The 61,211-nt window shown below is 38.0% G+C and overlaps 7 protein-coding genes across 11 annotated transcripts; 5 read left to right on the forward strand and 2 right to left on the reverse strand.

Moving 5' to 3' along the window:
* Positions 1-2,061: 2,061 nt before the first annotated feature.
* On the forward strand, positions 2,062-4,298 carry LOC110694145. Its single transcript, XM_021871311.1, has 2 exons — positions 2,062-2,143; positions 3,084-4,298. The coding sequence occupies exon 2, from the start codon at positions 3,102-3,104 to the stop codon at positions 3,555-3,557; it is 456 nt and encodes a 151-aa protein (XP_021727003.1). The 5' UTR covers positions 2,062-2,143; positions 3,084-3,101; the 3' UTR covers positions 3,558-4,298.
* Positions 4,299-6,228: 1,930 nt separating this feature from the next.
* On the forward strand, positions 6,229-7,828 carry LOC110694146. Its single transcript, XM_021871312.1, has 2 exons — positions 6,229-6,291; positions 6,605-7,828. Exon 2 carries the CDS (start codon positions 6,623-6,625, stop codon positions 7,076-7,078), a length of 456 nt encoding a protein of 151 aa, XP_021727004.1. The 5' UTR covers positions 6,229-6,291; positions 6,605-6,622; the 3' UTR covers positions 7,079-7,828.
* A 1,922-nt stretch (positions 7,829-9,750) lies between these two features.
* Positions 9,751-11,350, forward strand: LOC110694147. Its single transcript, XM_021871313.1, has 2 exons — positions 9,751-9,813; positions 10,127-11,350. Exon 2 carries the CDS (start codon positions 10,145-10,147, stop codon positions 10,598-10,600), a length of 456 nt encoding a protein of 151 aa, XP_021727005.1. The 5' UTR covers positions 9,751-9,813; positions 10,127-10,144; the 3' UTR covers positions 10,601-11,350.
* A 1,924-nt stretch (positions 11,351-13,274) lies between these two features.
* Positions 13,275-14,121, forward strand: LOC110694604. The gene is made up of 2 exons (XM_021871770.1): positions 13,275-13,334; positions 13,648-14,121. The coding sequence occupies exon 2, from the start codon at positions 13,666-13,668 to the stop codon at positions 14,119-14,121; it is 456 nt and encodes a 151-aa protein (XP_021727462.1). The 5' UTR covers positions 13,275-13,334; positions 13,648-13,665.
* A 2,674-nt stretch (positions 14,122-16,795) lies between these two features.
* Positions 16,796-17,746, forward strand: LOC110694148. The gene is made up of 2 exons (XM_021871314.1): positions 16,796-16,855; positions 17,169-17,746. The coding sequence occupies exon 2, from the start codon at positions 17,187-17,189 to the stop codon at positions 17,601-17,603; it is 417 nt and encodes a 138-aa protein (XP_021727006.1). The 5' UTR covers positions 16,796-16,855; positions 17,169-17,186; the 3' UTR covers positions 17,604-17,746.
* Positions 17,747-18,702: 956 nt separating this feature from the next.
* LOC110694538 lies at positions 18,703-25,061 on the reverse strand. Its single transcript, XM_021871719.1, has 2 exons — positions 24,254-25,061; positions 18,703-19,350 (listed from the first exon to the last, which is right to left on the reverse strand). The coding sequence occupies exons 1-2, from the start codon at positions 24,327-24,329 to the stop codon at positions 19,013-19,015; spliced, it is 414 nt and encodes a 137-aa protein (XP_021727411.1). The 5' UTR covers positions 24,330-25,061; the 3' UTR covers positions 18,703-19,012.
* A 4,178-nt stretch (positions 25,062-29,239) lies between these two features.
* LOC110694149 (RNA-binding protein 25-like) lies at positions 29,240-36,787 on the reverse strand. 5 transcript variants are annotated; one of them, XM_021871319.1, is made up of 8 exons: positions 35,953-36,084; positions 34,573-34,655; positions 33,522-34,400; positions 33,238-33,390; positions 31,830-32,271; positions 31,027-31,701; positions 30,393-30,907; positions 29,240-29,803 (listed from the first exon to the last, which is right to left on the reverse strand). In XM_021871319.1, exons 3-8 carry the CDS (start codon positions 33,741-33,743, stop codon positions 29,552-29,554), a joined length of 2,259 nt encoding a protein of 752 aa, XP_021727011.1. In that variant the 5' UTR covers positions 33,744-34,400; positions 34,573-34,655; positions 35,953-36,084; the 3' UTR covers positions 29,240-29,551. The 5 variants fall into 5 exon arrangements, with proteins under 5 accessions (XP_021727011.1, XP_021727010.1, XP_021727008.1 ...); XM_021871318.1 differs by having other exon boundaries at positions 33,522-34,413; XM_021871316.1 differs by having other exon boundaries at positions 33,522-34,459.
* Positions 36,788-61,211: the final 24,424 nt, after the last annotated feature.

Here is a 61,211-nt window from a genome sequence, read left to right on the forward strand (position 1 = left end):
GTTAGGTTGTAACATATAATAAAAGTTTTCATAAGTAGCAAAAATGAAATCGATGTGTTTGATAGGTAGCAAAAGTCAAAAATTCCTTAATTTTACTGAATTGAAATTAATTTTACTAAATTGAACTTATTTTACTTAATATTACTTTTTTAAGGTGAAGTGAATAGGCCCCAAGTTTTATTCAAAAAAAAAAGGCCCCAAGTTAGTTTTATTACACCATTTGATTTCATTTTGGTTGTACATGCATGTTACGATTGTCGAAAAACTTCATTCTTTGTTAAAAATGAAATTTAATTGTATATTATTGTAATAAAGTTATAATTGAATACCAATAATGTACTCACTTTATAAATCTAACAAAACCCTAAAAAACTTTTAAAAATTCTATCTAATTGTGATTTTTTTTTTTTTGGAAATAAATCTAATTGTGAATTTTGTCTATATTGCATATAAGAAAAACAAATAGGAAAGAATTTTTTTTGTTAACAAAAAGGAATGAATGGTTTTCTTTACTTTAAAGCATCATGGAATCAGTATAGGACCGTTTAAATGGATGACATGGACCTATACCAAAAAGGAATTGAACATTTCAAAACAATATATCAAACCATAATAATAAAATAAAAAATCCAATATATATTTTCTCTCATCTTTAAGAAACTAGAAAATTGGTATGAATCATTATACCTATTGATGAGTAAAAAAAAATGTGTATATGTGTATGTAATACCCTAGATTTCAATGATACTATTATGCTTTACTACAATAAATAAACTACTTGTATAATGCTATATAATAATAGTGTATGGGATGTTTTTGACTATCGGTAACTATAGCTCACTACCAGGTATGTGCTCATAGTTGTATATACTACAATATAATTTTTTTCCTTTCCTCTTCATCTTCTTCCTCCCTTAAACCCTTTCCCCATTTCCGGTCAAACCTCCGTCCACCACACCTCCACCTTCGACAGCAAGGAACCCACCCCACCAGCCATCACCTTGGTTGAAACCTAGAAACATGCAACCACCTCCGTTAAAAAATCACCGTAAACCACCCAAAAAACATAACCCAAAAATAGAAGAGTGAGCCATGCTATGGAGTATTTTCATGGTCTTCAAACATAGACAAGTTCCTTGTCGACTTATGGCTCTAGCCATTAAAAAAGGTGAGTTCCCATGCTGGAAATTGTCAGAGTTCGGTCCAAATTGACGACATTAAATGTCTATCGGTGCTCAGTTATTATTAATTTGTATACTGTTATTCTTGATTTGTATAATGTTATTATAGTGTTGAATATTGTTATAAAGAGGAGAGAGACTACTTTTTTACAAAATGATAAGTAATATGCGAAATTACATTTTTGCCCCCGATATGGGCCCAATGAGCCCATACCTAATAGTGGTCTATCACTACTCATCGACATGGGCCAGATGATTCCATTTGGACTATGTCACTAATTGGTCAAAGACTCAATATGATTCCATATCGACCTACGTCTATCATCCATGTAGAGAGATGCTTGCAACCATATAGATACTTACCGTAGATTTGACAAGACCTCCCCATGGCCCAGTAAATTACAATCAATAAAGCATATAAAATCAGCTAATCAAGTAAGTACTCCATACTTGGTATCATATTGAAATTCATTTATGAATTTAGCCATTTTTACACATTTGAATAAGTTTTAAATAATTAAAAATACTTGAATACAGTAGTAGTTAATTAGACTAGCCTTAATGTTCATTGGAGAACCAATAATTGAGGTGTGCCATGTAGAAAATTTAATTTGTTTGACTAAGATGCATATATCATATGGAATGTATTTTACTTTTAAAATTTCCAACTAAAATAAAATATTTGCACAACAAAACGTGTTATGAGATAACTTTAAAATTCATTCCAAAGAGCATAGAATAACTTTTTGTTAAAAAACTTATTTATGAAATAAGGATGATAAGCTCCAATCTATCTATCGCAAAGAATAGAATTTATAGTGTGTCCCACACAACTATATAATTAAAAAAAAACCCGAATATTTCTTGATCTTCTCCTACTATATAATGGTGGGCAAGTATGGCATTGTAATTTGCAAGTCACACAGATTTAATATATACAAGAGGGTGATACTTCTTTTAAGGTAAGTAACTATAATTTTAGGGCTTGTTCACATTTAATTAATTTCAGTTCAGTCAGTTCAGCTCCAATTAATTCAGGTTCAGTTCAGTTCAGCTCATAATTCCCCTCTCTAATAAAAAATTCATTTCATCTCAGTTGAGTTCAGTTCAGTTCATTAAATGTAACAGGCCCTTAGTTATATTAAGCTTTGTTCTTCAATTCATCCATTTGTCACTAACATATATATGTAACGTTAAAATACTTTATCATCATTTTAATTGATATACTTGGTAAATCAATAAATTGTTGATACTAATTCCTCTGTTTTTTTTAGTTGACACTTTTCTATTATCACACTTGCCACGCATGTTTTTAACGATTGATATTTCTAATTATCAACATTGTAAAATTATAAAAAGTGCATATTAATAATATATACATTGAAACGATTCAATTCAAACAAGATCCCACATGAATATGTTTTATCGTATTTATAAACCACAAAAGCGCGTCAAAACGTGTTGTGTGAATAGTATAAAAGTCAAACGGTGTCAGCTAAAAAAAGCAAAAGAAGTATTCTATACCAAAAATAAAGTAATATAATTAATTATTAGGAGATAAAATGTCAATTATGAACTGCATAATCAATAAAATATTATGGTAATTATATTTCAAACGACTGATGTAACATTTTTGTTTAAAAATACTTTATCATCATTTTGATTGAATGATTGATATGCTTGGTAATTTATTGTGGCTTAATTTGGAGGAGAATATGGGGATGGAGATGAAAATGTTAGGTGGGGATGGGGGTGGGGAGGTCACTTTTGCCCCGCTCCATTGACATCCCTAACTATAATTATATTTCAAACGACTATTGTAAAATTTTCATGTAAAAGTACTTTATCATTATTTTAATTGATATGCTTGGTACTCGTAATTTATTGTGGCTTAATTTGCAGGGGAATATAACTGAAAAGATGGCCAACATTCAAGAATATGCAGCAGTGAAGGTGATGTTCAGTAACAATGTCCAAGCTACGTTGAGTGTTAAGCTGATCAATGGAGATGGAGAAGACCCTGCAGACGTTTACGGAAATATAAATGGCCGATTTGGAATTGGCAGTCAATTTTCACTTTTTAATAAGCAGCAAAGTCAGCGTATTGAAGTAAGGCCTGGTGAATTCATTCCCTTGAGTAGGTCCGATGTCAATGTGCCTGAAGAAGCCAGGGAAATGGAGATTGAAGCTTACTTGATGGACTATGATTCTGTTTCTCCCGACGATGAAATTGCAAATGGCAAAGCCGTCTTTCTAGTCAAGGCTTCTGGTGAAAGTGATAAGAAGACCATTACCGGAAAGTATGGCTCCATTGAAGTCAATGTACAGCAAGTCAGCAACGACAATGAGAACGGTGGAGTGGTGGGTGGTGGCTGAGGACGAACAGCGGCAATTGAATGAGGCAGAGGCAGCGACAACAGTGACTGAGTGACACCAAGCGTGGAGCAACGACGACAGTGGAGCAACGACGACAGTGGAGCAACGACGACAGCTGACTGTGTTGATGCGAACGGTGGAGTGGTGGGTGGTGGGTGGAGCAACGACGACAGTGACTGAGTGATGACAATGGTGATGACTGATTTCGCGTGAGGCAGAGAGGAAGATGAGAAATTGAGAAGTGGAAATAGGCAGGGAGGCAGAGAGGCAAAGCAGAGAGCAAGACTTTAGGTTATTTCCCGTGTCATACCAAAACGGCCCGTGTCTAAGGGTGACACGGCCCGTGTCCAAAAATCAAAAACGTCAAAAATAAACCGAACACGGTTTTTGGAGTGTCCGAGACGTTTTGCCCCGTGTCCCACGCGTGTCCGTGTCCGACACGCATGTCGACTCGGACACGCCTGAACTTACGAGTGTCCGTGCTTCGTTGTCTGGGTCAAGTCAACTCTTGATAGGTTCATAATAAGTTCGCATAAATTCATATTGGGCTCAAAACGGGTTTGATTGGGTTAATTTAAAGTCATATGACTTTGGGTCAAGTTAATTTTGGTTCGGTTAGATTCGGTTCGATTAAATTCGGTTAAGTTGAAATTAGGATATGGTTGATTCAGTATTGTACTGTGTCAATTCCAATTCAAATCCTATTCAAGTTTCACTGAATTTGGTTCAGGTTGATCAAATTCAATATTCAAATTAGATCATTATTAAACTAGATTAATTATTCAGTTTTACTTTATTATTGAGTCATTAACATGTCACATGTGTCATTAACACTTACAAATTATTCATTAGTTTTCTCATCGATCATTAGATCAATTCTTAAGTCATTTATCTTCAAGTCAAATTAAAATTGAATTATCAATGACTTATATCATACGTACATAGTGATATGACTACGGTAAATAATGAACATATATGATAGCCACATATTGATTAAATTGACCTTGAGTATATTAAAACATCAAATTAGTTAAATTGAATTAATAAACTTCATATATTTTATGTACTTGCATTTCAAATTAAAAATCGTATACTCACTACTCTCAGGCTCTCAGCCCACGCACCATTTCAAAATGAAGTTTATAACGATTAATGAAACAAACAATTTCATGAATTGAAGTAATTATGTTTAAGAAAAAAAAAAATAGGAAAACCAAAATAATAAGTTGGGTTGAGAATTATGTTTGTTTGAGATCATGTTAAATTAAAATCATTTTAGATCAAAACAAATTAGATTGAATCGAGTATTTTTTTGGGTGAATTTCAGGTTAGGTTGAGTCAGGTTAGGTTAAACCAGTTCATTTTGAGTTCAAGTTGGGTTAAGTTTAGGTCGGGTCAAATCGGTGCCACATTATTTTTATATCAGGTGAAATTTGGATTAGTTTAGGGCGTTATAGATCTGGTTTGAATCATGAATTTCTCAGGTTAAACTAGGTCGGTTACAGGTGGGGTTTGAGTCATGAATTTCTCAGTTCAAATCGAATAGGCACAATCTAATTACAACAACAAGCACAATCTAACATAGCATATGCATAACACAAAACTAGCTAGCAACTATAGGCGGGATATAAGCCTACGTTAATTCCTCTTAACTTTTGCTGGGTAGGAAAAGGAGGCCTCAAGAGTCAAGACCACAAATTCTAACCAAGCTTGACTTTTATAGGCTTTTAACAAGATAACCTTCTTTAATTCTCTAACATGCAAGAAATTAACTAACCTATCTCTTACCTCCTATTTGTAGATGATATCCTCTTTTTTAGGAAGTTATGTGATATACTTCTACACTCAACCTTGTCTTGCTTGTTCTGACCCCTGTGTGAAACTTATCCACCCCCGCATGCATTACCTCTTAGTTCTTTATCCTAGTAGATGCTTCCTTCTATCAACACACCTTTGATGTGTGTATTGGAGGCATATGATACATTTATTTTAAGGAGTAGAAAGGGGTTTCCCTTAAAAAATCAAGGTTGAGGATGCTAACTTTGCTGAATTCTTGATTGTTTTGATTGTCGTAATGTCGTTGCTTGGTTTAAGTATTATTAAAAGGACGATGTGAACATATGTTCTGACTCTAAAACTGCTATGACTAGCAAAACTGATGTGCAAAAAATTAAAGATAAATACTTGACTATTTCAAATGTTTACAGGGAGTTTATTCAAAAGACAAGGGTGCAAAATGTTTAGTGTCTTCCAATAAACCAGGTGCCTCAAGCGCATCTTCTGACGCACCAAGGTGCATGGTGGGCATGATGTGCTCTGGAATTTAGTTGTCAACCCCTTTATTAATAGCTCAAGTACTTTAAGCCCCTGCGTGAGTGTGCTTAAGAACTTAAATATGAAACTTCTATCTGTAAACAAATCAATTCATTAATAAAAAGTCATCCGCCATCTACAAATGAAATCTAAATTAACAAATACATAAAATTGAATCAAATTAGGTTTTCCTTCGTCAGAGCTACGATTGGTGGGACTATGGGTGGAATAATGATAGGCTCCATTTTATCGCAAAAGAATTATTTATAGAAGAGTCCCACAACTATATAAAAAAATAAACAATCGAATATTTCCTTTTTTAGATCTTCGATCTCCTACTATATAATGGTGGGCAGTATGGCATTGTAATTTGCAAGTCACACAGATTAAATATATACAAGAGGGTGATACTTCTTCTAGGGTAAATGCCTATAATCTTAGTTAAGCTTTGTTCTTCAATTCATCCATTTGTCACTAACATATATATGTAACGTTAAAATACTTTATCATCATTTTAATTGATATACTTGGTAAATTAATAAATTGTTATTTTATACCAAAAATGAAGTAATATAATTAATTAATTGGAAATAAAATGTCAATTATGAACTACATCACCAATAAAACACTATGGTAATCATATTTCAAACGACTATTGTAAAATTTTCATTTTAAAATACTCTATCATCATTTTTCTTTATATGCATGGTGATTTATTGTGGCTTAATTTGTAGGAGAATATATCTGAAAAGATGGCCAACATTCAAGAATATGCAGCTGTGAAGGTGATGTTTAGCAACAATGTCCAAGCTACGTTGAGTGTTAAGCTGATCAATGGAGATGGAGAAGACCCTGCAGACGTTTACGGAAATATAAATGGCCGATTTGGAATTGGCAGTCAATTTTCACTTTTTAATAAGCAGCAAAGTCAGCGTATTGAAGTAAGGCCTGGTGAATTCATTCCCTTGAGTAGGTCCGATGTCAATGTGCCTGAAGAAGCCAGGGAAATGGAGATTGAAGCTTACTTGATGGACTATGATTCTGTTTCTCCCGACGATGAAATTGCAAATGGCAAAGCCGTCTTTCTAGTCAAGGCTTCTGGTGAAAGTGATAAGAAGACCATTACCGGAAAGTATGGCTCCATTGAAGTCAATGTACAGCAAGTCAGCAACGACAATGAGAACGGTGGAGTGGTGGGTGGTGGCTGAGGACGAACAGCGGCAATTGAATGAGGCAGAGGCAGCGACAACAGTGACTGAGTGACACCAAGCGTGGAGCAACGACGACAGTGGAGCAACGACGACAGTGGAGCAACGACGACAGCTGACTGTGTTGATGCGAACGGTGGAGTGGTGGGTGGTGGGTGGAGCAACGACGACAGTGACTGAGTGATGACAATGGTGATGACTGATTTCGCGTGAGGCAGAGAGGAAGATGAGAAATTGAGAAGTGGAAATAGGCAGGGAGGCAGAGAGGCAAAGCAGAGAGCAAGACTTTAGGTTATTTCCCGTGTCATACCAAAACGGCCCGTGTCTAAGGGTGACACGGCCCGTGTCCAAAAATCAAAAACGTCAAAAATAAACCGAACACGGTTTTTGGAGTGTCCGAGACGTTTTGCCCCGTGTCCCACGCGTGTCCGTGTCCGACACGCATGTCGACTCGGACACGCCTGAACTTACGAGTGTCCGTGCTTCGTTGTCTGGGTCAAGTCAACTCTTGATAGGTTCATAATAAGTTCGCATAAATTCATATTGGGCTCAAAACGGGTTTGATTGGGTTAATTTAAAGTCATATGACTTTGGGTCAAGTTAATTTTGGTTCGGTTAGATTCGGTTCGATTAAATTCGGTTAAGTTGAAATTAGGATATGGTTGATTCAGTATTGTACTGTGTCAATTCCAATTCAAATCCTATTCAAGTTTCACTGAATTTGGTTCAGGTTGATCAAATTCAATATTCAAATTAGATCATTATTAAACTAGATTAATTATTCAGTTTTACTTTATTATTGAGTCATTAACATGTCACATGTGTCATTAACACTTACAAATTATTCATTAGTTTTCTCATCGATCATTAGATCAATTCTTAAGTCATTTATCTTCAAGTCAAATTAAAATTGAATTATCAATGACTTATATCATACGTACATAGTGATATGACTACGGTAAATAATGAACATATATGATAGCCACATATTGATTAAATTGACCTTGAGTATATTAAAACATCAAATTAGTTAAATTGAATTAATAAACTTCATATATTTTATGTACTTGCATTTCAAATTAAAAATCGTATACTCACTACTCTCAGGCTCTCAGCCCACGCACCATTTCAAAATGAAGTTTATAACGATTAATGAAACAAACAATTTCATGAATTGAAGTAATTATGTTTAAGAAAAAAAAAAAATAGGAAAACCAAAATAATAAGTTGGGTTGAGAATTATGTTTGTTTGAGATCATGTTAAATTAAAATCATTTTAGATCAAAACAAATTAGATTGAATCGAGTATTTTTTTGGGTGAATTTCAGGTTAGGTTGAGTCAGGTTAGGTTAAACCAGTTCATTTTGAGTTCAAGTTGGGTTAAGTTTAGGTCGGGTCAAATCGGTGCCACATTATTTTTATATCAGGTGAAATTTGGATTAGTTTAGGGCGTTATAGATCTGGTTTGAATCATGAATTTCTCAGGTTAAACTAGGTCGGTTACAGGTGGGGTTTGAGTCATGAATTTCTCAGTTCAAATCGAATAGGCACAATCTAATTACAACAACAAGCACAATCTAACATAGCATATGCATAACACAAAACTAGCTAGCAACTATAGGCGGGATATAAGCCTACGTTAATTCCTCTTAACTTTTGCTGGGTAGGAAAAGGAGGCCTCAAGAGTCAAGACCACAAATTCTAACCAAGCTTGACTTTTATAGGCTTTTAACAAGATAACCTTCTTTAATTCTCTAACATGCAAGAAATTAACTAACCTATCTCTTACCTCCTATTTGTAGATGATATCCTCTTTTTTAGGAAGTTATGTGATATACTTCTACACTCAACCTTGTCTTGCTTGTTCTGACCCCTGTGTGAAACTTATCCACCCCCGCATGCATTACCTCTTAGTTCTTTATCCTAGTAGATGCTTCCTTCTATCAACACACCTTTGATGTGTGTATTGGAGGCATATGATACATTTATTTTAAGGAGTAGAAAGGGGTTTCCCTTAAAAAATCAAGGTTGAGGATGCTAACTTTGCTGAATTCTTGATTGTTTTGATTGTCGTAATGTCGTTGCTTGGTTTAAGTATTATTAAAAGGACGATGTGAACATATGTTCTGACTCTAAAACTGCTATGACTAGCAAAACTGATGTGCAAAAAATTAAAGATAAATACTTGACTATTTCAAATGTTTACAGGGAGTTTATTCAAAAGACAAGGGTGCAAAATGTTTAGTGTCTTCCAATAAACCAGGTGCCTCAAGCGCATCTTCTGACGCACCAAGGTGCATGGTGGGCATGATGTGCTCTGGAATTTAGTTGTCAACCCCTTTATTAATAGCTCAAGTACTTTAAGCCCCTGCGTGAGTGTGCTTAAGAACTTAAATATGAAACTTCTATCTGTAAACAAATCAATTCATTAATAAAAAGTCATCCGCCATCTACAAATGAAATCTAAATTAACAAATACATAAAATTGAATCAAATTAGGTTTTCCTTCGTCAGAGCTACGATTGGTGGGACTATGGGTGGAATAATGATAGGCTCCATTTTATCGCAAAAGAATTATTTATAGAAGAGTCCCACAACTATATAAAAAAATAAACAATCGAATATTTCCTTTTTTAGATCTTCGATCTCCTACTATATAATGGTGGGCAGTATGGCATTGTAATTTGCAAGTCACACAGATTAAATATATACAAGAGGGTGATACTTCTTCTAGGGTAAATGCCTATAATCTTAGTTAAGCTTTGTTCTTCAATTCATCCATTTGTCACTAACATATATATGTAACGTTAAAATACTTTATCATCATTTTAATTGATATACTTGGTAAATTAATAAATTGTTATTTTATACCAAAAATGAAGTAATATAATTAATTAATTGGAAATAAAATGTCAATTATGAACTACATCACCAATAAAACACTATGGTAATCATATTTCAAACGACTATTGTAAAATTTTCATTTTAAAATACTCTATCATCATTTTTCTTTATATGCATGGTGATTTATTGTGGCTTAATTTGTAGGAGAATATATCTGAAAAGATGGCCAACATTCAAGAATATGCAGCTGTGAAGGTGATGTTTAGCAACAATGTCCAAGCTACGTTGAGTGTTAAGCTGATCAATGGAGATGGAGAAGACCCTGCAGACGTTTACGGAAATATAAATGGCCGATTTGGAATTGGCAGTCAATTTTCACTTTTTAATAAGCAGCAAAGTCAGCGTATTGAAGTAAGGCCTGGTGAATTCATTCCCTTGAGTAGGTCCGATGTCAATGTGCCTGAAGAAGCCAGGGAAATGGAGATTGAAGCTTACTTGATGGACTATGATTCTGTTTCTCCCGACGATGAAATTGCAAATGGCAAAGCCGTCTTTCTAGTCAAGGCTTCTGGTGAAAGTGATAAGAAGACCATTACCGGAAAGTATGGCTCCATTGAAGTCAATGTACAGCAAGTCAGCAACGACAATGAGAACGGTGGAGTGGTGGGTGGTGGCTGAGGACGAACAGCGGCAATTGAATGAGGCAGAGGCAGCGACAACAGTGACTGAGTGACACCAAGCGTGGAGCAACGACGACAGTGGAGCAACGACGACAGTGGAGCAACGACGACAGCTGACTGTGTTGATGCGAACGGTGGAGTGGTGGGTGGTGGGTGGAGCAACGACGACAGTGACTGAGTGATGACAATGGTGATGACTGATTTCGCGTGAGGCAGAGAGGAAGATGAGAAATTGAGAAGTGGAAATAGGCAGGGAGGCAGAGAGGCAAAGCAGAGAGCAAGACTTTAGGTTATTTCCCGTGTCATACCAAAACGGCCCGTGTCTAAGGGTGACACGGCCCGTGTCCAAAAATCAAAAACGTCAAAAATAAACCGAACACGGTTTTTGGAGTGTCCGAGACGTTTTGCCCCGTGTCCCACGCGTGTCCGTGTCCGACACGCATGTCGACTCGGACACGCCTGAACTTACGAGTGTCCGTGCTTCGTTGTCTGGGTCAAGTCAACTCTTGATAGGTTCATAATAAGTTCGCATAAATTCATATTGGGCTCAAAACGGGTTTGATTGGGTTAATTTAAAGTCATATGACTTTGGGTCAAGTTAATTTTGGTTCGGTTAGATTCGGTTCGATTAAATTCGGTTAAGTTGAAATTAGGATATGGTTGATTCAGTATTGTACTGTGTCAATTCCAATTCAAATCCTATTCAAGTTTCACTGAATTTGGTTCAGGTTGATCAAATTCAATATTCAAATTAGATCATTATTAAACTAGATTAATTATTCAGTTTTACTTTATTATTGAGTCATTAACATGTCACATGTGTCATTAACACTTACAAATTATTCATTAGTTTTCTCATCGATCATTAGATCAATTCTTAAGTCATTTATCTTCAAGTCAAATTAAAATTGAATTATCAATGACTTATATCATACGTACATAGTGATATGACTACGGTAAATAATGAACATATATGATAGCCACATATTGATTAAATTGACCTTGAGTATATTAAAACATCAAATTAGTTAAATTGAATTAATAAACTTCATATATTTTATGTACTTGCATTTCAAATTAAAAATCGTATACTCACTACTCTCAGGCTCTCAGCCCACGCACCATTTCAAAATGAAGTTTATAACGATTAATGAAACAAACAATTTCATGAATTGAAGTAATTATGTTTAAGAAAAAAAAAAATAGGAAAACCAAAATAATAAGTTGGGTTGAGAATTATGTTTGTTTGAGATCATGTTAAATTAAAATCATTTTAGATCAAAACAAATTAGATTGAATCGAGTATTTTTTTGGGTGAATTTCAGGTTAGGTTGAGTCAGGTTAGGTTAAACCAGTTCATTTTGAGTTCAAGTTGGGTTAAGTTTAGGTCGGGTCAAATCGGTGCCACATTATTTTTATATCAGGTGAAATTTGGATTAGTTTAGGGCGTTATAGATCTGGTTTGAATCATGAATTTCTCAGGTTAAACTAGGTCGGTTACAGGTGGGGTTTGAGTCATGAATTTCTCAGTTCAAATCGAATAGGCACAATCTAATTACAACAACAAGCACAATCTAACATAGCATATGCATAACACAAAACTAGCTAGCAACTATAGGCGGGATATAAGCCTACGTTAATTCCTCTTAACTTTTGCTGGGTAGGAAAAGGAGGCCTCAAGAGTCAAGACCACAAATTCTAACCAAGCTTGACTTTTATAGGCTTTTAACAAGATAACCTTCTTTAATTCTCTAACATGCAAGAAATTAACTAACCTATCTCTTACCTCCTATTTGTAGATGATATCCTCTTTTTTAGGAAGTTATGTGATATACTTCTACACTCAACCTTGTCTTGCTTGTTCTGACCCCTGTGTGAAACTTATCCACCCCCGCATGCATTACCTCTTAGTTCTTTATCCTAGTAGATGCTTCCTTCTATCAACACACCTTTGATGTGTGTATTGGAGGCATATGATACATTTATTTTAAGGAGTAGAAAGGGGTTTCCCTTAAAAAATCAAGGTTGAGGATGCTAACTTTGCTGAATTCTTGATTGTTTTGATTGTCGTAATGTCGTTGCTTGGTTTAAGTATTATTAAAAGGACGATGTGAACATATGTTCTGACTCTAAAACTGCTATGACTAGCAAAACTGATGTGCAAAAAATTAAAGATAAATACTTGACTATTTCAAATGTTTACAGGGAGTTTATTCAAAAGACAAGGGTGCAAAATGTTTAGTGTCTTCCAATAAACCAGGTGCCTCAAGCGCATCTTCTGACGCACCAAGGTGCATGGTGGGCATGATGTGCTCTGGAATTTAGTTGTCAACCCCTTTATTAATAGCTCAAGTACTTTAAGCCCCTGCGTGAGTGTGCTTAAGAACTTAAATATGAAACTTCTATCTGTAAACAAATCAATTCATTAATAAAAAGTCATCCGCCATCTACAAATGAAATCTAAATTAACAAATACATAAAATTGAATCAAATTAGGTTTTCCTTCGTCAGAGCTACGATTGGTGGGACTATGGGTGGAATAATGATAGGCTCCATTTTATCGCAAAAGAATTATTTATAGAAGAGTCCCACAACTATATAAAAAAATAAACAATCGAATATTTCCTTTTTTAGATCTTCGATCTCCTACTATATAATGGTGGGCAGTATGGCATTGTAATTTGCAAGTCACACAGATTAAATATATACAAGAGGGTGATACTTCTTCTAGGGTAAATGCCTATAATCTTAGTTAAGCTTTGTTCTTCAATTCATCCATTTGTCACTAACATATATATGTAACGTTAAAATACTTTATCATCATTTTAATTGATATACTTGGTAAATTAATAAATTGTTATTTTATACCAAAAATGAAGTAATATAATTAATTAATTGGAAATAAAATGTCAATTATGAACTACATCACCAATAAAACACTATGGTAATCATATTTCAAACGACTATTGTAAAATTTTCATTTTAAAATACTCTATCATCATTTTTCTTTATATGCATGGTGATTTATTGTGGCTTAATTTGTAGGAGAATATATCTGAAAAGATGGCCAACATTCAAGAATATGCAGCTGTGAAGGTGATGTTTAGCAACAATGTCCAAGCTACGTTGAGTGTTAAGCTGATCAATGGAGATGGAGAAGACCCTGCAGACGTTTACGGAAATATAAATGGCCGATTTGGAATTGGCAGTCAATTTTCACTTTTTAATAAGCAGCAAAGTCAGCGTATTGAAGTAAGGCCTGGTGAATTCATTCCCTTGAGTAGGTCCGATGTCAATGTGCCTGAAGAAGCCAGGGAAATGGAGATTGAAGCTTACTTGATGGACTATGATTCTGTTTCTCCCGACGATGAAATTGCAAATGGCAAAGCCGTCTTTCTAGTCAAGGCTTCTGGTGAAAGTGATAAGAAGACCATTACCGGAAAGTATGGCTCCATTGAAGTCAATGTACAGCAAGTCAGCAACGACAATGAGAACGGTGGAGTGGTGGGTGGTGGCTGAGGACGAACAGCGGCAATTGAATGAGGCAGAGGCAGCGACAACAGTGACTGAGTGACACCAAGCGTGGAGCAACGACGACAGTGGAGCAACGACGACAGTGGAGCAACGACGACAGCTGACTGTGTTGATGCGAACGGTGGAGTGGTGGGTGGTGGGTGGAGCAACGACGACAGTGACTGAGTGATGACAATGGTGATGACTGATTTCGCGTGAGGCAGAGAGGAAGATGAGAAATTGAGAAGTGGAAATAGGCAGGGAGGCAGAGAGGCAAAGCAGAGAGCAAGACTTTAGGTTATTTCCCGTGTCATACCAAAACGGCCCGTGTCTAAGGGTGACACGGCCCGTGTCCAAAAATCAAAAACGTCAAAAATAAACCGAACACGGTTTTTGGAGTGTCCGAGACGTTTTGCCCCGTGTCCCACGCGTGTCCGTGTCCGACACGCATGTCGACTCGGACACGCCTGAACTTACGAGTGTCCGTGCTTCGTTGTCTGGGTCAAGTCAACTCTTGATAGGTTCATAATAAGTTCGCATAAATTCATATTGGGCTCAAAACGGGTTTGATTGGGTTAATTTAAAGTCATATGACTTTGGGTCAAGTTAATTTTGGTTCGGTTAGATTCGGTTCGATTAAATTCGGTTAAGTTGAAATTAGGATATGGTTGATTCAGTATTGTACTGTGTCAATTCCAATTCAAATCCTATTCAAGTTTCACTGAATTTGGTTCAGGTTGATCAAATTCAATATTCAAATTAGATCATTATTAAACTAGATTAATTATTCAGTTTTACTTTATTATTGAGTCATTAACATGTCACATGTGTCATTAACACTTACAAATTATTCATTAGTTTTCTCATCGATCATTAGATCAATTCTTAAGTCATTTATCTTCAAGTCAAATTAAAATTGAATTATCAATGACTTATATCATACGTACATAGTGATATGACTACGGTAAATAATGAACATATATGATAGCCACATATTGATTAAATTGACCTTGAGTATATTAAAACATCAAATTAGTTAAATTGAATTAATAAACTTCATATATTTTATGTACTTGCATTTCAAATTAAAAATCGTATACTCACTACTCTCAGGCTCTCAGCCCACGCACCATTTCAAAATGAAGTTTATAACGATTAATGAAACAAACAATTTCATGAATTGAAGTAATTATGTTTAAGAAAAAAAAAAATAGGAAAACCAAAATAATAAGTTGGGTTGAGAATTATGTTTGTTTGAGATCATGTTAAATTAAAATCATTTTAGATCAAAACAAATTAGATTGAATCGAGTATTTTTTTGGGTGAATTTCAGGTTAGGTTGAGTCAGGTTAGGTTAAACCAGTTCATTTTGAGTTCAAGTTGGGTTAAGTTTAGGTCGGGTCAAATCGGTGCCACATTATTTTTATATCAGGTGAAATTTGGATTAGTTTAGGGCGTTATAGATCTGGTTTGAATCATGAATTTCTCAGGTTAAACTAGGTCGGTTACAGGTGGGGTTTGAGTCATGAATTTCTCAGTTCAAATCGAATAGGCACAATCTAATTACAACAACAAGCACAATCTAACATAGCATATGCATAACACAAAACTAGCTAGCAACTATAGGCGGGATATAAGCCTACGTTAATTCCTCTTAACTTTTGCTGGGTAGGAAAAGGAGGCCTCAAGAGTCAAGACCACAAATTCTAACCAAGCTTGACTTTTATAGGCTTTTAACAAGATAACCTTCTTTAATTCTCTAACATGCAAGAAATTAACTAACCTATCTCTTACCTCCTATTTGTAGATGATATCCTCTTTTTTAGGAAGTTATGTGATATACTTCTACACTCAACCTTGTCTTGCTTGTTCTGACCCCTGTGTGAAACTTATCCACCCCCGCATGCATTACCTCTTAGTTCTTTATCCTAGTAGATGCTTCCTTCTATCAACACACCTTTGATGTGTGTATTGGAGGCATATGATACATTTATTTTAAGGAGTAGAAAGGGGTTTCCCTTAAAAAATCAAGGTTGAGGATGCTAACTTTGCTGAATTCTTGATTGTTTTGATTGTCGTAATGTCGTTGCTTGGTTTAAGTATTATTAAAAGGACGATGTGAACATATGTTCTGACTCTAAAACTGCTATGACTAGCAAAACTGATGTGCAAAAAATTAAAGATAAATACTTGACTATTTCAAATGTTTACAGGGAGTTTATTCAAAAGACAAGGGTGCAAAATGTTTAGTGTCTTCCAATAAACCAGGTGCCTCAAGCGCATCTTCTGACGCACCAAGGTGCATGGTGGGCATGATGTGCTCTGGAATTTAGTTGTCAACCCCTTTATTAATAGCTCAAGTACTTTAAGCCCCTGCGTGAGTGTGCTTAAGAACTTAAATATGAAACTTCTATCTGTAAACAAATCAATTCATTAATAAAAAGTCATCCGCCATCTACAAATGAAATCTAAATTAACAAATACATAAAATTGAATCAAATTAGGTTTTCCTTCGTCAGAGCTACGATTGGTGGGACTATGGGTGGAATAATGATAGGCTCCATTTTATCGCAAAAGAATTATTTATAGAAGAGTCCCACAACTATATAAAAAAATAAACAATCGAATATTTCCTTTTTTAGATCTTCGATCTCCTACTATATAATGGTGGGCAGTATGGCATTGTAATTTGCAAGTCACACAGATTAAATATATACAAGAGGGTGATACTTCTTCTAGGGTAAATGCCTATAATCTTAGTTAAGCTTTGTTCTTCAATTCATCCATTTGTCACTAACATATATATGTAACGTTAAAATACTTTATCATCATTTTAATTGATATACTTGGTAAATTAATAAATTGTTATTTTATACCAAAAATGAAGTAATATAATTAATTAATTGGAAATAAAATGTCAATTATGAACTACATCACCAATAAAACACTATGGTAATCATATTTCAAACGACTATTGTAAAATTTTCATTTTAAAATACTCTATCATCATTTTTCTTTATATGCATGGTGATTTATTGTGGCTTAATTTGTAGGAGAATATATCTGAAAAGATGGCCAACATTCAAGAATATGCAGCTGTGAAGGTGATGTTTAGCAACAATGTCCAAGCTACGTTGAGTGTTAAGCTGATCAATGGAGATGGAGAAGACCCTGCAGACGTTTACGGAAATATAAATGGCCGATTTGGAATTGGCAGTCAATTTTCACTTTTTAATAAGCAGCAAAGTCAGCGTATTGAAGTAAGGCCTGGTGAATTCATTCCCTTGAGTAGGTCCGATGTCAATGTGCCTGAAGAAGCCAGGGAAATGGAGATTGAAGCTTACTTGATGGACTATGATTCTGTTTCTCCCGACGATGAAATTGCAAATGGCAAAGCCGTCTTTCTAGTCAAGGCTTCTGGTGAAAGTGATAAGAAGACCATTACCGGAAAGTATGGCTCCATTGAAGTCAATGTACTTTGGGGTTGATCTCATCTGATCTAATCTAATCTAATTGATCATGCTGCAATCTTAAATCTTAATTACTAGCTTACCAGCTAGTATAATTAAATAAAACTTTATTTCCTGCAGTATTGTTCATGTACTATTTCAATACAATTACCTAAATAATACGAAGATTATTATAATAAATGTTCCAAGGGATTAGATTAGAATTTAGATTAGAATTTAGGATATAATAAATGTTCCAAGGGATTATTATTCTTGTGTCGTTCATGCTTTTCATTATTTTTATTTGTTCGCTTTTTGGTTCTCTTAGCTTATCCCTAGTTTCTCATGGGCAACTCAATGGATTCTCCATATGGATTGTTCTTGAGTTTATTGATTTTATTCATTCAGATATTTAATTTCTCTCTTTTAATTATGTTTTCTTTAAATTGAATTATTAGGTTTAATTTCAATTATTTATTTTATGCTTGAGTAGTTTATTTCTAAGGTTTGGGAACCCGTGTTTATATGATAAATCTTGATTGATATTATTAACATTTTTATTATTAATTTCTCTAATTGATAGTGATTTATTGTTAATCTTGCAATATGATCAATTGTTTGATTAATTATTATTAATTAGAGTTTGAATCGAAAGATCATACTTTAAAAGGCTTACCTACAATTAGCAATTCTTATTACGTTAGCTTAGTGATCATACTGCATATGTTGATCGAATTAAGAGCGTTAAAACCAGACCGTAGGCTTGGTAATTGCTCCAAATAATTGATTAATTGAATTGTTGATGGTTTAATGATTGATTCTGAATTAAGCATGTATGGTGAACCATAACCCTAGATCTTTTTATTAATTGCATTCTTATTTTAGTTTAAACTACCTTTCAATCTCAATTTCGTGATATTGTTTAGTTTCTTCAATCTTTAGAAGTTAGATTAAATAATTGTCATCTCTCTATAGATTCGGTCCTATTTAGCTATTACATAGCCAGGAGGTTTTGTTAGAAATTTATCTTTGACAGGTGTGACAACCTATCAAATTTTAGAGTCATTGTTGGGGAGGCCACTTAATTTTATTACTGTTATCAATCTTATCATTGTTTAAAATAGGAAGGAGATTAAGATCAATCAACATTTTATTTAAGAAAAACTTAAAATCACATACATAATTATTTTGCTTTGTCATAATTCATGCATATAGGAAAGCATTATGAATAAACATGAGCATGATTAGCCAAGTACACACTAGCTATTACATTACATCCTTAGAGTGAAAAGTCTCATACCTATCTAGGACATTTAGAGGGCTAGAGGCCGGATTGGGATCAAAGTAGCTAGCCCTTTAACCTAAGCATGCAGTTGGGTTAAGTTATTTATAATATATTTAACCCGACTTTAATCTCTTTCTTAAATTGCGTGCCAAAGGGCTATAGGTCAAGTAAATAGAGACGGAGGGATAATATCACGATTCACACACAATCCACCAGCTAAAGGTATCGCAGCACATTTAAAGGTATCATTACAACAAAAAGGTCCAAAGATACTGTTACAATACTGATAGTCATCTGCGCACTTCAAAACTTCCCCGCTATCATTTGTTGCGACTTCTTGCTTAATATTTTGGGCGTCCAAACCACGATTATGCGACCGCATAATCATCATATTTGTTTCATGGTTTCCATTTTCATCATCAGTTTTTGGTGGTTGGACCATCACCACTTCTTCTTCTATTACCATCACTGGCATTTTTGGCATCGTTTCAATGGCCATAGCTGAAAGTAGAAAAAGAAAAAGAAAAAAAAAAAAAAAGGAAATATGTATCATGTAGTTAGAGGTGTCCACCGTGCGAGTCGTGCGAGCTGGGTTAGGGTTAGGTGGGTCGCGGGTTGGGGTTTCATGACACACGGCACGACACACGTAGGGTAGGGTGGGCCGGGTCGTGGGTTGGTTCGGAGAAGTTGGACACACCAGGGTTAGGTTCGTGGGTTAGACGAGTCGTGGGTGGGTCGAGCTGGGTTTGTGGGTTAGACGGATCGTGGGTGGGTCGAGCTGGGTTTGTGGGTTAGACGGGTCATGGGTGGGTCGAGCTAGGTTCGTGGGTTAGACGGGTCAAGGTGGGTTAGTGAGTTAGGGTGGGTCGAAGGGTGGGTTAGTGGGTTAGGGTCGGGTGGGTTTGTGGGTTAGGTGGGTTAGGGTCGGGTGGGTTTGTGGGTTAGGGTCGGGTGGGTTTGTGGGTTAGGTGGGTTAGGGTCGGGTGGGTTTGTGGGTTAGGGTCGGGTGGGTTCGTGGGTTAGGGTCGGGTGGGTTGTGTGGTGTTTTAATTTTTACAAAATTAACAATTTGATGGCTTGCTCTTAATTAAGATGCCTACGTATCCTTATATTATAAAATAAGGAATCAAAGCCAGCGTAGTTCTTATATTGTACTTCTTTTGAAATTTGGGGGGGGGGGGCTTGGACCTATCTTTAGAAAACTAAAATTTAATTTTGCAATTAAATTGTAATTTTCGAAAAATAAGTTGCCTACGTATCCCGAAAGAATCAAAGCCCACGTAGTTCTTAGCGTACCTGATTTAGACTTTTCTAGCCACCCATGTTTGTTGCATCATCATCCCCGGAAGCTGCATCATCCGTTGACGACTCCAATATCATCACAGGATCATCTTCATCGTCTTCGTCTTCCTTTAAACCTTGAGTTCTTCTTTCAGCTTGATCCCAATCTTTCTTACAAACACAAATTTGAATGCTTTCCGGAGTTAAGCGAGATCTTTTTTCATCTAACACTCTTCTACCTGCACTAAAAGCAGACTCGGAAGCAACAGATGAAGCGGGAACTGCAAGTATATCTTTTGCAATTCTCGCCAATATAGGAAAACTTTTTTTATGTTCTTGCCACCATTTTATAATTTGAAAGTTGTTGTTGGTCTCATGTTGATATGACAAATAATCATTAATAGCAAGTGTTGAAGAAGATGATGATGAGAATGATGTAGATGTTTTGTGTTTTTTTTTCATAACTTTATCAAGAAAACCAAATCTAGAATCGGAAGTGCTAGTAGTAGTTGGTGTTGCCAAATCAAAACCATAAATAGATGCATAATGATCATAAAGGTCTCCCAAAACAGATTTGCATTTGTTAATATATTCACTAACATCATAATCGATACTTAAACTTGTATAATAAAATTCTAAAAGATTTTCCAAACCTTCAGCTTTGACACCGGGGTCAAGAATAGCAGCAATTCCATAAATGATTGGAAATTCACTAAAATAAGTATGCCACTTACGTTTCATGCTATCAAGAACGGGACGAAGTCCATCAATCTTCATATGCTCTTCGATGGTGTGAACAACTTTAACACACTCAATTATGACTAAATGAACGTTAGGCTCATAAATATAAGAGAAAATATGAGTTGCACTATCAAAAGCATTTAAAACATCACGAACAAAAGAAGCATTAGTCCAATGACTTTCGGTTATTAACTCAGTAGGATCAACACGAGTCTCATTGTAAAGTTGGGTCAAAATATCACGATACTTTATAGCATCACTCAACAACTTGAAAGTAGAATTCCAACGGGTAGGGGTATCAATAGACTATTGTCTTTTCTTAAGACCTCTCTCTTTACACATAGCTATGTACTTTCTTCTAACTGACTGAGTAATCCGAATCCATTTTATAACTGTTCTAATTGGGTTTAGCAATGGTTGCAACTCAGCGAGACCCTCTTGAACAGACAAATTCAAAATATGAGCACAACATCTAACATGCAAGAGACTACCACCCAACAACAAATTCAACTCGGAGTCATTTTTCAAATAGTCAATACACTTTGTGTTTGCAGTTGCATTATCAAGAGACAAAGAAAAAACTTTATTATTCAAGTGAAATTCTTTTAAACAATCCAAAATACGAACTTTGATGTTAAAACCGGTATGCCTTTCTTCCATAGCTTGAAAACATAGTATACGTTTTTGAATAAACCAATCATCATCCACCCAATGAGCAGTAATGCAAAGAAAAGGTTCGCCAAAACTAGAAGTCCATGTATCACTTGTAAAACTAACACGACCATCAAAAGTACGAAATAATTCAATCAAACCACTCCTATACTTATAATAAGAAGTTTGTGTATAACGTCTTAGGGTATTTCGGGGGACACGAGTAAATGCAGGTTGTAATGCAACTTTATTAAAATGCTCAACGTTTGCATTTTCACCGTAACTAAAAGGGTATTCATTAGCAATAACTAAAGTACTCATTTCATCAATCATTCTATCTTTATTATAAATGAAAGGTGTACCTCCGCCGGGTTGGTTCATGTATCCACCCAATTGTGTTTGGACGCCACCCCCCGAAGGACGGGGGCCATTTTCGAACAAGTCGTGTTTATTTTGCAAATGCCGACTCAAGGTTCCGGTTCCATCTCCCGTTTTCCAATTATATGACTTGACATTTGCACCTAGCGCCTTGCAAACTAGGCATGTACACGTGAACCTCTTTGGTTGACCAGGTTGCCATCCCGGGGGTGTGACCTCAACTCGTTCAAAATGTTTCCACACCCAAGAAAAATGTGCTCGACCTCTACTTTCACCGCCACCACCTTTCATAAATCAAATTATTAAAATTAATTTTTAAATGCTATTCATGAAAATAAGCTTTTAAATTTTAAATATTTTAATTATACTTATTTAAACGCATTTTTCATGGTAATTAACTAATTGTAAATCATAGAAAATTGGAAACTAAACTAACTTTATAATCATTAATAATAGTTTTTTTAAATATTCATAACAATAAAAATTTAATTAGAAATTACCTTGAGATGAAGGTTGAGATGTTGGTTGCGATGGAGGTGGCATAGTTGAACTTGATGATTGGTGGGACTCGTGGGAGAAATGTTGTGGTGGAGACGTTTGAATATTTTGCCTATCTCCTAAACCATAATCTCCATATTCATTGACAAATTGGTTTAAATTTTCCGTATTAATTTCATACGAAAAATTTGCACCACCACTCCTTTGGCTACCACTTCGACCACCACTTTGACTCCTTCCCATTCCTCCTCTTGAGCTCATTTTTTTTTTTGTATGATTACTAATTATAATATGGAGAAGAACTTTTTTTTTTTAGAATCTTAAGAATACTAATAATAATATTAAGGAGATTTTTTTTAACAAAAATATAACTCTATATAACACTTGAGAATTTGAGAACAATAAGAATTTTTAAGTAAGAGAGAAAGAAAGCTTGAATTTGTGTGGAAATTTGAGTGAAATGGAATTGGTATTTATAGGAAAAATAGAATGGATGATCATACACTTAAAAAACTAGCCGTTAGATACAAAAAACTAGCCGTTAGATACAAAAAACTAGCCGTTTTTTTTTTAAATGGATGTTAGGCCGTGCGGGCCGTGCGGGTCGTGCGAATTGTGCGGGCTGTGCGGGCCGTGCGGGTTGTGCGGGCCGTGCGGGTTGTGCCGGCCGTGCGGGTTGGGTGGGTCATGCGTGCGGGTTGGGTGGGTCATGCGTGCGGGTTAGGTGGGTTGGCTCGTGCGGGTTGGGTGGGTCATTCGTGCGGGTGGGCCGTGCGGGCTGGGTTGTGCCAGGTGGGTCGGGTTAGGTGGGTTCACGGGCTAGGTGTGTCGAATTAAATGAGTCAAAACGGGTTGTGCGATTTGGGTCGAATCAAACGGGTTAAACTGAGCTGGGTTGAAATGGGTTGTGTCGAAAATTTTGGACCCACGACACAACCCGGATTAAATCCGAGCTGTGCCGGGCTGTGCCGGATTGAAACCGGGTCGGACCCACGTGACCCACCAGCCGTGCGAGTTAGGGTGGGCTGGGTCCAACCCGGCCCACTGGCCACCTCTACATGTAGTACATTATTTAGGTGTGATTTCCAAAACTTCAAATATAATACTACGAAGTATAAAAAAATCAAGTAGTATCTTCAATTATGTACAACAAAAAATAAAAAATTTTGATACACGATGTATAAAAAAATAGGCTATAAAACAAATCAAACAAGATTCCATCGGACTATTTTGACTTAAGAATAAATCGCCAAATTGAGTCAAAGTAATTTAATACGTAAGTAGTAGCAAAAGTTAGAACATGCCAGCTAGGGTATGTTCACTTCAGCTTAATTTCAGTTCAGTTCAGTGCAGCTCCAATCAGTTCGGTTCAGCTCCTAATTTCTTTCTCTCATTAAATATTCATTTTAGCTATATTCAATTTAATTCAGTTCAGCTCCAATCAGTTTAGATCAATTCAGCTCCAATTAGTTGAGTTTGGTTCACCTTAGTTTAATTCTTTCAGCTCAGTTTAGCTAATGTGAACATACCCTAAAATGAAAGAGAGAGTACCCTATTACAGGGTCTTCCCCATGCCTTATATCTTGACAAGTTATAAGTATGAAAAATGTATGGAATACCTTAAAACTTCAACTATAAATTACGGTGTAAAATAAAGATTTTTTATTCAAAACTTTTGTTTTTATATTTTAGACACGTCCTTAAATAATTGTACTGTCTTAATTCTCATATAAAGAAAAAAAAACACAAATAAAAGAAACAAAGTATTATTTATCTTTCAAAAAAAAAAAAAAGTGTAATTTAGATAAGGCTTTCAAATTTTTCATATGAATGGTTTGAACTTTGAAATACGAACCTGTTGAGGTACTGAGCATGAACAACATTGCTAATAGAACAGGAGCAACCAGAAAGTTAATTGAGACCTTTTCCATTTGTTGCACTTATTACTTAAACTTGAACAAATTAAAATACTTTGGGTAAGTGTGTTTATTTTTTGGGTGAAATAGTGATTCTGCTGCTAATATGTTACTTCGTGGCAACCCATTCTATTTATAATACTACCTTCGTTAACAGTTATTTACAACATTTATCAAAAAAGAGTGCTAGCAACAAACTTATTTCTTTTCTATTTTAGTAACATTTTTCTGTCAAAATGACCAAAATACCCTCACTTAAAAATTATTAGAACATAATACTATACTTAATTACAAAACATTATAACCTTAATCTAGTTAATTATTCAACCCTTCCCACCCTAAAAATCAGATTAATCTCAATTCATCATTTCCCCATTATTTTTCTCTCTCCTCCTTCATCTCTCAATTCATCTTCTTCATCTTTAATCTCTTTAAAAATTCCAATCCATCCTTATTTGTGGGTTTCATGGTTATTTGTGGGTGGTTTGCTTGATTTGTGGTTCGATTGGTGGCTTGTTGGTGAATTTGCAGGTTGTTCGTGGGTGGGTGATTCAGTAATTGGTTTGTGGATCGTCGTTCTTGGTGGTTCGTCGAATGGTTTCGAACTTTCAATGGTTTTTGGTGGTGGTCGAAGGATTTCGGAGGTTCTTAGGTGGTTTTGTTTCGTGGTGGTTTTGGGTTTTGGTTCGTGGTGGTTAGTTGGGTTTCGGTTCATGGTGATTTTGGTTGGGTTCGTGGTTGGGTGTCGATGGTTTTGGTGGTGGTTTTGGGTCATGGGTTTGAGTGGGTTTGGTGGTTCCCGGTGGTTTTGGTGGTGGTTTCGGGTTTCGGTGGTTATGGCCTGGGTTTTGTTTTTTTTTTTTTTTTTTTTTTTTTTTTTAATATTTAACCACATACCCTTATTTTTCAATAATGATGATTTAAATTTTTTTTCCTAGGAGTCCATACAAACCCCCTTTGTTGCAAATAATGGTTAACGGATTAATAAAATAAACATCTAATCTGCATGCTTTCCTCGAGGGATACTATTCGTACTAAAAAGTAACAATAATGTCACTATAATCTAATTCAACCCTGTATGCGTTCCTGGAGGCGGGGATACTATTCATACTAAAACCTAACAATAATGTAATGCATGCATTCCTCGAGGGATACTATTCATACTAAATAGTAACTGTTTATGCTAAATTTCGTCAACTAGGATTTGATGTGGGATACGAGTTACGGATCATCTAAATTAAAATAAGGAATGTGGGATGCAGAAAGTAAATGACGGAAAAATAAAGAAAGAGAGGGGAGACACGATATAGTGACGCGAAAAACTCCAATAAAGGTGGGTAAAAACCGCAGGTGGTGATGAGGTCACCAATCCACTATAATACGGACATAAAGCTAATAATTACAATTACAAAGCATTTGATGTGTACAAAGTATGATGTAGATAAATATAAATATAAATATCCAAAACACACGGCTTTAATAGTACGGCAAGAGGGTAATTGACGTAGCATATGTAGAAGCTAGCTTATGCTTGTAGTTGTGCCTTGAGGATTAGAATATAGTAGCTTTGTTTCTTTTGGTGGTGGAAGGTCTAGATGCTAAGTTTATTATACATTGTGGACAGGGGCGGACCAATTAAGGGTCTTAGGTGGCGTGGCCCTCTCAAAAATAATTTTATTTATTTAGGTAAAGGTACAAATTTATAAGTTAAGTACAATTTTTAACGTAATAAATTATATTAATTTAGCTCCTATCATAATGGTAATGCATTGAGTTCATGTAAAAAGTCTTAGGTTAAAGCCTTCATACAAGTTTTTTTTTTAATTATTTTTTTTATTTTTTTTATATTTATTTACCGCCCTTTCACAATAAATATTCTACATCCGCCATTGATTGTGGAGTATCTATGTGGCGGAAGGTTAATAACTTGTTTTGTTCATCATAATGGCCACGGTTGATTTATGGCATTGTGAGGACTGAGGAAGGCTAAGGATGACTAAAGTATAAGTATTTGAGGTTAATCGTAGATAAGTGGGGTAAATTATGGAGAAATGGATTGCATAATGAAAGTATTATATGTAGGATTGTAGGAATGATCTGGTATTTGCGAGAGAAAGTGTTTCTATTAATAGAGCTTCAAGCAAGTGGTTGGAGAAAGATATGATCATGACTCCTTGATTGGGAAGCTGTGGTTATATCTTTTACTAGGTCCTTTGACGAACTTGGACTGCTTTAGGGAGTACATACATCGTAATAACTTTGAAGGCTTATTCTTATTGATCCATTAAACCTCCTTGATTTTAGGGAGCACTTGTAACCATCTTGACTTGATCTTGCGGCGTTGGTCATTGACTATCATCGGCGTTGGGATATTTCGGATTAATAAGGTAGTTTTTTTTACCTGAATAATAAGAAAATAAAATAATTAAAAAAAAACAGTACGTAGCTACTCAAACGAATATGTTGTTCCTTTAAAGTTATGAAACACACGCACATTGTGTGTGTATTATAAGAAATCTATATGGCTCAATTCTCTCTTTCTTAGTTTCAACAAAATTTGTTTCTCACATGGCATTTTTGTAAATAAATTAACAATTTTATTCGATTGTGGAGCCCACAATAATGAAAAAGTTGTTGATTTTTATTCACGAAAATGCCTCCATGAGAAACAAAATTCGTTTCTCAATATGAGAAACAAGAAATTTTCCTGAAATATTATCTACCTTATTCGAATTAAAAATTATAATTAAAAAAATATTAATAAGTTTAAAAATTGATGAAATGCATTAGAAGAATATAACTTCCTTAAAAAAAGATAATATTGTAGTTGGTAGTTTCTTTAAAAAGAAAATAAAAGATGAGAGGGGTATTTTGGAAAAGAAAAATTTATCACCCAAAACCCCTTTTTAGTTTATATGTTACTATAGATTTTATAGGTGTCATGTGACTTTTAATTAATAAAATTCAAGTTTTTTTTTTTTTTTTTTTTTTGAAAAACTACCTTATCTTCATTATGTGAAAAACTACCTTTTACATATATATATATATATATATATATATATATATATATATATATATATATATATATATATATATAATTGTTGTAACAAACTAACTTATAAAAACTAAATGTTGTAAGTTGCTACCATGTATGTGCTTGATTTAACAATGAAAGAGAAAGAGAATTAGGGGTTATATGCATGGGGATTATGGAGAAATTGAGTGGGATAACCAGAAAAAATAATAGAAAATGAGTCATTAAACGTCCCTTATTCAATGCAATAATCCGACAAAAGATAGTTTCTTACAACATTTAATTAGTATTTTATTCATTGCAATTATTCTTATTTACCAGCATATTAACATATTTCAAAACAACTACAGTATTTTCATTTACCAAAATATTTACCTACTTTTAAATAAAATATTCTCATTGTACATACTATCATAGTCTTTTACTTTATACCCATAGAGAAGTGATGAAGGGAGTAATTTCAATAAGAATACAATTGAAAATGTGAATAATATATAGTTTCCAATTTTATAATACTTGGTATAATTTTTGGTATAAAATGTAATTAAAATAAGCAGAATATCCTACTCATAAATAAAGGTGTCAATTTGATTGTCTAAGTCAGGTTTGGTGAGGTTAGATCTATTTTAAATTTACAAAAATTTCACCAAATGTTCCAGAGTTATTTTTTTATTCACCATATACCCATAAGAATTTTCAAATTCACCATATACACTTGAGTTTCACAAACAAAACGCCCGTAATAAATAATGGCAGTTAAGTCCGTTAGTCATTAAGGCTAATTATGTCACGTGGCGACTTCTAATTGGTTCATTTTTATAATTATTATATTTAACAAAAAAAGTTAAAAAAATAAAAAAAAATCTCAAACCCAGCCACTCTCCCTATCGCACCACCACCCTCACGATAGCCCATCCCCTTGCCCCCACCCCCACCCCACCCCCACCCACTACCCCCACTGACGGCACCAGCACCGAAGCCACCCATTCACCCCTTATCTCATGTCTTCGCCGCCCCTATCCTTCCTAGAACCACCTTACCCCCACCCCAACACCCCAGCCTACACTCGAAAAAACCCCGGCCTACCCACTTTTCCCGGCCCCATAAACTACCTGAGCCGAAAACCTTCGTTGGCGCCAAGTTCCACCTCCTACGTCGCCGGCTCGCCGTCGCTCACCATAGCCAACATCCACCACCCCATAATCCTAAAACCCCAAAATCGAAAACCTAGGGTTTCGATTTTGGGTTTTTTTTTTATTTTGGGGTTCGGCGTGGTGGTTTAGGAGGTGGATACGACTGGGGGGGAGGTGTGGTTTGGGTTTTCCAGCATGGGGATGGGAATTTCGACACCGGCGGTGGGGAGGGGAGGGGTTTTTGAGAGAGAGAGATGAGGGGTTTAAGGGTTGTGGAGTGGTGGTTCATTGGCGGTGACGGGTTCGGGGTGGCGGTGATTTGCGCCGAGTGCCGGCTGATGCGTTGGGTTTGGGATGGAGCCGGTGTGAGGGAAATATCAGAAATAGCGGCCTGACCGATGGTGGTTGGGGCTGGGTTGTGTGGTTGTGGTGGGTGGGTTATTTTTTGAGTTTATTTTTGAATCTTTTTTTATAATTAAAATTTTAAATAATATAAATGGTAACCAACCATAGGTTGCCACGTGGCAAATTTAGCCTTAATGACTAACAGAGTTAACATCCGTTAGTCATTTGGGCATTTTGTAATATATTTGTTAAACTCGGGGGCATCTGGTAAATTTGAAAGTTTTGATGGATATTTGATTAATAAAAAAATAACTCAGGGACATTTGGTGAAATTTCCATTAGATTTAAGTCATGTTTAAAAACCCTACCCAAATATTTTGATAAATGTGTTTACAAACAGTACAGCGTATATATGAATTATGAAACAATGAAGGAAACTCCAGTATTGCTTAGCTCAAAGTACAAGAGATGTTTGAAACGATGTACATAGAAGAAAACTTTCTTTCTTGCATATACAGTTCATAATACATTTTTGAAGACAAAAAACAATAATAAAACTAGATTTCATTTAACTAGTTTAAGTTGTGAACTATGAAAAAGAAAAATAGAAGACATACAATAACAATGGAGCTTCAACATCATATTTGCCTACAATTTTCTTTTACTATGGAAAAATTATCAAAGGGAAAAAATTGCCAGCAGGAAACAAGAAGATCCAAAATGCTTCACGCTCCTGGCCTTGTTGTCAAACCTGTCTCCACCTTTTTTATTTCAAAGATTAGCATCCTCCACATCTTGAGGACAAACATTTCGGCTTCCTCATCCAAAATTCGCTGGAGCACGTCCAGCATTTTCTCAGCCTTAACATGTTCCCGGAATCTCTCTACTATGAACTCCACCAGAGTGGTTTCTTCTTCTCCCAAAAACTCTGTAATCTTCTTGGAAATCCAGGGTCTCATTCTTTCATGCAACCGATTCTGAACATGTACATGAGTTACTGTTAGCAATATTTACGAGCAAGCATTCAGTTACAGCTAATAATCAAAAGAAAAATCCACCAAAACAAGATATCTAACTATGCAAGGGTGATTTCTGTTAGGTCCATATGAGGAACAAAGGACAGTATCACACAATAAGAGATGAGGGATAACATTTAGAATCTAATGCATCCCTTACATGGAATCCCAGTGGCATATATACACTAGAAAATAATAGGCATAAAGCTACACAAGGAAGCTGTTTCCAAGGAAGTTACCAGAAAGTATTCTTTTGGGGATATAATTTTTAGAGCATAAAGCTTCCACTCATACAGCCTATTATTGATGGGGCATGAACCACACAAGCTAAGTGCAAAGCATACAGGCCAAGGTATAATGCATACAAAATATACAAACAAGCAATTTATGGAGTAAGTAGGAACCAGTGAACCACACATGCTAATATAAAGCACAACAGTTTCTGAGATATGAACAAAGCATGCTAGTTATGAATATATCAGCCTAGAGACAGAGAGCCCATAGTTGAGATTTATATGAAAAAATATCCAGCAGAAAAGTTAAAACTAACCTCATCATACACGACCCAATTAATTTCATATGAGAACAAATCTTCTTTAGTCTTGGGAATCATATCAATCAATTGTTTTGCATCCAAAATCTCCCGACCTCGCGGAGCCTCGTCACCATCACGTTCATGTCCACGGTCTCGATGGCTTGACCTATCATGAGAACGCCGACTTCTGTCCCTTTCTACATCAGACTTCGCTTCTCTAGGATTAATATGCTTACCAGATTCAGCAGAAGCAGATGGAATTGGAGGTGCCTCTCCATCATTTGTGTGTATGGCTTGAAGTTCTTCAGTAGAGTAATCAATTGGTACAAGAGGCCTCATTTTCTTTTCTTTTTGTGCATCATCATCCTCTTCCTCATGGAAGACAGACGGCACAGCCGTTCGTTTCCCTGAGCCCACCAAACCAAATCCAAGCTTTTTGGCTGGGACATTGCCCGCATGCTTGACATCTGGTGTTGAGCCAGGTGCTATCGTAGGTTCATCTGTACCGCCATTTTCAATGACCCCGTCACCTGTCAAAGAGAAGCCAGATAACAATTACATATGGAAATAAGAGAATGGCATTGCTAAGCAGAAGCCGAGATCTATAATAATAAATAAAGATTAATACTAATACTGTACAACCACTAACCAATCTGGCTTGCAAGGGCAGGGGCAGGGGCAGGAATCGCTTCAGAATCATGATCCTGTTCCATATCATCTTTGATCTCACTGGCAGTAACTTCAGGCAACGGTGAAGCAGGTTTCTCACTTCCATTATCAACTGGAACAGAAGGAAGCTCCAATGCCTGTTTTTCTTGTTGCCTCTGCTGCTCCTCTTCGGCTCTCTTCTTGGCCTCCACAATTTCTTCCTCTTCTTTGAGTCTGTCCGCCATATCATCCTCCTTCTCCCTCCGTCGTCGCCTCCTCTTATCCTCAATTTCAGACTTCCGTCTCCTTTTCCTAGAATCATCATCGCTTTCATCCTCTTGCTCAGCAACCAGCCTCCTCCGTTCACGCTCCCTTTCTTTCTCCTTCTCCCTCTCACGCCTCCGCTCATATTCTCTCTCCTTTTCTCTAGTCTCCCATTCCTTAACACGCTCTTTGTAAAACCTCTCAGCCTTTAGAATCTCCAAGTCTCTTTCCTTCTCTCTCCTTGCTCTTTCACGTTCTCGTTCTCTCTCCAATCTATCAAGCTCTCTCTCCTTGTCTCGTCTGTTACGGTCACGACTTCTGTTATCATACCTTCTACTTCTATCAGGTGACTCTGTTCCAGTTCTATTTGAAGGTTTAGACTCACTTGTTGTCTCATCGTCCATTTTATCTTCTGCAGTTACCTCAGAAAGATTAGCATAGTTGAGAATACTTATCATACTAAACTTACATTGATTCCATAATTATGAAAGTGCATACATAATATCATCAAGTAACAATTAAAAGCTTTCTTCAAATTACCATTTTTCACAGGATTAACATCAGAGTCTTTGTCCCCGGATTTAGCAGGCACTTCGGAGTTCGAGTTGTTTGTGCCATCAGCAACCTTCTGTGCTGGTGGTGGAGGAGGTGGTAGAGGTTTAGTCTTTATGCGTTCTTCTATCATATTAGTGAGCTTATCCAAAGCCTCTCGATCAACATCACGATCCTCATCCGTAACAAGGCCAAAACTGGCCAAATCATTTTCCTTGTTCTCAGTCTCATTTGCATCCTTTTTGGGCTCTTCTGGAGCAATTTTAGCAGGTTCTTCCTTCTCTTTAGTTTCACTCTTCTCAGCATCAGGTGCACTTTCTCCCTCTTTCTTTGCTTCCTCAACTTCAGTCTCACTAGGTTTAGTTAAGTTCTCTTTCTTCTTCTCCACATAACGTTCTAAATACTCTCTTGTTGCTTGATTAACATTCAGCTGTACAATGGCAAACACATTAAAATTCTGGTCAACTAAAAAGCTAGGAACATAGTAAAACAAAAACAAAAAAGTCAAAACCGTGAACACAGAAAACTACGAAAAGTGGCTTGGACTTTATCGCTGTCAGATTTCAAAATAGTGATGATTCTAACAACTTTGACTTTTTTTTTTATTATTAAATATATCATATAACGTTCTAACTTTTTTTAATAAAAAAAAATACAATGATGCCGAACAGATACTCTTTTAAAATTATACTCCTTTAGAAATCTACAATTAATTCTATACAGATTCAACCACCTTTGACTCTATGTTCACTCATCAGAAAACCCTATTTCCCAAGAAGGCCAAGAAGGGGCGAAATGAATAAAAAAAAATCCCAAAAGTAAAGAAAAAAAAGGTATCCCAACTTATAACCATTCAAAGTTGCCTGATCTTCTAACCTCAGCCCCCACCCTGCAAACCCCAACCCAGAAAAGGCGAATTAATACGTGGATGGGGTACATTAAGCCCAATTTAGCAATGGTAAGCATTGAGTAACAATACCCCCATCTCATACTGGTGAATCGAGTAACACTAAACCAAACTGTAATACACAAAGCCATCTCCCTGAAAATGATATTAACTTTAAAATGAAAAACTAGAAGTGAAATGCTCTTATTAGCTACACCTCTGTTTAAAAGTAATGGTCACTCTGCGCCCCCCCCCCCCCCCCCCCCAAAAAAAAAAAAAAAAAAAAAAAGTTCGCAGCTTACAACCCTGCAATTGAATTAATAGTACAGAATTGCTTCATTGCAGTTAAAAAAGGCCTTTCAGAAGCAAAACTCAAGAAAAACATATTGCCGTTACCAGTCTATAGTAAACAAGATCTTGGATAATAGAAGCACATAAGAAATTGTATAATTATCAACATTTATAGCTTCCTACTTCAAGAGATTTAATAACAAGCAAAATAGAACATACCACCAGCTCTTCACCGTCAACATTGCATTTACTTAGCAGTCGTAGAGCTCGGAGAACCCCTTCAGCGGATTCAAACTCACAGAAGCCAAATCTTCTTGGCGTTCCATCTGATGGATCCTGAGCACGCTTCCAACTCTTTATTGGTCCACATAGCTGAGAATATACAAACAATCACGAAATCAACAATGGCACATAAAATATGAAATAAGAAAATTACAACATGATAGCATAGGAGAGAATATGATACAAAATTTAAAAATGCACCTTTCAGGATATTTACATACCTCAAGGAGTGAACGAATAAAATCATTCTCTACTGAAGGAGCTATCTTGCCAACATAAACAGTAGTTTGTGGTTTCTCTGGCGGTAAAACAACTGGAACAACAGGAGGCCTAACAACTGGAAGAGTCATTGGTGGACGAAGTCCCAAAAAAGGAGGTCTTTGCAGTTGGGGAACCATGCCAACTGTAACTCCAGGACGAGAGAGAAAGGGAGGACGAGCCATCGGTGGATAAGGATAGCGAACAACTCCTGTAGTATCATGTAAAAAACCACATCTATGCAAACACGTTAGCGTAGGTTCATAATTAACATAAAATCATAACACCAAAAAAAAAAAAAAAAAAAAAAAAAAAAAAAAAAAATCACTACATTAAAAAAAAGGGCAAAAAAAACTTTCACAAACTTTAAAAGTGTTACCACACATCACAAATAAGAGATATGGCAGCATAGCAGGGCAACTATGAGCAGCTGAATAGACCTGGTGAAGATAAACAAAACAATACAACGTTCATAATCAACAAGTCACCAAGCATGCTTACCTTGCAATATCCAGTTCCAACAATAGTAGCCTTGTCAAATAGCCAACGCACCAACTAACATGTATCGCTAATGAGTAAAACAACAATATCACCATCCCAACTATACTCAAAAAATTGATGGCATAAAGCCATAATTTAGCCCGTCAACCTTTTTTATGTCAACTGTTAATTGCCCAATATGCATAATGAAATATAAATGAAAAGAACAGATAGGAAGGGAAAGGAAAAATAAACAATGTTTAAAGATAATGATACCTTGCCAAACAAGGGAACCAAGAACTCAGCAGGCCTCATGATCTGCTCCAGAGACTCAAGAACCCAGGAAGGAAAGAATCCTTAAACTACCAAAACACCCTACTCAATCGACATACAGCACCAGCCATTATATAGCAATGGAGTACTGCTGGATTTTGCAGATTTAAGGCTTAACTAAATACATAATTGTCTTTAAAATATTTTCCAACTTTGAAATATAAATTGACAAAACTGAGTAAGTTACGGATATGTGCATACCAAAGTAGGAAGTTGCAGAAGGAGTCTCTAAACAACTGCAATAGGAAGCCTTCTGAGCTTTCTCACCGTATTCAACCAAGACACTGTAGGAGAAAACATCCCATCATCGTTACCCCGTCAACTAGTCAATATTTATTTTTCAGAATTTTCTCCAATCTTTTCCCAACCAAACTCTTCCCAGCATTAATAACCTCTTCTACTGTTAGAAAATCTATGCTTTGCTATTCAAATTGAAACTCATCTCAGCTACCTTAAAGATATAAAATAGTCAGATTTTCTAGTACCCCATAAATTTTAAATTAATATCATCTCAATAGCTTCAGGCTTATTAATATCAGTCAAATAACATTATACAATCAGCGGCAAACCTATGGTACAGAACAACATTATTACACCTGCAAACACCCCCTCACAAACATATTGATCTTTAAGAAGCACAAACAAACTGCATGAAAACGCCACTCTTATATTAGTGTGGCTTCAAAAACTACAAGACAACAGTAATGAGGAACTGAAAGTCATTCTCCCAACAATAATAATATAGCACAATCCCATGTTCTAATAGTGGTGGACTGGTCGTACCTATGGTTGTGGATTTGTGGTGGTCTATGTTTGTGATGATCCTCAAATGGCTAAGGTGATAGTGTAATATAGGCTTGTGGTGGTTGGGAAGTGAGAAGTAAAAGGAAGAAAGAAAGCTCACATTGCTCCAACAATAACCCAATGAGATTCCCAGTTACCCACCTAAGGTAGGAATGGACGAAGGGTGGCAAAGAAGTTTTCTATAACTATTATCTCGATAGTTACTCCTCAATTGAAACTAACTCCTTGATAGTTACTCCTCAATTGAAACTAACTCCTTGATATTTCCTCCTCGATTCAAACTAATTCCTTGATACTTCCTCCTCGAGCAAAACTAATTCTTCAATAATTCCTTGATGGATGAAACTAATTCCTTAATTTTTTTTCCTCGAGCAAAACCAATTCCTTAATATTTTTTCTTCAGGCGAAACTAATTTCTTGATATTTGTTACTCGAACCTCAAGATCCTCAAGCAAGATGCAAAATTGTCATCTTGATGCATACCGTCTCCATCAGATAGACTAAGCAATTGAGATAAACCTAAAAGATACTTACAATTACCAAGTAATGGTCTTTGCCGCTAAAGTTCTATACTTCACATCAATTCAAAAACACATCAATAACAGGATAAAGCATCATTAGAAAACACACACCATAAATCCTAATTCCAAAATTAATTTCATCCCAAGTGCTACATTCTATCTTACCACAATTGCAATTCCAATCAAAACGTCAACAATATATAAATCATAGCTTGTAAATAATTCAAATCTTGGATAAAGAGAAAGGAAAACCCACCGGGGGGAAGAGATCCATGAGGAGGAGGATGCATATAACCATTAGGCATCGGCATATACGGCGGCCGCATCGGCTGCTGCCCAGGCATCATTGGTTGCTGCTGTTGCCCAGGCATCATTGGCTGCTGCTGTTGCCCAGGAATCACTGTTTGCTGCTTCCCAGGCATCAATGGTTGTTGCTGCAGCGGAGCAGAACTCACCCCAGGTGGTGGAACCCCATGATTTGGCTGCTGTTGAAATCCCTGCATATTAGGGTTTTGAGGGATTGGAGTAAACTGAGGGACGTGCATCGGGGGAGGAGCACCAGCAGGCCGAAACGACGGCGGCGCAGCGTATGGGTTGATCGGCGGCGGATGAAACGGCGGTGCAGAGGTCGGAGTAGGGCTAATAGCGGGCGGGGCGGGTGGCGGAGGCGTAGAAGCGGGTGATTGGGTTGAATTGGGTTGTGATTCGGAGCTGCTAACGCTAGGAATCGGATTTGGATTTGGATTAGGATTAGGGCTAAGGTTAGAATTAGGGCTAGGGTTAGGGTTAGGGTTAGGGTTTGAGATTGGGGATTGAGAAGGGGGAGGATTGGAGGATTCTTGAGTCGCCGGAGATGGCGAAGGGTCCGCCATGGCAGCCATGGCAGCTGGTGTTGAGGTTTAAGAGGAGAGAGAGTGGGAGGAAAGTGGAAGAGAAAGTGTGTTTGATTTTCTTGGTGCGCGTACTCCGACGAGAAATTTAGCTTTTCTTTTTCCTTTTTTTTTAAAAAAATATTTTTAGATAGTAGATTGGGAGTATGAATATTGAATAGGAGTATATAGAAAGAGAAGTTCTTTTTCACTTACTTTCATGCTATTTGTGGTTTCACCGTAATAACATAACTAATAAATATGGAGTAGATATATCACTAGTATATAATGCCGGTCTCGCAACCGAGTAGGATGCTAAATAATTTAATTTTATATAGATTTTTGGAAAAATTAGAAATAATAATCCTAACTTTCATCAATTTTGCTAGAATAATCCCAACTTTGAATTATTTTGGAATAATCCGAACTTTGGGGGTTCCTCTTTTTCTTCGATCCCTAACGGTCAACAAAAGTCAATGACCTATTATATCAAGTCACTTGACATGTGTCAAGCCCTGATTGGTTCAAAAAAAATTATTTTTTTTTAAAAGAAAAAAAACCAAAAAATCCCCAAACCACCGGTTAGCCTCGCCTTCCCCCACCGGACCTCCCTAACCACCACCCAACTGCACAGCCTATGTAGACACCCATTTGTGTCTCCCCAAAACCAAACCCGGCGATGAGTACCTTTCACGTCGAATCATAATCGAATGAAGTGAAAGTGTGGAAAGTTAGTGTTGTGGATAGTTTTAATTTCTTTTCTCTTCTCTCTATTTTTGAAAACCTATTTTAAGAAAACGGTCAATCTAGTTTGGTTGGTCCATGATATGGGTCCAATAATGGTGTAGTTGGATGGGGTTTGAAAAGAGCTTTCCAACGATACATTATAAGCTCAATTCCGATGAATAATGAGGAAGTTATGGCCAAATTACTAAACTGGACCCGATTTGAGCCTTATATGCGGCCCAATGATCTAGAGGAGGGCCTAATATGGATTTGTCATTCTTAATGCAATTAGGAATGGTTTTAGTCTTCTAGATTCTTATAGAAGGTTCTTTTCATTCCTAATGCAATTAGCATTGATAAATTGACTTTTGTTGACTTTTTAGAATTTTAATCATAATAAAATAGTGTTTTTAAGGAAAATACGATTTTGCCCTCTGTACGGCCAAATTTTATCTGATTTTAGAAAACGCGTAAAAAATCTAATTAGCGTCTGGCGGCGCTAACTTCTTTTTTTCACATCGAAACTCTGGTTTGTTTTTTTTTATCTTTTTTGCTGATTTTCTCTATAAATAGCCTTCTAAAACTCCGTTTTCAATCATCTACAATCATATACAATCATCAATTCTCAAGAATTCTCTAATTTTCTTCTCTCTCAAAGCTAAAGTTCTCTTTCTCTCTCTTTTCTAAACCAACCTTTATACAAAATTCCGCATTCACAAGACCAAAAAACACCTAGCATTGTTCAAAGTTGTCTTCGCCCTAGACGTGAAAGGTTTAATATTTCTGAGGGTTTGGTCCCAAATCTCTCTTTCAGTTATTTAATTTAATTGTTGTTTTATTATTTTCCTTGAAGTTACTAACGCGTGTATTTTGTTATTAGAAAGAGGTACGAGACATCCAAGTAAGTACTTTATTTGTTTGCATTGTTATTATTATGTAGAAATCATGCTTAGGTTGTTATTATGATTCTTATTGTTATGTTAGGGTGTTTTGATCTTCCTAGTATCATATCTAGGGTAACTTTAATATCAAGTATGATTAAAAGTATGATGCCTTTTATTTTCTTCCTAATATTTATGATTGTCAATATCATGTTAGGGTTAAAGCTTTAATCTTTATTGTTTAGTGACATGCTAGGGTTTGTTATTAATCTTGTTAGTATCATGCCTAAGATCTTGCTATTATTATGCTTTAACATGATTATGCTTATGATTGTTATTATGATTAATTATTATAATTATGATGATTTTTATAATTTTTATTGTTATTATTATGTTGCTTGATTTTTATTATTTATTGCTTGGTCACGCCTTTTACGCCTTTTATGCATGTTTAAAGGGAATTTGTACTTGTAATCACGCTTAATAAGATAATTAATAATCTTGTTTAGGGTTAATATGATTATAATTCAAGTGATCGCCAATAATAGTTTTATTTGTGCATTAATATTCAACCAACATAGATTAAACAGGTTTAGGGTAATCCTATTGGTTGCATGTTAGTCAGAAAGCGTACATGAATACGAGCAGAATAAAGTAGAGGGTTAGTATTAGGGTAGGTTCAATCTCTTTTAGGTTGGATTTGTACCTTCATCCCCGAACTACCAGTCATGGTTCCAGACCTATTGGAGTTGACGATCTCCTGGATCGTTAAGGGGTGTAACCTTCACCCTGTGAACGGTTTACAAGCTCCTAAAACTTGTTGGCGACTCTTTTGCTCTATCTTCTTTCCCTTTGGACGCCACCATGCTTTAGTGTATGATCACAGTGGGGTTCAAGCTTGGGGTAATGCTTGAAATATTCCCTACAGCCTACCACCCCTGTCTCGCCGGCGAGCCACGTGAAACATCCTCCGCCGCGTCACCGTCTTCCTCCTTCCCCGAAACATCGATCCACCATTCCCCACGAAACCACCTATATATTAAACCCCTCCACGAAACCACCGATGGATTCCTTCCACGAAACCACCGATTTTTCGACAGTGGGGAGGAGTTTTTGGGAGTGGTTGCGCCATCAGCGATGCCCCTAAACCCACCAGGTCACCAATAGCAGCCCATTCCCTCACCCTTTCTTCCCTATTCCCTCACCGTCAACCTCCACCTGCCCACATTACCACCCACCCTCCCTTGGCGAAACTCGTAACCAAAATTATCCAACCCACGAAACCCAAGAAATTTTCAACTTGTTCCGTTGAAATCCATCCACCTCCGCCGAAACCTAGGAAAACCCTATACACCCACTTCCGTCGAAACAAAACCCAGAAAACCCACTTGCGCTTCCTACAAAATTCGAAACCATTGAAACCCACCGCTAATTGAGGGTGTTCATGATGGGTTTTAGGAGTTTCAGGGGAAATTTGAGGGTGGTGGTTCAAGGGGAAAGGACGGCTGGGGTTTTTCGGGAGTAGGGGCAGCTGGACGGCGGGAGGAGGGTTGTGGGATTGTGGTGGCTGGGGTTTCGGTGGGCAATGGGGCTGAGTTTCTGAATTTTTTTGTTTTATTTTATTTTATTTTATTATGGCTAATTAGCTCTTGACACGTAGCATTTATAAAAAAAAAAAAAAAAAGAGTTAAAATCAATTTATTCATAAGAAAATTGTAAAAAAAAAATAAAAAAAATTTACCAATTACAAAGTGACACATGTTATATTAACCTATTAAACTGGTTACCAACCGGTTTTGTCCTATTTTTGGAAGAGCAATGTCAGAGGTCGTTTTATTGGGGGATTATCAAAAGGTGGTTATATTTATGGCGGACTGAGCAAAGGTCATAATATTCATGTCAATTTTTCCTAATTTATTTCCTCCATTTCATTTTTTTTTCAATTTTAGATTACCAACCAATCACCCAAAAATGTATTTCTCATATAAATTAAAGGAAAAATTGATAAAGATAATCCCAACTTTCACTCGTTCGCTCAAAATAATCCCAACTTTGGATTATTTTTAAATAGTCCGAACTTTAGGGGTCATTCGCTCAATCCCAACCGGTCACCAAAACTATTATAACAGGTTAAGGTGACACGTGTCACCATGTAATTGGTTGAGGAAAAAAACTTACAAAATTTAATTAAAAATATCTTAATATTTTTTTTAAAAAGAAACACTTAAAAAAAAACCCAGCCCCACCCCACGACCACCCTCTTTACCACCAGCCACGGCCCCCTCCCGGAACCCTCACCCCCGCCGGCGCCCAGACACCTTTCCTCTGCACCGGCAACGCTGCCCCTTACCCCCTGAAAGGCTGAAACTCCATACCTGCACACTAAACACCAAGCCGCATTACACCACAATCCAATCACCACTATACACCGTCAGCTCCGCCGCAACCAGCACCAACCCACAAACACGCATCAACCACAACCACCACGAAACCACTTTGCAGCAGCTCGACAACAATAAACACCACGCAACTCCTTCACCTTTTCCACGCAATGGCAGCCCACACACGACAAACCGCAAGCCCCCTACTTCAGCCACCAATTCACCGCCACTTCGCCATCAACATCAGCAATTCAACTCCAACAATCATCAATTCACCACCAATTACAACAATTTGGGACTACAACGTCTTTAATCTTTGAATTGTGCTCCAATTTGAATACCCAAATGGTGTGTGCTCTCGAGACTTGTAGTGATGATACTGACAAACCAACATAAAGATGCAATTTTGCTACTATTGCCGGCGCCGGAAAGGGAAAGGGGTTACCGGGCGCCGACGGGGGTAAGGGAGGGGAGACCTAAGCTGGATTTTAGGGGGTGGGGGTGGGGGCGTGGGCTGCTGGAAGACGGTGGTGGCTGGTGGGGTTGCGTACTTGCGTGGGTGTTGGGTTTGAAATCAATTTTTTTTTTCAATCTATAACATGCTGCCACGTGTAACTGAAACCTTAGGGAAAAAACCACTTTAACAGGTACCGGACACTTGGTGATTAGGGGATTTTTATCCACCAAGCGCCGTTTGACAAGTGGACCAACCAGGTTCCGCCACGCGTCCTCCACGGACCACTTAAGACACGCCACGTGTCCACCCATGCCAAATGGGACAACCGGCCATCAAGGCCCATTTCAGTCTAGAAGCCCGATCGGCCCTAGGTTTACCTTAAACCTAGAGAGTTGCACGCTTCCCAAGGCTATAAATACTCGATTAATCCTCATTAATCAAGGGACCGAATACATTACGGAACACACTAATAACCGGCTGATCTCGCTAGCAAAGCAGATTACCTACATTAAATACTCTCACCTAGAGAGACCTTATTACTTTAATTTCTGTATTAATTACTCCTTAATCAGGTACTAACTTGACCGTTGGAGGCGGAGCTCTCAGGAGTCTCCGTTATTTTGCAGGTACAGGCGTCCGGTTCCAGTCTCGGAATTGTAACTCTCCCGCAGGACATCAGAAAACCCCGAAACATTTGGCGCCGTCTGTGGGGAGAGTACTTCAGAGATGGCATCCAAGTCTGTACCGACCCCAGAAGAGAGGCGTCCCCTAGACGACCCTCAAGTTCAGTCGGACCATGATACCGAAAGTGAATTTGAAGTTGAAACTCATACAGCTCCAGACGGGACCCTAAGAGCCCGCCGTACCCGTCATACTGAAATAAGGTAACGGGAGTATCTTCAAACAGGAAGCGAGCCAGCAGGCGCACCGCTTGCTCGGCAACAGCCGACTGATGGGTCTGCTCCCATCACAAGGAACGAACTCATGACCTTCATGAGGGGATTCAAGGGAGAGATCCAAGAGTTGATCAACAAAAAACCGCCTGCTTCAGTCAAAGAGCAGGCGGCCAAAAAACCTTCCACTTCACTGAAGAGGAAGCCAGTTCAAGGGCGAGAGGCGACTCCCCATCCTAAATCTAAGAAGCGGGAGCCGTCTGCTCTTGATTTCACAAAACTCCGTTATCCTACGGGAAATAGGAAACCGGTTCGTCATATTCAGGCGGACGGGTCAAAGCAAACGTTCACAGATGCTCGGCACCTGCTAGAGCAGAAGAAGAGTGACCGATTATCAGAGTCGGCTTCTACTTCAAATTTTCAGGACAGTTTGCGAAATGCCTCGATGAGGTCAACTCAGTCGTACCATGAGAGTCAGTCAGGCGGCACCTCCCGTCAGTCTGGCTTTCATAGTGCGCAGGCGGTACCAAATTTGCCATTTGTGCCGCAACAACAATATTTTATGCAGCCACCTCCATTTGGTGGACCTGCAGCAAAAAACGTCCAACCTATGGACTGGCAGCTACGGCTGCTTAGACTTGGTGAACAGCCGTCGGCCTTCTCCAAGGAAATTACTGAAGCCGCTCAGCCGGCCAAAGTAAAAAATGTTTTAGTAGGCGCCTATGATGGCACTACTAACCCGGAAGACCATCTGATGGCATTCACCAACCTGATGTACCTTCAAGGGTTGGATGATCCCACTTGGTGCAAGTGTTTCCCAGCAACTCTCAAGGGAATTGCACAGCAATGGTTCGGCAACCTGCCGACTGGTTGTGTAAACAGTTTCAGGACGCTTGCTTACTTATTTGCCTCCAACTTTGCAATGAACATCCCTGCGAAGAAAACGACCCTTGATTTGGGAACAATTCAGCAGGGTGAAAAGGAGGGGCTTCGTTCCTACATCAGGCGGTTCAACCTGATGAGAATACAGATTCAAGGGTTACCGGATGAGGTAGCTTATACTGACTTTTTTAGAGGTCTCAAAGACGGGTCTACCTTCAAATTTGATTTAGTTCGAAAAAGGGTGGCGACTCTTCAAGAGGCCTTGATTGAAGCAGAAGCCTATATACAGGCGACTGATCTGTGTACAATGAAACAGTCGGACGGGAAGAGGTTCGACAATAGAGAGGGACGACAGAAACAGTCGTCCAACAAAGATGAAAAAAGAAAAGGGGTCTGGGCGGCTGATTCCTCTAAACAGCCGGCCAAGAAGAAAAAGGAATTCAAACCATACTCCCCAAAGTATGTGTTTAACAAGGATAATCAGTTTATCCTAAAAGAAATAAAGGGACGGCTCTCAATTGAGAAACCGCTCCCCATGAAGGGTTCTGCGAGCAACCGGAACCAAGACAAAATCTGTGCTTATCATGACGACATTGGTCATCACACCAACGACTGCATTAGTCTCATGCGGTACCTAGACCGCTTGGCTGATCAAGGTGATCTTGACACTTATGTCAAGAAATCTACGGGGAATACTTCCTCAAAAAAGCAGTCGGCCAAAAAGAATCAACAGGCCGACAGTTCCGATACAGATGATGCAGTCGTCTACACCATTGCAGGCGGCTTCTCAGGAGGCGGCCCCACTATCAGGGGCAACAAAGATAATATAAGGCGGTTAGATGTAAATTCCGTTCACCAAGAACGACCGTCCAAATATACATTTCCTGAGATTGTCATCACTGAAGAGGATCTAGGAGGAATAAGGGGGCCGCATGACGACCCTCTCGTTATTGAATGTAAAGTGGCCAACCAGAGAGTTGGTCGAATCCTCATAGATACTGGGAGCTCTTCAGATCTCATCAGCAGCAAATGTCTGTCAAAACTGAAATATCAGACGGACTGCATACATCCGGCCTCCCACCCTTTAATAGGGTTTGGAGGAGGAGTCGTCCACCCACTGGGACGAGTTGATCTACCCGTCCGCCTGGGCGAAAAAGGGGAAGGACGACACATGGTAGTCCGATTCCTAGTTGTAGAGGAACTCTCTGCCTACAACATGATTCTGGGTCGCCCAACCCTGAATAGTGCCAAGGCTGTTATAATCCCGTCACTTATGCTGCTTAAGTTTGAAAGGGACAATGGAACAGTCGGCTCCCTAAGGGGAGATCAGAGGATGGCCCGAGAGTGCTATCTCTCGGATGTCAAACCCACTGCTAAGGCCACTGGCTCAAGTGGAGAAAAAACAGACCTTGACAATGTCAAGGAAAGTGCGCCTGTTCAAGAAACAGGCGACAGAAAAAGAAAGGCGTCCCAGACAGAGTCCGCCAGAAAGGCAAGAAAATAGCAATCATTGGCAGAGGACCGGCCGGATGAGTTCCGCCCTCAGCCGGCTGGTGAGCATACGGACCTGATATTAGACGACTCCCGCCCTGACCGAACAGTCAAAGTTGGGACGACTGCTCTGAGAAACCTTGGTGATGACTTTCACAACCTGTTGAAAGAATACAAGGACATCTTTGCATTTGAAGTCCATGAAATGCCAGGCATTAGTCCTGATCTGGCAGTGCACAAACTCGCTGTGGATCCGAAAAAGAAGCCGGTACGGCAAAAGAAGCGGAACCATGGTGAAGAAAGAGGTCAGGCGGCCGCCGCCGAAGTCAAAAAATTACTTGATGCAGGGTTCATTCGGCAATGTTACTTCCCAGATTGGGTTGCAAATGTGGTACTTGTTAAAAAGCCGAATGGCACCTGGCGAATGTGTGTAGACTACACAGACTTGAACAAGGCGTGCCCCAAAGACAGTTATCCTCTGCCCAAAATTGATAACCTGGTCGACTCAACAGCCGGCCATGCCTTGATGAGTTTTATGGACGCCTATTCTGGTTTTCATCAAATTCCTTTGTGGAAGAAAGATCAGGAGAAGACGGCCTTCGTCACTGATCAGGGATTATACTGTTATACGGTCATGCCGTTTGGTCTTAAGAATGCCCCGGCTACATTCCAACGAATGATAAACACAGTGTTCTTTGATCAGATTGGGAGAAACGTCGAGGCATACATTGATGATATGATTGTTAAGACTAAACTTCAGAAAGATCATCTGACGGACCTCCGAGAAACTTTCGCCACACTCAGGCGGCACCATGTCATGCTCAATCCCAAGAAATGTGTATTTGGAGTTGAGTCTGGGAAATTTCTCGGATTCCTTATCAACCAGAGAGGAATAGAGGCGAACCCTGAGAAGGTACAGGCGGTCATTGACATGCAGTCGCCTCGTACCGTCCGAGAGGTTCAGAAGTTAACAGGTTGTCTGGCGGCCTTGGGAAGATTTCTAAGCCGATCAGGCGACAAATGCCTATACTTTTTCCAGGCAATTAAGAAAAAGGCAAGGTTTGAATGGGGGCCGGATGCTGAGGCCGCCTTCCAGAAATTAAAGGTTCACTTGCATTCCTTGCCAAGGCTGGTCAGCCCTTTGCCCAAAGAAAATCTCTACATGTACCTGGCCGTCTCTGATCATGCGTTAAGCGCGGTGCTCCTTGCTGAAAGGGACGGCTGTCAACTTCCGGTCTACTTTGTCAGTCACGTACTGAAAAATGCCGAGTTGAGGTATCCCCTAGTGGAGAAATTTGGTCTTGCACTCTTCATGGCTGTTAAAAAATTGAAGCCCTACTTTCTGGCACATGCAGTCGTCGTGTATACCGACCAACCGATCAAACGGCCCCTTACCACCATGGAGTCCTCCGGACGAATGATCAAATGGGCCATAGAAATGCAGAGTCTCGAAGTTACTTTCGAGCCTAGAAAAGCAGTGAAGGGGCAAGCCTTTGCTGACTTTATTGTAGAGATGACTCGTCCTCCTGACTCTCAAGTTCCAGACCAAGTCTGGAAGGTATATGTGGACGGAAGCTCTACTTCAAACGGTTGTGGAGCAGGCGTCGTATGTCAATCTCCAGAGGGCGACAGGTTCGAGTATGCTCTACGCTTCAGTTTCCAGGCTTCAAACAATGAGGCAGAATATGAAGCTTTACTAGCCGGGATCCGCATGTGTAAGGCGGCCGGGGCAAGGAAAATAGACGCCTGTTCTGATTCACAACTGATAGTGAGTCAGTACAATGGCGAATACGAAGCAACACATCCGGCCATGATCAAATATTTACAGGCGGTCCGACAAGCAGTCGGCTCCCTTGAGGATTTCCATCTGATCCAAGTACCGAGATCAGAAAACAACCAGGCAGATGCACTCTCGAAATTAGCATCATCCGCCTCCTCCGATACTCCTCGAACTGTGTTTTGGGAAGTAATGGAGAAGAGAAGCATCGAGGAAAATCCTATTGGAATTCTAGACAGAAGCTCAACCTGGATGGATTCAATCAGGGCATATCTGACAAACGGTACACTGCCGGATGATCCTCAACAGGCGGCATCACTGAAAAAACGAGCCTCCTGTTTTGAAATGATACAGGGGGAACTGCATAAGAGGGGGCACCTTCAACCCTTCTTAAAGTGTGTTACTCCTGAAAAGGGACGAGAGATACTAGATGATCTTCACTCTGGTTTCTGTGCTTCCCATATAGGTGGTAGGATGCTTGCTCAAAGGGCAAGGCGGCAGGGCTACTTTTGGCCTACTTTGGAAGCAGATGCAATGGAGATGGTGAAAAAATGTGACAAGTGCCAAAGGTTTGGCAAATTAATTCACCGTCCGACTACTGACCTCACTACTATTCACAGCCCACTACCGTTTGCTAAGTGGGGCATGGACATTCTGGGTCCATATACGCCTGCTACAGGCGGCAGAAGGTATATACTTGTTGCCGTTGACTACTTCACTAAATGGGTAGAGGCGGAGGCTGTAAAGGGAATCAAGACGAAAGATGTAATTTCATTCATTTGGAAAAACGTCATCACTCGGTTCGGGGTTCCCATGTCTATGGTTTTTGATAATGGTCCCCAATTTGAGACGCCTGTTCTCAAAAGCTGGTTGGGAGACCAAGGAATTGGACATTACTTTGCATCTGTCGGCCGTCCACAAGCAAACGGCCAGGTAGAAGCCTTTAATAAAATCATCTCAGACGGTCTCAAGAAAAAAATTGAACGAGCAGGCGGCCTATGGGCAGATGAACTACCACATGTTCTTTGGGCCATTAGGACGACTGAAAAAGGGGCGACTGGAGAAACTCCATTCCTCCTAACTTATGGTGCAGAAGCTGTTCTTCCAATAGAACACTACGAGCCGACTCTTCGAGTAATGCTATATGACGAAGAGGCAAACTGGGAAGCTATGCGCCTGGCATTAGACTCACTTCCTGAAAAGAGGGGCAATGCTGTTTTGCGCCATGAAATCTACCGCCTGAGAATGACTAGATCATACAACAAAAAAGTGCACAGGCGTCCACTCAAAGTAGGGGACTTTGTACTTAGAAAAATGGAAGCAGTTGGTAGGGCTAACGAGTCTGGCAAACTAACTCCCAACTGGGAAGGACCCTACCGAATCTATGCGGAAGTCAGGGACGGTACCTACCGTCTGGAAACACCAGACGGACAACCGTTGCCTCGAACTTGGAATGTAGATAACCTTAAGAAATATTTCTTTTGAATGATGTAAAGTAAAGAGCTACTTAACAAGTTGGCACTTACTATTCAATTTTGTATTACGAGGGGCATGCCGTCTGTACCTTTACAGTCGGCTACTCTCCATTGAGTTTCACTCTCTATCTTTACAGGGGCATGCCGTCTGTTCCATTACAGTCGGCTACTCTCTCTCGAGTATTTTACTCACAATACTTAGCTAAAAAGTTTAGGGCCTGGCCGATCCTGTAACTAACAGGCGGTTACCCTTCTTTTACTTAGCACATACGTTCACCACGAACGTACCAAGGCCACTGGCCGAATGATCAGACCAGGCGCCTAGTCAACTGATCTAACTTTTAAAAACTAATCCGACCTGTCCCAACATTATAGCAGGCGTCCGGCGGCATCCATTCGGATGAAATTCGTCGCAGAGAGCAGCTCCCTTTTGGGTGGAACATTGTTCTATAAACTAATTACACGGCACCTATACGACTGTCCCAAAGGGCAACCACGTAGCCGTTTTTGAGACAAGGATAACTCTATCACTAACCAAACCAGTGGTAGCAGTTGACATCTGAGTCAGATGACCGCCTGTATTACTTGGGATAAATGCAGGGGGTACCTATTGAGTTAATAGCCAACAAACATTGGCGAATCAAGGGGTCTAGCCGGCCTACGCCGCCTGGTACCTCTACTTCTCAAACAAAAGTGACGGCGACTGAGTAACTCCAAAGTTAACTCATAGTCACTCCTTCAAATTTGGTATGGAACCTAAAAAGTTTGAGTCGTCCGCCTGTTTTATACAAACAAGGGCACTCGAACCCCTATTCCTACTGGATAACCTATTGAGTAAATAGCCAACAAACATTGGTAAATCAAGGGGTCTAGCCGGCCTACGCCGCCTGATACCTTTACTACTCAATCAAGATTGTGACGAAGACTAAGTAACTCCTATGTTAACTTAATAGTCACTCAAACTTAGTACTGAGCCTAAAAGGTACGAGTCGTCCACTTGTTTTTAATAAACAAAGGCTCTCAACCAATACTCTTGCTAGGGTAACAAATAACAAATTAGAGGCCAACATTGGCAATAAAGGGAAACAACCGGTACCCGCCGCTTGTTTTCCTACTTAAATTCCTTGGCTACTTGGTAATTCTATTTACTTGGTCAAATTGAATAAAGAGTTCGAATACCGATTGATTAAATGGCCGACTGATCATCTATCCTGGAAACAGACAACCAGTCGTCCAGGGGCATAGGCGGCATACTTACTATTTGTACCTGTCTTAACATTCGGCCATACACAACAGTCTGTCTAGTGAGCAAATTTCAAATACTTAGACAAATTTGAACAAAAACAAAAAATTTGATTAAAATGAGCCGGCCATAAAAGACCAGCAGAATATTCAAAACCCCGGCCCCCTGGCCGGGTAATTACAAAGCAAACGGCACGCAGGCCGTGAAAAAAAAAAAAAAAAAAAAAAAAAAAAAAAAAAAATATACTTAAAGCTTAAGAAGGGGGCAGTTCAGTATCAGCAGCAGCCGCCTGGTCAGCACTCTTCTTGCTGGACTCGGCCTTAGCTGCATCATCTTTTGATGCCTTACCCCCAAGTGGCACAAGCGCCACAACCGGCTCTTCCTCCTCCAACGCAACGTCCATCGCCTCTTCTTCAGCAGCCGCCAGGATCTGTTGATTATATATTTCCGAACACTGGCGGTACGTTCTTTCCCATGAGGCAAAGTCGGCACTGGGGAACAGTCGTTCCCAGGTCATGCGTTGGATTTGGGCGGAGTCTTCCACCATCTCCCGGACGAGCTCTTGTTTCTCTTGCTCGGCCTTGTCCGAGAGCTCTTGGGTAAGACTCTTCTCCTGGTTCACCAGGCGTTCTTTTACGTTAGCCAAAGATTTCTCCATGGCTTCGTAAGAGTGCATTTTCTGACGAAGGGGCTTCAGCTCGGCTTTAAGTTTGGTGACGGTCCCCTCCAGCTCGTCAACCTTCTTTTGGGCCGCCTCTAGCTGAGCCCGAACAGCGGCGGTCGCCTGCGCCTGATAATAAAGAAGATCAATGGTCAGTACTTCATTTTGGGCAATTTGAAACATTGCTTTATCACAGCTGGAGGCGGCCATAGCCTTTGCAGCCTTTACCTCTTTGTTTTTCCGATCAATCGGCTTGCGAAGGCTGTTGACTCGGAGCAGGGCCTAAGTACAAAGAAAAACAGGCGTCAGTTTCCAATCAAAAGGGTTAACAGGCGTCCTGGAACTTCAAAAGGGTATACCTCAGCTAGGATCCCCGAAATTCCATCGAGGTCAAGGGTGCCGGCACCCTTGACCGCCTCCCTGTCAGAGGGAGGAACTACTTTAACCATTGACTTGGCTACCTCAACCAAGTCAAGTCCCTGGGGGCCGGCTGCATTAAGCAGAAGGAAAAACAAGTTAGACCTAATCAAGAAGGAATCAAGAGTGAGTTTTTACAAGCAAGTGTCCATACATCTAGGCGGCCCCGCCTGGGTTTTTGAAGAAGTGGCCGGCTGCTTCTCAGCCGCCACTGTTTTCCTGGAAGACCCAGGAGAGCTTGCAACAGTCGTTCTCCGGGCCTTGGGGTCCGGCTGTTGCGAGGAAGAAGCCCTTGGAGTGCCAGACTGAAAACAAAAAGAGTTAGTATATGCATAATACAACTTAAAGGGGAAGAGTTTTCAAAGCTTACCAAGGGTGCCTCCTTGCTGGGGGAGTCGGCGTACGACTGCTTCATTAGCGAAACCCGCAGCATGGCCGCCGCAGTCTTAGATGCTGTTATTTTACTCATGGCGTCGGCTGAAAGAAATAAACAGCAAAGTTAGCAAAAATCCCAAGTAAACAAGGCGTGAGAAAACAGAGTATTCGTCAGGCCGGCTACCTCTAGAGCACCGACTGCCGAGGCCACAGGCGGCCAAGAAGTACTCATCATAGAGCCACTTGAAGCTCGGGACGCAGTGTAGGGGTACTTGCTCTCGTACCCCTGAAGTAGAGTTCACCCTAGTCTCTACTTTGAAGAGTCCTTTGTCTAGGATCTCTCTTTTAGCCTTTGGGGGAACAGGCGGCATGCTGCGGCCGCCTGCAAGAAGAGGCGGATCTCTGTTCCACTTGTTAAAACGTTTGTTCAGCTCCGTGTCTGAACTCTCGATAATAAGGAAGGTGTTCCGCCAATCCTTCCATTTGTTTGCCTTACCTCTCGTCATGAGGTAACCCCTGTGGCTTGTTAGTTGATACCAGCCGGTACCTCCCGTCTTAGGGGTCCGGCTGAGATAGTTCATGTGGGCGAAAGCCTCAAAACTTGGCTCCACCCCGTTCAGTTCGCACCCGGCCACATAGCCGAGTACGTTTACCCAAGAGTTGGGGGCTAACTGCCATAACCCCAGATCATACCCATCTAAAATCCGCTGAACAGCCGGATGTAATGGGAAGCGCAGACCAGCTTTGATGGCCGCCACATAGCAGCCAAAACAGCCGTCACCATAGCTGGTACCAGCCGGCCAGACGACAGTATCTTCTGGATCCGGCACAAACAGTAAATACTCCGGGCCCATTTTGTGGTTAGCAATAAAGCTCGCCACGTTGTCTCGCATGGTTGCGATCCGGCCCCGGGGCACCCTGCAGTAGTAGGGGGTGTTTTCCTCTCTGTAAGAGGCGGACGGCTCTGCCCAATTATCCCCCTTCTCCACTGCATGGGAACTTCTCGCCTCTTGTAGGCGGTTATGTTTTTCTTCTGAGTCAGAAGAACTATGGTTAGAAGAACTATGGTCAGAAGAGCTGGAATCGGACTCGTCCCCTGACGAGTCCGAAGAGGACGACTCCTCCCCTCTCCTAGAGGGGCCCGCCTCCTCTCCCTTAGAAGGAGCAGAAGGTAAATTAGACATGTCCACGGTTAGATGAGAAGGGAACACCTTGGTCCCTCTCTCAGAACTGTCAGCTTGACAGTCGCCTCGTTCCACATCTGGCGCCTGGTCAGATGTTTCGCTAAGGAGTACCCTTTGGGAGGAGCCGTCTGAGTTTGATATTCTAGCAGTCTTTTTTGTTCTGGCCATCACGTTCTGCACAGACACAGATTCAGTCGGACTTTGTATAAAGGGCAAAGATGGGTCCAGAAAAGGGCAGGCGGCACTCCTAGTCCTAGATTCAGCCGTCCCCGGTGACCGGCTGATCACTAACTTAGGGCGTGTCGTGTGCTTCCATGGTGCCATTTCAAAAAATAAAAAGAAAATTAAGAGTAAGAGAACTGAGTTACCTGAACGGATGACAGTTGATGAAGTCCTGAAAGTTCGGGTCAGTCGGCTTGTCAGAACAGGCGGTAGGCAGAAAAAGTCCGAAAATGTCAGATCAAGTTCAGGGGTCCGAATGTTCTCGCAAAAATTCTCAAATGTGAAAATGACCGAAGTCAGCACTTCCTTTTATAGGCAAAATGAGAAGGCGAAGGGTCGCTTCCGAATTCAAATTTGGGCGGGAGAGTCTCCCGGCCGTCTGCAAGGTGACACCTGTAACGGGCCGTCGCCTGTCACCGTGCGACGCCTGTCACAGGCGACACGTGACCAGTCGCGTGCCACCTGTGAGGGGCAAATGATTAGGGGATTTTTATCCACCAAGCGCCGTTTGACAAGTGGACCAACCAGGTTCCGCCACGCGTCCTCCACGGACCACTTAAGACACGCCACGTGTCCACCCATGCCAAATGGGACAACCGGCCATCAAGGCCCATTTCAGTCTAGAAGCCCGATCGGCCCTAGGTTTACCTTAAACCTAGAGAGTTGCACGCTTCCCAAGGCTATAAATACTCGATTAATCCTCATTAATCAAGGGACCGAATACATTACGGAACACACTAATAACCGGCTGATCTCGCTAGCAAAGCAGATTACCTACATTAAATACTCTCACCTAGAGAGACCTTATTACTTTAATTTCTGTATTAATTACTCCTTAATCAGGTACTAACTTGACCGTTGGAGGCGGAGCTCTCAGGAGTCTCCGTTATTTTGCAGGTACAGGCGTCCGGTTCCAGTCTCGGAATTGTAACTCTCCCGCAGGACATCAGAAAACCCCGAAACACTTGGGACCGATAAAAGCAAAAGACCCCCAAAGTTCGGATTATTTAAAAATAATCCAAAGTTGAGATTATTTTAAGCAAATCGGCAAAAGTTGGAATTATTTTTAACAAATTTTCCTAAATCAAATTCTTTCATTTCGTTTGGTTAACCAAACAGTAAATAAGACTAGCATCCTGTGTTAAAAAAAAGGAAAAAAAAGAGAGAGAGAGAAGACTAACCCCCTTCAAACCTGTACTTTTGAGCAATTTCGGTCTTTCTTACACTACAAGAAAATAACCTTTTCGTAGCGATTATTTTAACCTTTAGTATCGATTGTAATTGCAACAAAAAGCTTTCCCAACGAATGGTCATTCGATACAATATCCCCCGTTGCCTTAGCCTTTAGTAGTGGTTTTCAATATCGCTGGGGTTGGCCTCAATAATCGATACGAAAAACTACATCCAATCGTGGTGATTATTGTAGCGAGACAATCGCTATAAATGTTTAACTCATTTTCTTCAAAAAAAAAAAAACTTGTTGTGGGGAATAAATTTCAAGCGTTAACCCCTTGCTTGAACCCCACTGTGATCATACACTAAAGTACAGTGGCGTCCAAAAGGGAAGAAGATAGAGCAAAAGAGTCGCCAACAAGTTTTAGGAACTTGTAAACCGTTCACAGGGTGAAGATTACACCCCTTAACGATCCAAGAGATTGTCAACTCTATAAGGTCTTGAACCAAATAAGGGTTTGGGGATGAAGGTACAAATTCAACCTAAAAGAGATTGAACCTGCCCTAATAATAGGCCTCTACTTTATTCTGATCGTATTCGTGTGTGCTTTCTAATTAACATGCAATCAATAGAATTAACCCTAAACCTGTTTATCTATGTTGGTTGAATATTAATGCATAAATAAATCTATTATTGGCGATCACTTGAAATTATAATCAAATTAACCCTAAACAAGATTATTAATTATCTTATTAAGCGTGATTACAAGTACCAATTCCCTTTAAACATACATAAAAGGTGTGATCAAGCAATAGCAATAAAAATCAAGCAACATAATAATAATCATAATTATCATGACAATAAAATTATAATAAATAAATAATAATCATAACAATAATAATAATCATCATTATAAAATTATAATCATAATCAAAACAATAATAATCATAAATAAAATAATCATTATCAAAATAATAATAATAATAATAATATTCATAATCATCATAAATTATAACAATCATAATCATGTTCATGTTAACATTAAAGCATAACAATAGCAAGATCCTAGGCATGATACTAACAAGATTAATAACAAACCCTAGCATGTCACTAAGCAAAAAAAATCAAATCTTTAACCCTAACATGATACTAACAATCATAAAAATTAGGAAGAACATAGGAAGCATCGTAACAATCATATTTAATATTAAAAGTTACCCTAGACATGATACTAGGAATATCATAATAACAATTTAAACATGATTTCTACATCATAACATCAATAAATCAATAAAGCACTTACTTTGATGCCTCGTACCTCTTTCTAATAACAAAATACACACGTTAGTAATTTCAAGGAAAATAATAAACAAACAATTAAATTAAATAATTGAAATAGAGATTTGGGATCAAACCCTCAGAAATTAAACCTTTCACGTCTAGGGCGAAGGTAATTTCGAATATGGCAAGGTGTTTCTAGATCTTGTAAATGCGGAATTTTGTATTTAAAAGCAAGTTTAGAAAAAGAAAGAGAAAGATGGAGATGGTGAATGATTAAAAGAGAATGAGAGAATTGGTGATTGCGAATGAAAACTGGTTGTATGTGATTATAATTGAAAAGCTGGTTGTTGATGAATGAAAACGGAGTTTTTAATACGTTATTTATAGAGAAATCAACCAAAAAGATAAAATATCAAAACAGAGCATCTGGCGCACCTAAACAGAGCTGGCGCCAACCCTGGCTAACTGGCGTCAGGCGCCAATGCCTGGTGTCAGGCGCCAGGCCTGTTTTTGACGCGTTTTCGAAAATCAGATAAGTTTTGCCGTACAGGAGGATAAAATCGTATATTTTCCTCAAAAAAGCTTTTTGATTTTAATTAAAACTCTGAAAAGTCAACAAAAGTCAATTTATCAATGCTAATTGAATTAGGAATGAAAAGAACCTTTTAGAAGAATCTAGAAGACTAAAACCATTTCTAATTGCATTAGGAATGATAATCTATAATAGGCCCTCCCCAAGATCATTGGGCCGTACATAAAGCTCAAACCGGGCCCAGTTTAGTAAATTGGCCATAACTTCCTCAATATTCATCGGAATTGGGCTTATAATATATCGTTGGAAAGGTCTTGGCAAACCCCATCCAACTACACTACTATTGGACCCATATCATGGACCAACCAAACTGGATTGGCTGTTTTCTTAAAATAAGTTTTCAAAAACACAAAAGAAGAGAAAAGAAATTAAAACTTTCCGCAACACTAGACTTTCTACACTTTCGCTTCATTCGATTGTGATTCGACGCAAAAGGTACTCATCACTGGGTTTGGTTTTGGGGAGATACAAATTGGTGTCTACACTTGCGTATGATCTTTACAAGATTCGAACATGCAACCTCAAACTCTTATATTAAATGTTTCACCAATAAGGTATGACATATTTTATGTACTCTTTGTCAAACAATATTTGTATATCTAGCGTTGAAAAGGCTTTTCGTATCGATTTTTAGGATTTAGTGGCGATTGTAAATGATACGATTTCTCAAAATTATATAAATGTGTATAAATAGTGTGGATATGTATTATTATGTTTTCCGTATCGATTTTATATGGGAAAACCATGGCAATTGTAAAAATTATACGACATCCTTAGTTATTTCACAAACATACTTGCATATTGTAGCGAATGTACAATCGCTACGAAATAATCGCTACGAAAAGTGATTTTTCTTGTAGTTTTATTCAATCTCGTCCTAAAATTCATGGTTATCATGTTTTGTATATTTGGATTAAGATGTTGAAATATTTAGTTATCCTATCATCTTTATTGTCTTACTCTTCATATCTCTGAACCTCCTAATGGATATTGGATCATCAACATCGATCCTCTAACAATTGTAATAGGAAATGTCAAGAACGGTAATCATCAACAACCAGAGTCTTCACAGCTGAAAGTTGAGCATATATATTAACTAGTTTTGTGCCCGTGCGATGCCCAGATTGTTTATTGAATTTTAATATATATTGTGAAGTATATTATTTTACTTGATTAGAATATATTATAAACAATGGATGTAGTACATTTTGAACTAATTCCTTCGCTCATGAAAAATATTATGATACAATAATTAAATTTATACGAAGTATAATAATTTATGAGAGTTATAATCTAATTATTTTTTGAATAAATTATAATTCAATTTGCACATATGAAATACAGGTACTTTATCAAAAATAAAACTCTAAATTAACAATTTTATTCTAAAATTCTATCCAAATTTGATTGAAAATAAAATTATAAACTAACTTTTTTATCTTACAAATTGAAATCTATATAACTCTATTCTACGTGGCACGACACTTGGCGAAAAGTTAGAACGCCAAGTGTCGCTGCCTCGTCGCCTGGCTAAAAGTTTAGCTTTATATATTAGTTATATGATGCTTTTTAGAATACACTATCTTAAAGGAGTAGGTATGAATTTTAGCGCTTGAAATTGAATCTAATGGTTCAAATGGTGATTTAATAATGGTTATGAGTTTATTGTTTAGATTTCCATTGCTAGAACAAACTTATAATAATGGATGGAAAACTCACGAATCAACTAAAAGCCCCTCCGAGAACCGCTACCTATTGCAAAGCGGGGGCTTTAGCTTATGGTAATGGACTGATGGTGTAGGAACATTAAGGTTGTTTGAGGTCCATTTTGGTGCCATTTGGGATTTGGTGCGGTGCAGTTTGTGGTTTAGCCACATTTTTTCCTAATCACAAATAATTTTACCTTTAAATAACTAATAGTCAAAGTTTAGTTCACATTTTAAAGTTCATTTATATATTTTTTAAATAGAAATATAGTATAAAGATGGTATAACGGGTTGCGGGTTGACTGCAAACTGCACTAAATTACGATTTGCGATGTGGTTTAGTCTAAATTTTTTGGAAACAGTTCTAAATGGAAAACCGCGAGTTAGTCATTTTTTAACCTACATCGCAATATTCAAACCGCATACCGCACCAAATCGCAATTAACACCCCTAAGGAACATAAAATACAAGGTTTTTCATGTTAATTGAAGATTCACATTCAAAGACAAATAAACAATTTAACACTTTAATTTTCTTTGGTCATGTTAGTTAAAATCGTCCTGTAGCAAGTTCAAACTTAAAGTGATGTTCATATAATTAGGGCCTTTTCTATTCAGCTTAATTTCGGTTTAGTTTAGTTCAGTTCCGCTCTATTCACTTCAATTCACTTTCTAATTTCCTTCTCTCATAAACAATTCATTTCAGTTCTATTCAGTTCAATTCAACCCCAATCAGTAAATCGAAAATGACCCTTAGAGTTGAAATGCCACTAACTTTTCCACTCTCATAAAGGTTTTTGTAAAACAATTTTCTTTGATTTTTTTCTTTTTTCTTTCTTAATGCGTGATATGAGAGCGACAAAAGTAAGAAGAATGGTGAAATGATCCAGAGGATGCATAAGAAGAGAATCGGGACTCATATAGTAACTAATTTTTCCACTCTCATATAGTTCAAAATGAATCAAAAGTAAAAATTTCATGACATGTTTATTACCTTAATTTGATCTCCCCGTTAAAAAAAAAGTATCTTGTCCTATTGGAATCAATTCATTATGTTTTTGTGTTAATTTTTACATGACACCTTTTTTCATATCACGCATGCAGACAAAATTATTATGTCCATAACTGTGAGAGTTCATAATTATCAATTAAACGTTTTATCCAAAAATTATTCTCAAATAGCAGTTACTCTTAAATTGCTATAGTATTTTAGCAGATTTTCCCTTAACTCGTGTTGGGTTGAGCAATTCATTTACAAATTTATCACTTAATTCCTGATTTACTTTAGTGATAAACTTAAATTTTCTCGCTCGTAATAATTAAACTCACATAGTAAAACGCTTTTTCCGAATTTGACTTGTGCGAAAACCCGATCGACCTGAACATAAATCATTAAAGCCTGCCCTTTTTGCCCTTCATTCCAAGCAAAGAAGAAAATTGAAGAGTAACGCCCCAAAAAATATAGGGGCCGTTTGGTTAGGGTCAGGGGAGAAGCCAGAATTTTCAAGTCCTAGGGGCCGGACTTGTTAAACAACAGATTGATGGAAAAAATTAAAATGTACTAGTAATTTATTGTTACAAAAAAAAAAAAAAATAGTTAAATCGTACTCTAAGATTTTTCATAATAGCAAAATCATCAATAAAAGATTCAACACTAAAATCTACTACAATATCTTTTTCTATGTATACAACCAAAACATTTCTAAGAAAATCATCCTCCATTTTACTCCTTAGTTGAGTTTTGACGATATTTATTGCAGAAAAGGCACGCTCACAAGTTGCTGTAGATACATTCAATAAATTAAATTAAAAATTAAAAACAACAATTATCAAATTAAGTAGCATATAACCCTAAAATTTGATCTAATGATGCATTCAATATATTAAAAATTAACCAAAATTATTAAATAAATAAACATATTAACCAAGTAAACAACTAATCACAATCATGTAAATAACAATAAGAAATTTATTAATTAAATGAAATTGCATAATTTTAAAAAATAAAATAAGAAGAATTCTTCAAAATACCTGATTTGTGATTTGCTTTTGAAGACTGAACAATGCTAAAAACACGAATCACTTTCAAATAATGATGCAGTATTGTAGTGCCGACATTAAGGAGTTATACTTAGTGTTTGTAGAATTGTAGTGCCGTCAGCCCAATTAAGGAGTTATACTTAAGTCTTTGGGCTTATCATCAAAATCAAAGCCCAAATTGAATAATAAACTTTATCCAAAAAACTAGTGGGGGTGGGATTCGAACCCAAGTTTCTTGGGAAAAAAAGTCAACTAACCAATATGACAAGCTAAGTTTCATCTATTGTATTAATTGTGTCTTTATTACTATAAATAATATATTTCAGGGGGGGGGCAATAGTTTGAAATCAAGGGCCACAAATTTGGGCCGGGGAGGCCGGGCCTCCACCAGCCCCCCCGTCCCTTCGCCCTTGGTTAGCAATTGGTCTTGGCTGCACTCTAGTGCAGCCAAGATAGCTACAACAAGTGAGGCCCAAAACGCGCGGCCCAAATAAAAAATGAACATTTAGTTAAAAAATATGAACATGAAAAAAAAATGAATATTTAATAACAAAAAATGAACACGTAAAAAAATGAACATTTAATACTAAAAAGTTTATATGTTATAAGGAAGTGATCATTTATTAAAAATGAATCTGATTATCATATAATCATATATTTGCTAGACCACGACCTTAAAAATGAACATTTAGTTAGAAAAATGAACACATAAAAAAAAGAATATTCAGTAATAAAAATGAACACGTAAAAAAATGAACATTTAGTAATAAAAAGTGAACATGTCAAAAAAAAAATGAACATTTAATATATTAGAAATGAACATTTATCATACAACCATAAGATTGGGATCATATACATCAGAAATTCTCCAACTTAAAGGCAAATTCGTTGTAATATCATATACTTCTTCATCACTTCTTACTTGTTTCTTCACTAATTCAGAGTCTTTGTCTTCTACAAATACAATTAATCTGTACTCGCTAAAATATAACAAATAATCAAAATTCATAACCATCACAACATATGTTCATAATAATTATTTAGAATATTCATAATATGTAATCATCAATACAGAAGTTAAAAATATAAATAATTATCACTCTATATGTCATATGTGTTCATAATCAATAACAAATATGTTCATAATGAATAAACATATATATTCATAGTAAATTGTTCAGAATTTCAACACTAAATGTTCAGATAATTTAACTTTCAACGTATTATATTTTACTTTCAACTTAATAAAAATGAACATTAAGTATTTAAATATAAACACTTATAAAATGATCATGTAACAAAAAGTTATGAACATTTAGGATACTAAAATGAACATGATTTTCATAAAGGTTCAAATTCATTGTATATAATTATTAATGAAAAATAATGATAAAATAAATTATTGAAATATGTTCATTTTTTATGTATTTAATATTCATTTTCGGTGTACTAAATGCTCATTTTGTAAAAGTTGTTCATTTTTAAATTCCTACGTGTTCATTTTTTTTACAGAAATTATATTCAAGATCGATTGTAATTATTGAAACTCTAAAAAATTGAATATACACCTTAAATCTAATCTTGATTCATCATAGAAAAATTAATTATTGATTTGTAACATGATTAGAAATCAAAAGAAAAAAAAATCAAAAGAAAAAGAGAGAGAGAGAGAGGGGGGGGGGGGGGAGAAAATAACTACAAATTAAGCAATACAATTGATATTCATTAACAATTAAGCAATTTAATGATATTCATCACAAACTCATAATAATTTCAAACAATCAAACAATAAATCATCATGCATGGTCAACGAAATCATACAAAATACAATTACAAATTGATAAAATCTAACCTCCATTATTTTCTTTGACCTTCAACTTTCTCTCTCCTCCATTTTTTCCTTTCCTCTTTGATAAAGCCAAATGATTGAATCTAAAACTCATAAATTTAGAAAGAAAGAAGTATACCCATCAAAACACGAATTAGTAACTCAAAAATTTATATAAAGAAGAAGAAAACTTTAAAGATTGAAGGGAAATGAGGTAAAGAGGAGAGAGAAAATGTTAAATTGAGAAGAAAACTGAAGAGAGAGAAAAATAATAGAGCTAAGGAAGAAGAAGAAAGAGAATTAAGATATAAGGAAGAAAAAAAAAACGTATGTTCATTTTAACGTACTATATGTTCACATTTAATGGTGTTGCAGCTAGCTTGGCTGCATTAGAATGCAGCCAAGTAATGCAGCCAAGAATTTGTACTTGGTTAGGGTTAATCATCAAATGGAATGGGAATCAACTGCCCTCATTCCCTTTGTTGTTGTTTGTTAGCCCATTTCTCCCATTCCCTTTACCCTCTTCATTCCCTAAATCCCTCTAAGTTCATTCCCCACCCCCCTAAGTATTTCCATTCCCATTCCCCACCCACCTTCACACCACCACATTACCACCTTCATACCTACCAACACCAACAGAAAACTTGACCACCGCCGCCCCTCCCTCGACCACCGCCGACCCTCCCTCGATCCCTTCCACCCTCCCCTCCCCCGCAAAAATCACCCCTAGCCTCGATCTCCCTCGACCCTAAAAATCGTCGCCCAGCCCTCCCACCACCCTCGAAACCCTAGCGCGAAGGGTGGTTTTTTAGGGGGAGGGGAGGTCGAGGCAGGCGCGGCTAGATGCAACGAGGGGCGGGGAGTTGTGGAGGAGGTGCAGCGAGTGGTGGAGTGGGTGGGTGGTGGCTAGAAATGGTGGAAAGTGAAGTAATGTGGTGGTGGTGTGGTGGTTGGACTGGTG

This window comes from Chenopodium quinoa, unplaced genomic scaffold (assembly GCF_001683475.1).
Source record: "Chenopodium quinoa cultivar QQ74 unplaced genomic scaffold, ASM168347v1, whole genome shotgun sequence".
NCBI lineage: Eukaryota > Viridiplantae > Streptophyta > Magnoliopsida > Caryophyllales > Amaranthaceae > Chenopodium > Chenopodium quinoa.

Excerpts from the sequence above, each read along its gene's own strand:
- LOC110694538 (XM_021871719.1), bottom strand. The coding sequence starts at position 24,329 with ATGGAAAAGGTCTCAATTAACTTTCTGGTTGCTCCTGTTCTATTAGCA. Across the intron at positions 19,351-24,253 it reads CATGCTCAGTACCTCAACAG|CTATGGCCATTGAAACGATG; the intron begins GTTCGTATTTCA and ends TTCTACTTTCAG.
- LOC110694604 (XM_021871770.1), top strand. The coding sequence starts at position 13,666 with ATGGCCAACATTCAAGAATATGCAGCTGTGAAGGTGATGTTTAGCAAC.
- LOC110694147 (XM_021871313.1), top strand. The coding sequence starts at position 10,145 with ATGGCCAACATTCAAGAATATGCAGCTGTGAAGGTGATGTTTAGCAAC.
- LOC110694149 (XM_021871315.1), bottom strand. The coding sequence starts at position 36,577 with ATGGCTGCCATGGCGGACCCTTCGCCATCTCCGGCGACTCAAGAATCC. Across the intron at positions 33,391-33,521 it reads TTATTCGTTCACTCCTTGAG|CTATGTGGACCAATAAAGAG; the intron begins GTATGTAAATAT and ends GTATATTCTCAG. Across the intron at positions 31,702-31,829 it reads TGTTAATCCTGTGAAAAATG|AAGATAAAATGGACGATGAG; the intron begins GTAATTTGAAGA and ends AGGTAACTGCAG.
- LOC110694146 (XM_021871312.1), top strand. The coding sequence starts at position 6,623 with ATGGCCAACATTCAAGAATATGCAGCTGTGAAGGTGATGTTTAGCAAC.
- LOC110694145 (XM_021871311.1), top strand. The coding sequence starts at position 3,102 with ATGGCCAACATTCAAGAATATGCAGCAGTGAAGGTGATGTTCAGTAAC.
- LOC110694148 (XM_021871314.1), top strand. The coding sequence starts at position 17,187 with ATGGCCAACATTCAAGAATATGCAGCTGTGAAGGTGATGTTTAGCAAC.